At 38.3% G+C, this 71,481-nt stretch overlaps 6 protein-coding genes across 6 annotated transcripts; all 6 read right to left on the reverse strand.

Annotated features, from left to right (window-relative positions):
- Positions 1-8,059: 8,059 nt before the first annotated feature.
- On the reverse strand, positions 8,060-26,702 carry stk40 (serine/threonine kinase 40). Its single transcript, XM_033980382.2, has 11 exons — positions 26,436-26,702; positions 20,186-20,312; positions 19,214-19,299; positions 17,784-17,927; positions 16,171-16,395; positions 15,534-15,586; positions 12,207-12,322; positions 11,355-11,499; positions 11,146-11,265; positions 10,945-11,029; positions 8,060-10,844 (listed from the first exon to the last, which is right to left on the reverse strand). Exons 2-11 carry the CDS (start codon positions 20,301-20,303, stop codon positions 10,626-10,628), a joined length of 1,311 nt encoding a protein of 436 aa, XP_033836273.1. The 5' UTR covers positions 20,304-20,312; positions 26,436-26,702; the 3' UTR covers positions 8,060-10,625.
- A 1,157-nt stretch (positions 26,703-27,859) lies between these two features.
- Positions 27,860-31,975, reverse strand: oscp1b (organic solute carrier partner 1b). Its single transcript, XM_033980954.2, has 10 exons — positions 31,743-31,975; positions 30,952-31,106; positions 30,416-30,583; positions 30,179-30,259; positions 29,996-30,099; positions 29,304-29,432; positions 29,128-29,197; positions 28,906-29,045; positions 28,761-28,824; positions 27,860-28,542 (listed from the first exon to the last, which is right to left on the reverse strand). The coding sequence occupies exons 1-10, from the start codon at positions 31,852-31,854 to the stop codon at positions 28,423-28,425; spliced, it is 1,143 nt and encodes a 380-aa protein (XP_033836845.1). The 5' UTR covers positions 31,855-31,975; the 3' UTR covers positions 27,860-28,422.
- Positions 31,976-32,362: 387 nt separating this feature from the next.
- On the reverse strand, positions 32,363-33,530 carry LOC117383899 (cornifelin homolog). Its single transcript, XM_033981145.2, has 4 exons — positions 33,398-33,530; positions 33,083-33,230; positions 32,706-32,842; positions 32,363-32,515 (listed from the first exon to the last, which is right to left on the reverse strand). The coding sequence occupies exons 2-4, from the start codon at positions 33,192-33,194 to the stop codon at positions 32,405-32,407; spliced, it is 360 nt and encodes a 119-aa protein (XP_033837036.1). The 5' UTR covers positions 33,195-33,230; positions 33,398-33,530; the 3' UTR covers positions 32,363-32,404.
- A 343-nt stretch (positions 33,531-33,873) lies between these two features.
- mrps15 (mitochondrial ribosomal protein S15) lies at positions 33,874-40,026 on the reverse strand. Its single transcript, XM_033981018.2, has 8 exons — positions 39,794-40,026; positions 35,984-36,046; positions 35,834-35,909; positions 35,714-35,762; positions 35,365-35,449; positions 35,225-35,283; positions 34,545-34,736; positions 33,874-34,030 (listed from the first exon to the last, which is right to left on the reverse strand). Exons 1-8 carry the CDS (start codon positions 39,933-39,935, stop codon positions 33,935-33,937), a joined length of 762 nt encoding a protein of 253 aa, XP_033836909.1. The 5' UTR covers positions 39,936-40,026; the 3' UTR covers positions 33,874-33,934.
- A 348-nt stretch (positions 40,027-40,374) lies between these two features.
- csf3r (colony stimulating factor 3 receptor (granulocyte)) lies at positions 40,375-53,256 on the reverse strand. Its single transcript, XM_033981627.2, has 16 exons — positions 53,195-53,256; positions 49,870-49,947; positions 48,889-48,962; positions 46,947-47,243; positions 46,521-46,650; positions 46,064-46,403; positions 45,074-45,224; positions 44,688-44,770; positions 44,390-44,597; positions 43,156-43,344; positions 42,910-43,011; positions 42,026-42,172; positions 41,814-41,954; positions 41,636-41,729; positions 41,469-41,547; positions 40,375-41,140 (listed from the first exon to the last, which is right to left on the reverse strand). Exons 3-16 carry the CDS (start codon positions 48,950-48,952, stop codon positions 40,658-40,660), a joined length of 2,508 nt encoding a protein of 835 aa, XP_033837518.1. The 5' UTR covers positions 48,953-48,962; positions 49,870-49,947; positions 53,195-53,256; the 3' UTR covers positions 40,375-40,657.
- Positions 53,257-65,699: 12,443 nt separating this feature from the next.
- LOC117384164 (uncharacterized) lies at positions 65,700-68,839 on the reverse strand. The gene is made up of 3 exons (XM_033981448.2): positions 68,675-68,839; positions 68,518-68,576; positions 65,700-67,757 (listed from the first exon to the last, which is right to left on the reverse strand). Exons 1-3 carry the CDS (start codon positions 68,713-68,715, stop codon positions 67,108-67,110), a joined length of 750 nt encoding a protein of 249 aa, XP_033837339.1. The 5' UTR covers positions 68,716-68,839; the 3' UTR covers positions 65,700-67,107.
- Positions 68,840-71,481: the final 2,642 nt, after the last annotated feature.

The following is a 71,481-nucleotide window of genomic DNA, read 5'->3' on the forward strand; positions in this document are numbered from 1 at the left end:
GAATTGACAGGATAACCTTTTTGACCATCACAAGTTATGTATGTGATTCTAAAACAGTGGTAGATGAAGTGTCTTGGCCAGTGCTATAACATTTGTGGAAATTGAACTGCCAACCAACTGCATCGTGCAATCCACTGAGCTGCACTATTGTTTTTTTTGTTTTTGTTTGTTTTTTCATTTAGATCAGACGTGTCCAAACTTTTTTCCATTAAGGGCGAGATATAAAAACACAGACAAAACCGAGGGCCAATTGAGGGCCATAGACTGGTCGCCAATATAGTGAATACTTCAAATCTGCATTGTTATTATTACAATATAGACTGAACCGCTAAACTTTTATTTTTGCTTACATCCCCAATGGGACACATTAAATATTTGATATGGGTTTGTTAAAGTAGATTTTCAGAAATGTACAATAAAAAGTACTGTTTAAAGTAATATGGGCCAATTCACCTGGAAGCTTGAGGGCCAAGAAAAATTGGTCTGAGAGCCGGATTTGGCCCCTGGGCCACAGTTTGGGCATACTCAATTTAGATGATAGTATTATATTATTTGAATTGATTGCATTCATTATTAAGTTTATGAAGATCCAGAGTAGTGGTCAGGTGTTTTATAGGACCACTACTAAAGGGCCTGCACCTAATTTCAAACCATGAGTCAGGAACATGTTTTAGTTTGAACTTTTAGCCCCACCCACTTATCCCTTTCTGTGATATTTCACCATGAAACAGACACAACAGTTTGGGATAGTCTAATGTAGTTATTTCATTATAGTTCTTATAGTTCTCCAGTCTCTGCCTACTATTTGCTTTTTCGTCATTCTTGAAAATGCACCATGACAGAAAATCAAGTGTCTGGGAGAGTGTCTGACAGTTGGTTTGGTGGTGTACCTGCTTGGACGAAGTAAGGTGACCCTATCAGGAGCTTCTGTATTAGTTATTACTTGAAATAATGCTATATAAAATGACTAAGTTATAATTTAGTCTAATTTATTAGCAGTTTTTACCATATGATGCACAATGTAATGGGGCATAAGTTAAAATCAGGTATACGTTCTTTAACCTCAACCAAGGTCTTCATTTTTTTTTACTTGCTTATTTTTGCAGTGCACTGTATAACACACCTTCCTATTCATAACCATTCTGAGCGTTCATCTTCTTTTTCACTGCATTGTATATTCAACCTCCCCATGACCCACCGCTTGGGAGTTGAGACTTGCTGCACTAGAATAGACACAGCCGCTCAAACGCACTGCTTATTTTTGGATCAGGATTTGGGGAATACTCAAATACAGTTGTCCCTTCTATAAATACACCATTCTGAGTCGTACCTCTGTGTGTAGAACATCAGCCTGCTCCTCACAGTTCTACTCTTCCACACACGCGGCCCGTTGTTCGGTCTCTCATAATGCTGACAGCGCAGACAAGGCTCCCATTGACTGCTCGCCCCTCTCCTCCGCACTCCAGATGGTCAGAATTAGCGGGCAGTTTGAAAGCGACACACTCATTCTTGCGCCATTTTGGATTTCCCTCCAAGCTCTTGACAGATGGGTTCAGCAGGTCACTGGGAGGTAGAAAAGAAAATAGATTCAATTCCAAATAATATTTTAAGACATTGTACATTTTGCAGCTGTGGTGTGACACTGGTATGACACTGTAACTGAACCATAGTGTGAGTGAACGGAGCGTCAGAGCTCTTCAGAACATTCTAGCTATTCCGCATACACTTGAAATATTACTTTTCTGGTGGAGGGTATGCCATCTTCTCTTCTTGATGTTATTGGTTTGTTTGAACATTTCCACAGCTTTGTATAGGCAAGGCAAGACAAAGTAATTCAGAGTGCTTTACAGAATAAGAAAGACATTAACATTGCAATACCACAAATCAAAACATAAATAATCACGAATGATCTTCATAAAATTAACATTGAAATAGAAGAGGGCAAAATAAAAACCTTTCAGTCACATGCACAGCTAAAACAAACCATTTTGAGCCTGGATTTAAACATTGTCGAAGTAGAGGCCTCTCTCTTCCTCTCTCTTCCTCTCTCTTCCTCTCTCTTCCTCTCTCTTCCTCTCTCTTCCTCTCTCTTCCTCTCTCTTCCTCTCTCTTCCTCTCTCTTCCTCTCTCTTCCTCTCTCTTCCTCTCTCTTCCTCTCTCTTCCTCTCTCTTCCTATCTCTTCCTCTCTCTTCCTCTCTCTTCCTCTCTCTTCCTCTCTCTTCCTCTCTCTTCCTCTCTCTTCCTCTCTCTTCCTCTCTCTTCCTCCCTCTTCATTTATTTATTTATTTATTTGTCAGGGACCATGGACAAACTCATTAATCTTACAAAAGAAGAGATGATTTGTACCAGATGTGGCTACTACTACTTTCCATGTGCAGTCCCTGAGCAGGTGAACACACATTATAATACACATTTCATTACGATTATAATATAAGACAAACAGTTCATCATTAACATTAACAGTAAAATGCAATAAATGTCCCAATGTCCAATACAGTATGTTTCCCACAGTCCATACCAATTAAAAAAATCAAATATGTGCAGGTTTTTACAGTGACACAGAACATTATAAACTAACTAGCGTGGACTGGTGTGGACGCTGTTCCAGGTTTTAGTTGCATGAAACTGAAACGCTGATTCCCCATGTTTAGTCCTGAATCTGAGGACTTCAGGGACCTGCCTCCTGCTGGTGCCCAGAGTGTGAGATGGTTCATATGGCACTAACATGTTGGAGATGTAATAAAACGTCGGAGACAAGCAGGTGATGTCCCCAAGCAAAGTTACAGGTCAAGGGTCTGATTTATAAAACTTAATGTGGAATTCTCAGTGAAACAGTACATAGGGACAAAACACAAACTTCCACAGACATCCTGAAACTTGCTCACTTATTATCTCAGAGAAGCACAGATATTTGAAAGCACCAATGAATTTTTGAACCTGATCACTAATTTTCATGTGAAGTTGCTTTTTATAAATCACAAAGTCAACACAGAAAGCCACATAAAAGTAACATTTTTGTACATGATTTATAAATGAGACCTCACATCTGTGGAGAAGCAAATCTGCTCACAATAAGGTTGCATTTTTCCAAGATATCTTTTGCCAATAAAAACACCAGTAATTCAATAAACGCAAGAGAGACAGGTTTAATACCACACTGTAGATAATTCCGGGCAAAGAAATAACATCTCCATTTCACAAGCAGCTGTTAGATCCATTACAAAGTTACATAGAGCACCTTTAAAATTGTATTATTTTGCATTTTCAATTATAATTAGAATGTTCAATTACCACCAAGCTCAATGTTTTAGAACAAAACCATGGCTCAACAGGGATCCAGATGTTGTACCACGAGAATTGGCAGCTTTGGCATTTTATTTGTGATGCAAAATGAGAGTTAATTCTGCACTAAACAGCAAAATTGTTCAGATAAAAGCTTGTTGTCCACATGCTTTCACATTTCAGTAGGTAGTCTGCGGGAAAAGCTTTTCAATTGACACTTTAAATCATGATTTGCACAAAGTTCTTTTAATTGTTTTAGTCTTTGTTGAAGTGTGTCGGCAAATTAAAGTGTTGTTAGCAATAAAATCTACAAGACAGTACGAGTACAATAATTCTACCCTCATTTTGTCTTCATAAAATAAATGCAAATTGAATACTTTCAGTTTAAGATGGACTTTACTCCATCTACCCAGAACAGTTATTCAAAATCCTCCTCCCAAAGTCCTTCCTCATCATCTGTATTGTAGAATTATTTGTCTGTTTTGTTATTTCTCCAAACACCACTCACCATATGTAGGCTAAATATGTCATTTTTGGACAAATCCCCTTTCTGCATCATGTCAGAGTTCTTAAAGTACAACTGTCCCTGCATGTCAAGTGCTTTTAGAGACATGAAGCAGATTGTCAGTATTCCTCTGCAGGACAGGGCAAGGTCAGAGTCAGAGCCACACATGTAAACAATCATCATCAATCAAAACCAGGGCTCTCACATGATGGAGAGGGGTTAGGACGAGGGGCAATAATAAGACCTCCTGCTCACAATCAAAGTAAATCAGTGAAAAGGGAAATACAAGCCTGTGTGTACTTTCTTTCAATGTGATCATTTCTCTTCATCGATCAGCGTTACGAGGAGTCACAGTGTTGGGGTCAACATAGAGATTATAGATTTCATATGTCAAAAACACTATGCTTTATTGAAAAGTATTGATTAAGAAAAATGCACTTACTTAATGAAATAAATGACAAAGTGTCCGTTGCCAAAATGTACAAACTTCCTTCTTGTCCTACCATTGGTCTGGCTTCTCTGGGTTACATGTCTGAAAATACAACAGAGAAGAATGTATATGTAGTATGTAATATGTAGTATCAAGAATGTATTTTACGTACATTTTTCAGTAAATGGTAAGCAATAGGCTGCATTAAGCATGATAGATAACTACAGTGAAAAAATACAAAGAGTAAACGGTAATATTGAAATTACTGCTAATGCCACTGAATAGTTCCAGTAAAAGTATTTTTAAATATTCTGTATCATTAAAAGGCCTGAGCTGCAATGAATAAATAACAGAATGAAAATACTTCAACCCATACAGCTTAAATCTTATCATACAACATAAAAATTGCAAAAAAACAACAACAAAACTCTCCACTATTGCAAAGAAAATGTACTCATGATAAATACTAAGCTCCAAAATATATTGTTCAAGCTTTCATATTTAATAACTCAATGGTAATTATTGCGATAGTTTGCAAATGCTATAGTTGTAGGAGTGTTAAGATTTTTCAGTTAATAAGAATAAGAATTATAATAATATAAGAAGCAAAATGAACCTAAATGTAAAATGCTTCTAAATCAGTCTGTTTCAGTCTCATATTATCATTCAGAAAGTTTGATTTCATAGAATTGGCCACATATGATATCTCATTTAGTCATGGGGTCAATACCTATTTGATATGACATCCCTATATGGTTGGTTGCTACACTCTGCAACCCGAACCATCTGCACACTTTACATGTTTCTGTTATAAATGCTTAATTGTCAAAATGTGATAATAAAGCAATAAACCAAAAAAAAACAAAAAACAAAAAAAACAAAAAAACAAAAAAAAAAAACTTACCAAGAGTATATAACATGACAGAAGAAGGTTCTGGCTTCTGAGTTTTAACAACCAAATCGTTCAGTTTGTCCAATTCAGGTACCTATGGAAAAAAAATAAAAAATAAAAAAGTGTCCCAGTTTTATTAATGATGGATAATTGACTATTTACAGCAGCACCATGTAACTTTCTGGTGGCAGGACAGTTAAAGCCTTACTTTGGGATATTCTCCATGAAGACACACATGTTTTATGCCTTATTTATGTTCAGGAAAAGTAATAATATATCTGTGGAAATAAGCAAGTGGTGTGCTGTCTACCAGGCCAAGTTACAGGTCAGGTTTGTGGAGATGCAAGCCTGCTCAAAGTAAAGATTTGTGTATTTTAGTGCAATACATTTTTCCACATTATTGGCTGAAATGTTATGCAGTATGTACAAACTCTTTTTTACACTCAGTACCCAAACATTTCAGAGCTCTTCTTTATATTGTCTATGTATTTATTTCTCTTGCTTAATTTAATTTAGAAATGAAAATGTGAGTAACAAGCAGAACTGTAGCTCTTCTACTCCTGGCACCACTTCACCACCACATCTGAGGACACACTTTGCTCCTGGATTAGAAGGTGTGGGAAGGACAAACACTTGTGTTTACTCGTCTTCAGTGCTCTTTTGCAAGTATCATGTTTGAATAATAAGCAGTCATTAAGCTCAGGGTTGCCTAAAGGAAACTGGCAGCTGAGAAATGATTGTTTGGAGTCAATTGTGTAAAACGAGTAAACTCATTTTGGAGACATTGTGTTCTGGGGACTACTTAGTTAAACGCAGGAAGAGGAAGTTTACAAGTTTACGCCATGCACCCACTATTAGGTCATGTTGTCTCTGCAGCGGTCAGTCTACTCTAGTCAGTCTAAACATATACAGAACATTACATTTTATTGTCTGTGATGTGCCTCAGATACGGTGTAATGTAAACACGCAAACACACATGTACATGCAATTTGATACTTGAATTATAGCACACAAACAGGTCACACTGACAAAGAAAAGCACAAAACTAATATATCCACCATTACATCTGCCTGTTTGGTCAGATTCTGGTCAAATTTGGTCTGTCTTCTTAAACGGAGAAAAGAAGATTTAGCTAACATGAGATTGTGGTGTATGGCTTAACCGTGCAAGTTACTCTTTATTTATATCTTTGTTTTATTTTTTACCCCAAATAACTAAATTATAATTACTAAAATTCTTTTCATATGTAAGAGCTGAACAGATACCTAACCTAAGTGCATCTTACTGCATGTATATACTAGTAGTAATTAAAGTTAACAAATGTGATGAGAGAATAGTCTTGCACAAATAGAAATCATATTTAAATGGTTGCAAAAAAGCAGCAGTTAGCAATAAAGTGACCTCTACAAAAGATATCCTGTTGTTTTATGAAAATTTGCTATCCCTACTTATTAGTTAATACATCTAAGACATGTTATAAAATGCATTATTATCGTATTATCTTCTCCCAAACTCTCTTTGATGTGTTGAAAATGTGCACTGCAGGTCTAATCATTTTTCTTTGTGCTGCTCTACTAGAAGATGCAATCTAACTCACTACTGTCTATCTTAAAGTTTAACAAAGACAGCTGGGGGAGACATGTTGTTCACATCATGACAGCTGATAATGTACACATCCAATAACCTTTACAGCAACTGAAAAACAAACTGCTGCCGTTTACCACTAAACAATAAAGCCCTAACAATAGCTGTACATGCACACATCTGGAAACTAGAATCCTGTTTATCTTTTGTCATGTGTGTCTAGCCTGTCTTCCACTGAGAGTCAAGAATCTCTGAGGTAATTAGACAAGAGCATAGCCTCAAACTGACGTAGCCTTGTAAGAGCAATCATTTGGCTGCTGAGACACACATGCAGTTAGAGTTTCCCTTTAGCAAATGGTTCAGTTTATGGGGACAGAGCATCTGTGGAACTTTGACCTCAGGGATCTTTGGACTTTTGCCCAGCAAGGCATCATGGGAAACAGAGTGAAAGGAGAGAACAGGCCTGGAGTGCTCTCATCACAGTGGGAAAGTGTTTTGTGACCTAATTATCGTGACCTTGAGTGTAGATGTTACATACCAAGTGCGTGCGCAGATTGTGATTTTTATTTGTTATACATCTTGCAGCCCTATTGGAGAGTTAAGACTCTCCTAAAGGCTGTTGGCCCACAACTTAGATAAATAAAATGATAATTTGTTTAATTTTTGCTTTACCTTTGGACCTTCTGCCCCAAAGAAAGAATAGTAAAATGTAAAATTAATAAATTAAAAACAAAATAGGCCATATTACAAAAACAAACTACAACATTTGTAGAGGTGCTTCACTAGGAGCTGGTGAGAGTTGGAGTACCTGTCAGGTACTTCCTTCCATGTAGCGGACAAGATGTGAGAGCCTACAGGTTTGACAAAAAAAAAAAAAATTAATAAAAAAATTAAACTATTAAATATGGACAATATTATGTTGCCAATTCATTTACATATGCATTTATTTTAAGCTACATTATAGAATAGGTCCACTATAATCAATATACCATCTGAATATGAACCTCTCACCCATCCCCAACACTAAATGTGCACAAGTAAAAACTAAAGACAATGGAATATGTGCTTTGCATCAACAGTAGAAGTAGCCTGATGCAAAGTGCTTTTGACACTACCTACTTACCATGAAGATAAGCATAGCAACCACCAAGTCAGATTTACAACTGACTTCTATGGATCAATATGATCTTGTACAGCAGTGAGGAGCATGGGAGACAGAGGAGAAAAACAAACATTACCCATTGCTGCCATAGATCCATGATTACTGCTGCTCATTCTCATGATTATGATGCTGATTGACTTCCTTTAGCCACTGCGAAAGTGCACCACCTGCTGGCAATGAAATCACACGGCACGAGGCAGATATGTTTTCCATATCAAAGTTTATTGCTGACATGCATGTAGAGATCTGATGTAGTACAAAAATATGTTTTTTTATACAAACCTGTATTTATCTGTACAATTATGCAGTTTTATGTATCTAGATGCCCGTGTCTGACCAAGCAGCTTACAGCACTTATCCCACTGACAACACATTTCATATCCTACACCTGGATTCCAGTTAAAGAAACAGTCAGCAATATATAAGTTACTTGCAGAGACTTTAGAGAGAAAAATCATAAAAAACTGAAATTTACATACTCCAATTTTGAGGGAATACAGTTTTCATTTTGAGGGCAAAATCCCTCAAAAGTCCTTATTGGTTGCTCTGGCAAGCCGTGCAAGTTTTAAATCATGCAACATTTGACACAGTTTTACCTCACACACATTCCATGCTTTTCAGTCCACATTGCGGCCTACTACCACACAGCTCTGTATAACATTACAACGTGGTACAATCCACTAGCTAGCAATGTGAAACGTGTTAAAAGGGGAGAGATTACTCAAATTTACATCAAAGGACTATGCCGAAGAGACCACATTCACAAATGATCGTTCAATGTGAGCATTCAGCGATTGCCAGGGTGAATAAAACATTAAATAAAAACACCCTTCTCTGGTGAGCCTACACTACTACAATACTGCTGTTTGACCATAGCTTCACATTGTGGTGGGAGAACGCTTTCCCAATGTATTCATTTATCGACTGAATGTGTAAAAGATGTCATTTACATACTGACCAGAGAGCACAGCCTCTAGTTGGACCTAGTGATGAAAGAAAACTGCTAAGAACAAAATCCCCAAAGATAAAGAGTATCATTTCTTAAAAAATAGATTTATACACAAGTCAGTCTCAATATTAGTGTAGCTTAATCGGGCCAGTGTGTGTGGCAAAATGGCAAGAATAGGTTGATTATAAGAGAAAGACTGCTACTTTAAATCAATAGTGATAGAAACACAAATGTTTTTAAAGCTAAGCATTCATAGAGGGGTTTGTCTGGCTGCAATGGGACACAAGCCCCTTTGATTAGAAGAGAAAAAGTCACAACTGAATGAATAAATAAATCAACATGAAATTACAAAGAAGTCAACATTTGAAAGAGTTCATGCAATGGTTTCAATATAAATAGGAAGTGTAGATAGCCTAAAGCTAGTACCAGTACGCAAAGCCCAGTTGCAGTACACGGATGCCTAACAGTCACTGCTTAGTAGCTTTGCCATGGTTCGAAAAGACACTGCTGCAACAAAACAAACTCTTTTCAATGTCGATCTTACAGTATGGAATACAAGTGAGGGCTTAACAATGGTGATAGTTATGAGATTGTTTTCTAGCATTTGTGAATGATGATGATGGATAGCTAACACATTCAGTCAAGCCCTGTGTTGGTAAAGCCTACTCTGAATCTCACAGTGACAGCCACCAAGGCAGGCCAGTTAACACAGAATAGCTTAGAGGGACAGTGGGCCCAAATTCACCTGGCCCCGTGGACACTGCAGGCCTCTCCAAGCATACAGTTCACATTCAAACACTTGTCCCACTGGAATAGAGAGAGAGGGAAAGAGACCGGGGAAGTCAGGATACCTGGAAGCCATGTGATTCTGAATGAGGCTGTGGGTACCAGTTCCTTGGCTAAGAGGACTTTTAAGACATGATTTTTGGCAATATAAACTGACAGTGTCCAATGTTCACTACAGAGACACTGAGGAAGCGATACCATAAAAATGCCTTGGCAAGAGGTCCAACAGTTTTGTCCTATTCAGTTCTTGGCGTGGTGTTTCCAGGTACCGCACACTAGCTGCCTAGATGCTATTTTTACACAGGGATGAGCTAGACGTGGAGACAATGCTTTGGTGAAAATAAAAGGATGCTTGTAAACAGCCTTTTAGATTCTCATTTTCAATGCCAAAGACAGGGAGAAAACGCTACAAAAAGGTAAATGTGTTAAAAAAGCTTATTCAAAATTGGGAAACCAAAAAAGGGTTCCAAACAATTATCACTTGGACAGAAAACATTAATGCTTTATGTCACTGGTGGCATCAAGACAGGTTGTTACAATCCCCTGTCTCAAACAGAGGACATGGTTTACCAACAGAGAAGAGACGGAGGTAGATTGATCTGATGTTCAGACAGGACCGGACTGTTAAGGAGGAGCAGAGGAGGAAGGGAGTGACATCTGAAATCCAATACCATGATCCACCAGGAGAGGGGGCTGCTACATGTTCTGGCCCTGAGCAGGGTCCAGAGGAAGTGTTCAGGGGAGGGTCACCACAGGCAGAGCGTGTGTCCCCAGGTACGTTGCACAGTGACACTGTGGCTGTGCTGAGGCCCAGAACCTTTGGTTCAAACCTTCTTCAGGCATCCATGTTTCCCTGCACAGCTGCACATATGAAGAGGTCTGTCCATTGTGTGCCCCTCACATGTACAGCCCTGCAGGATGACTAGGTGGCCCTTCAGAGCCCTCTGTTTAGTTTTGGGCTCATTCTGCTCAGTCCTCTCTGGACTCCACAGTCTGTGTGCCTGGAGACCAGAGGCTAAAGAGGGCTCTGAGGGTTATTTGCGGAGGAAGCGCTGTGCCAGGATGGCAGCGTCCAGGGGGTTGACAGGCTGGGCGTCGTGACCTAGCCGTCTCACAGGAGGGATGCTGCCAAATTGACGCTTACTGAGGAAACTCTTTGCCTCATGGATAGTGTTCTTCTCTTCAGCCAGCAGCAGCTGTTGCCGCATGTAGTTCTCAAACTCGTACTGCGAGGACTCCTCAATAGCCTTGGCCTGAAAAGTGAGGATATTTTTGTTTAGTAAGGGCTTGCCATTGACCAGCTGTATAAATATGCTCAGTTAATAAAGCTATGCTTATGAGAAGGTCACTCACGTCCTGTAGATGTTCTGCGTGATTGACCTGATCGTCAATATCTGGTACCACCTGCAGGGGGCCACTCAATGATGAAACAGATTGCCTGTAGTTGAATAGGCAAGAAGCATTTTAGTTAAGTGTTGTGCAAACGCATTTGGTTCAAAGAAGTGCCACACATCAGTTGCAATTATTCATTTGTCCAGCAGGTGGAGCCCTTACCAAGAGGCAATGATGGCACTAAGGGACTCCAGGACTTCTCCTGCAGTGAGCCGCTGTTGAGGGTCCAGGACCAGGAGCTTCCTGATCAGACACACAGTGCTCTCGGACACACGGCCATCCCTTTGACACAGAGAGTCTGGTTCTGTATGGTGTTTGTCTGCTATACACTGTGCATGCACATTACTGAAACCATAGTGCGTGATACTCACTCTGGGATGGAATACTCTGCAGCCTTAATCTTGCGGAAGAGTTCTTGAGGTATACTGTCATAGAAGGGGAACTGGCCATACAACATGGTGAACAGGACCACACCGAGCGCCCACATGTCACTGGGTTTACCGCGATACGGCCGTCCTGCACACAATCACACAGAACAATGCTTACTGAGACATTTCAAAAAACAGCAATTAACTGGGTTATACAACACAATCCCTATATTTGCCAAACAGTGACTCACAAGTATCAAAGTCAGCAATGTTGAATGATTCATTGACAAAAAACCTTGCACAATTATTTCACTGCATTTTAATCTGCCACGATATATTAAATGGGTGATGATAGATGCAGGTGAACCTTTAAAGTGCTATACAGCCAGAGTTGTTACAGTCAGGCAGGCTGCAGCAATAGCAGCAGGCAATTATTGTTGAAGCTTGTGACACGCACATGCAGCGGGGGATGGGACGGGGGAGATGGGAGTAGTTTCCCTCCACTGACTCAGAGCATGACTCACTGGAGCTCTGCTTAATTGTGTGCCTGTCACGTTATGCCGATCTACACGCCTCACTGCCAACTACACTATAGAGTTAATGGTGGAAGGTACTACAATGTATAAAAGCTCTTACTCAAAATACACACACAAAAAAAAAAAAAATTAAAAAATGCAAAATAGACATACAAATAAAAAAAATAAAATCCCAAAGTTGTCAAAGTCAAATTGCAACATGTTTTAAGAGATAATCAAACCGAAACTAAACTGAAATATTGTGCAACCTTAAAACTGCCCTATAAGGCCACATTAGGCATAGCTGAAAGTACACACGGTGGATGTATTTCTCACTCACCACTTAAGACATCAGGGCTAATATAGGCAGGGCTTCCTCTCTGATCTTTCAGCAGGTCATCCTCGCTTACCAGGTGCTTTCCCAAACAGAAATTCGTAATGGTGATTCTATGAGTCCTGTGCAATAAATAAACAAACAAAAAATATCATCAATTAGAATTCTTGTTTAAAATATCAATGGCTAAACAGACAGTATTTAGAAACATCTACAATGTCATAGAGTGAGCGCACATATGAGAACATATTCTAAAAGTATTTGTAGCACTGCACATTAGTAGGTCAGAAAAAGGTGAAGCTTTTTTTTTGTGAAAACCAGATTCTTGTGCAACACAGTTTCATTTACATTTTTAGTCCATAAAGCAGCCGCTCCCACACAGCTCATTGAGGTATTACTCATTTTTGTCCTGTGGCTTTCTTCCTGCGGCTGTCTGAAATAGAACTTCAATCTTTCAACAGCAATTACCTGATACAGTACCAATAAGTTTTGATATGCATTTATTATTGCATGCACAATCATTTAATCTTTAGACTGTGGCACTAACAGTCCACTGCAGCACTCCATAACCCAAGAAGACCCGCAGTTTTAGTGGGCAGATTTGATGCAGCAGAATGTAGAGTTACTGTGATTCACATTGAAACTATATTTAGTTCAGTTGTTGTAGAGTAAAACTAACTTTTTCTAAACAAAATGAATAGACACAGCTGCACAGCAGTGTGTGTCTTCAGCAAAGAAGGAAAATAGAGAACCCACACTTAGACAAACATATGACTCAACCTGTGGCTTGGGATAATTGTCTCGATGACTAATGCAGCTTGATCATGGTCTGGCACAGACATATATAAAGCTCAAGAAGCTTTAAAATGTGTAGACGAAGAGTGCATGCTCCCACACATGAGTGGCATGCTCCTCTCATGCACATGTACTCAGAAGCAGACATTGTCTGGAGCTCCTCTCTGGATCATGCTCCACATCCTCTTTCTACAAAGCCTGAGGTCAACAGCTTCCTCTTTTCTCTCACACTTTCACACTCACTGCTTCACTGCAAGTCTGGAGCCAACTCCTGTGAAGAACACAATTTTCTCCCCAATATTAAAGTCTTCACATCAATTAACAGACTGAGTGGTCACGACTCGCTGCTAGTTACATGATGAGCTTTTGTAAAGACCATACAGTGGCCTCGTGCTCAAGGACCGGGCCGAGGTACAGTGAGGCGCTCTTCAAGGCCCCTCCACATAAAAGCTTCCTTTATGAAGGAGCCTGCCCTTTTGTCTGAGCACATCACGACTCCAGCGCACTATTCTTGCACCGGAGATTGGCTAAATGAAATTGCATGTTTGCCTCATGAGGCAAGGGTCCCTGAGGACAGATGAGAGACCACACCATGGCTGCTTCCTGGTCATATGACCCGAGCAGGAAACCAGAAACCCAAATGATCCTCATGACTCCCACCATGCAATATTCTGCTGAAAATACACCAGCTGATGAGGCCAGGCAGGAAGAAGGTTAAACACTGGCCACTTTGACATAAGGAGACCACTGCATTTGTCAGAACAACGTGGAAGTCAAGAAGAAAATGAGAACGTGTCAGTGGTTACAAGTCATCCACTAAAGCATGTCAAAAAACGTCCCCTTTAGACTGATATCAGATCATATCAGGTGAGTCTCCAGCAGACAAATAACTACGAACGATTTTGCTTTCCTGCACTGTTGGGTGGAGGGACATGATGGGAAGCACAAAAACAACAAAACCACACTGAACAAAATTTTCGAGAAAAGTGACAAAGAGGAAAAAGGATGGGCTGTCGCATTCAAACTGAACACTAAAAACTCTTGGGTACATTAATGTGTATGGATGTGCGAGCAGTGTAGCCTGGTGTGAGTCAGCTCTGAGCTATGGGGCCCTTGGCAGACCTCTCCTTTGTCTCCAGCTGGGACGAAGTGTTCCGCTCGTCTGCCTCTCTCTCCAACACCCTGCTCTGCCGTGCAGGCCAAAACACTCTGTTTCATCATCAGCACCATGGCCACCACGCTGCTGCTGTGAAGCTGACAGAGTGTGCGGTGCAGCCATAAGCCAGGAACGTGACAGAGACATGGATTCACACTCGCAGGTCACCAGTCGGACAACTCCATCATTGCTCCTGTGATGTGTGAACATTTTATCCCCACAACTTTCATTCTCTCTTCCAAATAAAGGATTCGATTTTGTAATCGATTACCAAGGAATACTTAAGGATTTCCAATAATAAAAATAGCCATAACATTACATTGTTGGAAATGATACATTTCAAATGACTGTAAACAGAGGAACCACAGGAGTCAAGAGTAGGCCTGTCACGATAATTATTATATCAACTTATCATTTTAGAGGTCAATATTTATTATGGGTACTTTTTCTTTGCATTATTGAGGATTTTAATAGTTGTTTTTCTCTACTGCAGTCAGATTTGAGCTGGAGTGAGTTGAATAAGTAACTTCTATGACTCACACACAGATTACAGATACACACTACTAAAGTGTTTCATCATGCAACTTGTTTATTGCAGTTTGTTCAGATTTTTGAGACAATTTTGCTTTAGGGTTATTGTGTCAATGGCCTAAATTAGTTTCAATATTATCATTTACCAACTACATTTTCTTTCGCAATTTATCAGACTTCAAAATGTGTTATTGTGACAGGACTAGTCAAGAGCAAAATGTTGCAGGCAGGTTGAATGTACAGCTTACTTTAATAGCACAATTACTTGAAATCAATCTGCGGCACACACTTTTATCTCAGTTTTATTTTTGTTAATGCTTGCTGAAAACCCCCAAAATGGTTAGGTGCTCAAACATACTATCCTGCTTAACATGAACTGCCAAATAAAATGCACCAGTATTTGTGTCCTGGGGTTTAGAGGCAATTCTCTGAGGCGACCACTGTTCAATACTATAAGCAGGTCCAGGTTCATCTCAGTTCTGTGTGAAATACAGCCCCCGTGACCTGAGGTGAACCCGGCTGTGTGGATCGCTATGCACCATTACTCTGGACTGGGAACAAAGCTGCGAGGAAAAGCACAAGAACTAGCACTTCCAAAAAGCCATTCAGGGGGAATGAATCATCGGCCTTTAATCAACACAGGGCCGGCGATGGGCATACGGAGGGCTCTGAGTTCCTATGACTGATTTCACTTTTAGTCTGAGAATGTGACCCCTGGGCCAGGACGGTCAATGGTATCGCTAAGCGAAAACTCCTAAAAGAATTACTGGCAACAACTAAAGAGTGAGGTTTCTGGTTGTATAAATGATTGACAAGCGGAGGGGAGGATGGCTTGGATAGTTTCATCTTACCGTTTGTTTAGCACCATGTTTCCAAGCTTGAGGTCTCTGTGCACAATATTTTTCTGTCAGCAAAAAGAAAAGGGAAAAAAGTTACTTCATGTCATGCAGAGTGATTCATGACCATCAAAACAACTAGTTTGTTTCTAGGAGTGGCATGCGAGCGTAGGAAATGAGTAATGAGAAATTAAAGAACATTTTCTGCACTAATCATAATGCATAATGGCTTATTGCACCCAGTGAACTTCAAAATGGTATCACCTTCTGAAGACGTGTTAAATTAGATAATCAAGTATTTTAAAGCAGTGTTAAATAAGTGTTCTAAAGTGAAAAGTTGGCCTAATGCAGTAAATTTCACTCATTTCATAGGATTGTTCAAATAAAGCTATTATAACCCTGTACATTTCTGGTGTCAGTACTGTGTATCAGCAAGCACTCAAAATTAAGTACTCTAGTAGTACAAATTTTTGAAAATGTAGCATCTGTGCAACCAAAGTGGATTCCAAACAGATCATCCGATTATTCTTGTGATTAAAAAGTACACATTTGTCAATACCGCCCACCCCTATATAGTACTTTTAAAATATGTTTGATACTTTACACATTCATTCATTGCAAAACAAATACAAAAACACACAAATGTCCTAACCTTATGAAGCGCCTCCACCACGCGCACCACATCGTAGAAAATGACCACTGCCTCGCGCTCGCTTAACCGCTTCTCTTTGATGACGTAATGCTGCAGGTTGATGAGGTCGGCGGTCTTGTCGCTAAAGTCGTGAGCGCACAGGCAGTCCAGCACCAGGCAGATGCGCTTCTTCATCTTACGGATTTTGTTGGCTTCTATATCTTCCACGATTTCATAGGCTCGGTCCTAAACAAGAAAAGCCAGACACTGTTAGCTTTATTGAATGCATATTGGAGGCCCAACAGACAAGACAGGTTTTGAATGCTTAGGATTGGTAGTGTCATTTTTCTTTTACACCTGAATCCAATCTCATCGTGCAAAACCTATCCAGATGTCGTAACCTTAACCAATATACTTGTTTCTAAACTTAACCATAAACCTACCACTAACCTTGACCTACTTGAAATAACACATCTTCAAAAATAAACATTTGCTAAACAGCTTAAAGTTGGTTGTGATATTTGCAATGTAGTCACATTCTAATGATCGATTTATAGGAAATGTATCAATTTACAGTGCATTATCACAAACTTAAATTACAAAAGGAACAATTATAAGAATAAGGAAGTGAACAAAACATCCCAAAACTTCCACCCACTGTGCAGGAACCCTATCAATTTGTGTATCAGGTTGTTGATTCTTGTTTCAGACGCTGTCAGCACCTTGGATGGCCTCCATTATGAAGTCCCTTTGTGAAGATGCACTATAATAATCTAATCAATATCTGGTGTCCTAAATGAGAAGAAGCTCAATGCTGCTATTCTGAGCACAGTGACAGAGGCAGAGCACACAGGATGTGGGAGTGGAGAGAGAAAGAGATGAGACAGATGAAACAATAATAAAGTTAGAGGAGGCAGACGGGAAGACAGGTGAGGGAGGGGGAGGCATTGTGAATGGATGTGGCTCTGAATAGAGGATGACGCCATAGAGCTGGGGCTTTTAATGTTGCTCCCGCTTCTCAATTGAAAGAACTCTGATAAGGAAATACAGGCAGCTGGCTAGACTGATGACTGACTTACCTCTGACAATATGAAATTAACAATGCTGATTGTTTAGTTCATTACCAAGACATATTTTTTTCCAATTAGCAACACTTTATAGTGTAGATTTTACACTATATTATAATTTGAGAACTTTAAAAGAGGTGCTAAAGAGGATCTTTCTACCATGTTATAACGTTCTCTCATCAAAACATGCCTGAAGAGGTTTTATCATTCATGCATGTTTGAGTAATCTAGTGATCTCTTCCAGGTAATATTCCCTCTCTGTGCGAGGTGTGGCTGATGCATGCTTCCATTCACAAAAAAATATGCCTCTATCTAATGTATCTGAAAAATGCAGAGAATCCAGTTAAATATCAATAACGGATAGAATTATGTCGGTTGCTTCTCTTTTTTTCAATACAGATGCCCAATATAAACAACTCCAGAGTGCTAAAATGCAATAACCTCAGGAAGGATGTGCCAACCCTCATGTAAAAGTGGTTGCAGAGTAGTTGACAAAACCAAAATATCACATGAAAAACTTGGGTCTTGACAGCAGGAAGTGAGTGGGTTTCCATGAGTTGGCTGTACCTGAAAAAGGCCATGGTGGTGAACCACACCATCCTGGTTGTGCAGCAGAGACAAGAGTGAGTATTCTGTGTGCAGCAGCATCTTCCCCTGCCGCTCCTCCTGCGTCTCCCCGGCAGAATCCACCCGCTCCTCCAGTGTCAAGATCTGTACACCAGACACAGAGCAAACATTAGGAGGTCACAAGACAGCAGCGTATTAGTAGCACAAAGAAGAATGCTTTGTTCGAGAGAAAGCGTTTTTTGGGGAATAGTTAACATAAATAGCCTCTCTTTTTGGAAAAAGCTTTTTCAGAGCACCCCTTTCTGTAATTGAGCAATTGTTTTTTATTTTTTATGTACATTTTTTGTTCTAAAAGAACACTTTGGTCTTTCTTAACTTTAAGGTGAACCACCCCAGTCAATACAATACTTTGAGATCAGGCATCTGTCCTCCACTGTATGTATGTGGGTCCCCCCTCTTAAGAATCAGACAATGGCCATGTAAATGGGGATTTGAAAAAAGACTTATTTTACAAAAGGGCAAGATCTGAGTTAGCTGTAAAAAAAAGCATATGCATAATTATTTACTGCATTTATTATAAATGCACAACAAAAGGTTCAACTTAAGGTAACCACAAACATGCATGACATTTAGATCAACACAGGAAATAGATTATCCATCAAATGAACAGTCCATTTTACAATTCAAAAAAACCAATCCATTTTAGCTACAATGCTAGTACACCACAGCAGCTTTCCAGGAGCCCCCTAAGTCTTGATGTAAACAGCCATGCAGCAGACAGTGAGGCGCTGTAGTCATGTGTGCGAGGGGGGCTGTGCTATGACTCACTACACGGTCGTAGGGGTTAAAAGTCGACATTCCAGGTGGGGCGCCACCTTCCTCTGTCCCACCGCACACTCCTAGAGCCCTCCCTTGTATAACAACCATCACATAGCCTTCCTAACACACAGATTGGCCACAGTTTTGTCGCTTGTGCCAGAATGTGACAGCAGGGCCGTAAAAGATACACCAACAAAAGGGGAGGTCAAAGGTTCACGTGTCTATTGGCAAAATTGAATTATATGGTCTTTTTAGTGAGCATCGGGGGGAGGTGAACTGTCAAAACAACATAATTATTCTAACTAGAGGCGGGAGATGTATACAAAATGATAATATTGCAATTGTCGTTTTGGATAAATGCAACATTAGAATATAAAGTTTAGTCTGTAATTACATTAGACCCAACTTTCTCTTTTTGAGGTAATCTCCAAAACAAGAGTAAAACAAGTGTAAAGAGTTTTATTTGTGCCCTTTGGGGTTTCATTTTACAGTCCATTCACATTTTTGTGTGATACTCAACCTCAACAAGGCATTTACGGCACTTAACAATATTCAGAAGATGTTTGAGATGTTGCAAAAAAGTATCTATAACACCCCTAACTCAGACTTACTTTGAGCTGGTAAAAGTCGTCGCTGCCATCCTTTCTGGCCAGACATTGCACTATGCTGGGCACGGGTGAGTTGCCCAGGCGAGGCCCTGTGAGTGTTGAGAAAAACAGAACAGCTGCATGAGCAAAAGGCAGACTGTGTACGCAACTGGAGTGTGTTCTCTCACCACAGCTCATTACAGGCAGCGTGTGCATGTGCCTATTAACACCCCGCGTGTAATGTTTTTGTTGGCACTTCCATTAACAAATAGTAGTGATAGTAACAGTAGAAAAATGCATGGTAAGAGGAGAAGCAATAACGAAATAACCTTAATGCACTTTCTGGCTGGTGTTTTGGGGATCAGCAAAATTCCTGAAATTCTTGTCTCAGGGATGCATTGCGTACCCCACGATATCACTCATGCACACAAATTATACAAATACGGATATTACGTACAAATTACCCATATAGTTTTTGTATTATGTGTATTGGGCAGCGTATTTGACCCTTTGTTTCACTATGGTCAGGTCAAAGCTGGAAGTGAGTCATTCATGAGTAAGAGATAAGCTGACAAACAGGTTACCTAAATATCATTATGCTCCATGGTTACAGATTTGATATACTAAATGCAATGCAGGTATAAAAGCTCGTTGACAAAGTATCTTTTATAGTAAGTGATACAAAAAGCTTTAATGGACAATCCTTTTTGGTTGTAAATGTGACTAGGTTTCTTGTGCAATCAAAATCGCAATTTGAGTGGACACAACTGGTAAATCCCAATTTTTTAAGTACCACTGTTTTGTCCACAAACAAAATATCCTGCATAAACTAACCATGTAGTTCTGAAATGCGATTCTTGTATTAGTTTGTCAGTTTAAACAGAAACTGAATTAACTTGGCAGAATCCCATTAAAAAAAAAAATAAAAATAAAAATCACACCTAGATATGTTTCCCATGCTTCTCACCAGCTCCAATTCCTGAACATAAGGCTTACCTAGAATGAAGGGGCCGGCTCTCTTGGCGTTGTTGCCAGATATCCCGGGACACTGCAGCTTACTGGCCCTGCCCGATGTCTCTCCAGCCCCCCTCTCCGACGAGCGCCTCTTGGACATACTGGAGCTCTGCGGTGAAATAAATCTGATTAGTTTGCAGGATAAAGACTGCCGCTTCCAGGGTTTACTCCATTCACGTTGATGGACACATGCTGCGACTGGTGTCAGGAATAGCAGCTGTAATCTTTTGCCAAAACAATGGAAAATTTTAAAAATAGACTAGGCCTGAGTAAGGTCAGAACACTACTGATTAGTGGTGTGAGCTCACAAGTGAATGGAGGTAAACTTCAGGGCAGCTCCGCCTACTCAATTTGAAATCTCCCTCCCACGCGTTTAGCAACACCTAAGTGCGCGAGGCCATTATAGCCCCATTCACTGTGATGGCCGCTGGTGTGAGGGCTAACACCTCCAATTCAACTGCTGCAACAGGCACAGTCACGAATAGTTTGCAATCTGCCATTTAAATGCCCTTCTCTTCTTCATATGTAAATGGAACTTGCAAAACAAAGGCTTCTAGATTAGTTCCCAAACCAACATACAACCTCAATAGCCAGAATTTTAGGATTATTTATTTTTATATATACATATATGTAAAAGTGCTACCACTCAGTTATAAATCATAATCATTTTGAACTCACATGAAGATAGAAGATTAAAACTTAAAAAAAGTGTTTCATAGATAACACAAAACAATGCAAATGAAGGTTTGACAAACAAGCATTTTTGTCCTTTTTTGATTAACGGCATTGAACCTAGACTGAATGGTACATTGGTGAAGTACTTTGTTACTCCATTTCGTTTGGCTTCCCACACTAGAGTCTATTGCAATGTATGCCTGTAATTCCAGCAATGATCCATCTGTTGCACCACTGCTGTAGTCTAGAGTTGAAAAAAAATCCTCTGGCTCTTAATCTGCATGTTTTATCTGAGAAATCTGCACAGGGGCTTATCTGAGCAAGCCTTCCTCTGAGAGGACATGCGTGTTCCGACATGGTGCAGGATGGCATGCCGAGCCTTTTTAGTGTTTTGATAAGGAACCAGGTTCACATGCAAAAAATAAAGGGACATTGGGTGACACATCATTACACAAACTAGTCTTAAGCTCCTCCCAGCTGTCCTAGAGTCAGAGGTATGCTTTGTTTACTGATACGACGTTCCTATGTGATGAAACTCTGCAGTTTCTCGTAACAGGGAAGTAGGGCCTTGAACCGAGAGTGATTCATCCGACTGTCCACAGTTCTCAGTTTCTATTGGCCGGGAATCCTGCACTGTCCAGGTGATGACTCTAATAAAGACAATGAAGTGCATTTTTGCCAATATCACATATCACTTTAATGGAATGTCAAACAAGTGTCCGATAAAAAGAAGAACAACATATTTTTTCTTGCTCTACAAGACAGTGATTCAGGCATATGAAATCTAAGGCATTCACAACTGCTATGTAAGATTGCACAAAAATCCACAGGTCAAAATCATAGTCAAGCAATAGTCATGACAGAGATTAAGAACCTTAACATAACAGTTGCTACTTAATAGAAGATGTCATGATTAGGGATGGGACAATATATAATATATTGCTAATTGCGATCAAAAAGGTTCACAATTAATTGTTTCATTGTGTCATTTTTTTATAATCATGATCATTGCACACATATAGATCTGAAATAAACTACTGCATGTAGTTTGTTTTGTATTAGTTTGGATTTGTATGAATAATGGAACATGTTTGTGTCGACTTTGCTATCGCTAGCTTAATAGCATTTTGCACAGTTGATGCCAACATATATCCTTTTTCTGGGGGCTTTCTCAGGTTGGTTCATGTGTTTTTTTTATAGTCAAGAGTTATATAATTGACACATTTATTGTTCAATTTTATTTTTTTTTTATGCAAGTGAAATTAACAATCAATAAAGGTGATTGCTCAGACGCCTGCAAATTGTATGGCAATTAAGGTTTTAGTGACTTTTAAAAATTGTAAACCTCAGTTCAATAATTATTGTGATAATATCATTGATTGCGATCATTTTGGTCAAACTAATTGTGAGTCTGAATTTTAATATCATCCCATCCCTAGCCATGTTTACAACATATATTAAAAGTGTGAGGGAGAGATGGTCAGAATAGAAGGACATCCATCGGAGCTTAGTGTGCTTGATACATTTAAAAAGGTGGATTATGTAAACAGTATGACATTAGACTTTAGCAAGAAAACACCTGCCTAAAATGCCTAAACAAATACCTTGGAAAACAGGCATTCTTCCTGTGAGTGGGGTCACTCGGCCTGGCAGCGTCACATGCTAGTCGTGCATATACATGAGGATAAACAAGTTTAATGCCATACTGTGCAACAATCCAAGCAAAGCAATAACATATCAATGCAGACAAGCAGTTGGACTCCAGCAGGAAAAGTAGCATACAACTTTAAGTGGAGAGTTTTGTCAACTCTCCACTTAAAGTTGTATGCTACTTACTAAACATGAAGTTTAAATACAAAATTTCACCACAACCAACTGTATGCTCTAGTCCAAAAGTACATAATCCTAATTAAAGGTCCTGACGAGCTTTGACATTGCCAACTGTCATGTTTGCCATGAGAGGTGCTGCTAACTGAAGGCAGTCTATTAACGCTGCTGTCCTACATGCAAACCGTTTTCCCCTTGGCTCATGCATTGGCATGTCCACTTGTATCAGGACTCAAGCAGTTGGTTTTGGGCTGAGAGGAGTCTGGACAGTTGGCACTGGGGCTGATCTGAATTCTCACTTCCATGAGGCTTTTTGTGATCCTAGACAGCAGACAGTGTCATCGCCGTGTCTCTCGCCCATCTGCCTCCATCTCCACGAGTCATCATCCGCCGAGTCCATGAGCTGACAGCGTTTGTGGCATGAGCTACACTGACATTGGGTCACGATGCCAGTAAGGGGGTAAAACCAAGGGACAAATGTGCCTCTTGGTATTTAAACAGTAATGCACATACACAACTAGTTAAAAGTCTTGAAAGACTCATTTGTTTCCTTTATTTTCACTACTATTTACATTGTAGATTCTGTCTGACGCATCAAAACAAAATTAACTGAATTAACACATATAGAATGTAGTAAAGAAAAATTTAACTAAAAATAACTCCAAAATTTGTGTGAAGTTAAAACCATTTCAGGTGACTCATTATTGAGAAAAGGCAAAAGGTTTGCAGTGCTGTCCACAAAGCGGAGGGTGGCTACTTTGAGGAACTCAAAATAAAAATACAAAAAATATTTTGTAGCTTTAGAGTTTTTCTTTGCTACATAATCCCACACATCTTGCATCATATTTGATGATGTATAAAATGTGTAATGTATAAAATGAAGAAAGTAGTAAACATAATGAAAAAAAAAGAGTGTGTTCAAACGTTTGACTGGTAGTGTGCAAAGATGCATATCTATCTAATAATCACCCATGGATATCAAACCCATCCAAGAGAGGAACTTAAAATCACACCAAGAGGAAATATTCTGAACTTGTATCTATTAAAATCATGTAAACAATATTAGTGACAATATTTTCAGCTAAATAAATTCCATACCTTCTTGTCCTGTTCATTACGATTTGTTACCACAACACAAGCACACAAAAGATTCCATGGAGAACAAATGTTTGCTTAGTAAACAACTGCAGCAAATTCAAAAGTTTTTGTGGGGTGAAAATGCTGATGTCCTGCAAATGACCAATCCACAACAAAACCTAAGGTAAATTTCAGACTGTAAGCCGCTACTTTTTTCCCACGCTTTGAACCCGGCAGCCTGTACAACGGTGCGGCTAATTTATATATTTTTACTGGCTAACAGCCATAGGGGGGCACTCTCTAGCAGTAAATGCAAAAGTGAGACAGATGTGGGGAAAGATTATGTGCTGAAGAATGCACTAGTTTTGATTTTGAACTGTCATTTTGCCCATCATGCACACACCATCATGGAAAACACACAAAGAAATGCATATAATGCAACTTTTAAGTTAAAGGTAATCGATCTGGCCATGAAAGAAGGAAGTGCACCTAAGCTTGGCATTAAGGAATTGATAGTTGGAGGCAGCAGCGGGAAAAACTTAGTCAATGTAAAAAGATGACAACAGATTTCAGAGGAAATAAAAGCAGATGGCCCGTGCTGGTTCCGTTTTATTTTCTAAACATGCAGGCATGTTGGTCCCATATTGCCGATTTTCAGGCACAGTTTGAAAAAAAAAAAAGCATGTCAAAAAACCTCCGTGTACAGTCTTTCTGGGTAAATATCTCATGTTACCACATGAAAACCTGCAGCTTATATATGTACAAAATGTGTTTTCTTTTAACATTTAGTTGGTGCAGCCTATATTCAGGTGCGCTCAATAATCCAATCCATTTATGTTATGCATTTTGTTGTTGTCCAAATAGAAGTATATAAACTTGTCTGTATCCAGGCAAGTGAGCTCACCGGCCTACGCAATAATAGCACACAAGTTTAAAGCCATATGGTGGGTCATTCCAGACAGACTATTGACATTAAGTAGGTAGTGGACCCTCCATCAGATAGAGCATACTTAAATGAGAGAGGAATTTGTAAGAAACGGTCTGAATTGTACATTTAGGTTGGATAGTAAAAAGCGTGGAAACCAACCATCACGACACTGCAAGTCACAAAACAGCATGTCGTGTGTACCCATCTCTCTTGGTACACTCAGAGCAGCATAGAGAAAATAACACTGCCCTATCTAACATATGACTCATAAAATCCATTTGCAAAAACATCAGAGCTAATGTACCCTGAGCGATGCATCTACCTATCAGCTGGAGCGCTGCAGACCCAACCCCCGACACATGTAAAAAGCAAAGGTCAGTCTAACCAACCATTGCACGATGACCTAAATGACATCAGCACAATGACAGCACACAGATATCTCATTCTGATGCGGTACAGACTGTCAGACTGGCCGTGTGACTGTACCAGAGGGAGCCGAGAACAGAAACAGCCTCTGAATCATATCACACAAAAGGAGAGGAGACATGCTGCCAGTGCCCACCAGAAATGTGGGCTCCTGAAATAGTACTCTGAGCAAAATAAGTGCATAGGTGTTTCTAGATCCACCTACATGATTCACAAACACCATTCAAAACTAAAAGATGTAGGTGTCAAATGGAAAAGTGTACGTAGGCTTTTGTGCAAACTTGACAGAAGTTAAAAATCCAATGCTATAAAGAGGGTAAAGGAATCAAAGTGCTTGGCTAATAGCTACAGTCTTGGTTACTGTGTCATGACGTCCGTTTTGCAAGCAGTTGTTTACCACCTCTTACAGGAGTCCCATCGTCCTTGACCGCAAATATAGTTGTTGCCACTGGACACAAGGTCACACATTTAATCACTAGACGACAATCATTCTGCGTTACGCACGGTCTGTCATACGTTTGTGGTGCCATTTCGTGGCTGTAGTGGTCAGACAATATGTAGCCCTTTTGCACTTACAGCGGCATAAAAACAACACGATGAAGAGTTCTCGTTTCGTCTGCAGTCTTCTGAAAATATAGACCAACTGAATCACAACATGACTCTTCACAAGTTGTAGCCGCCTTTTACGCACAAGTTCTTGTCTATGGAAAGTTTATGCCTAAGCGTTAAAAATGATATAGCAATATTGCATTCAGTAGCTGATTAGATGTTTAATAATGTAGTTAGATGACTGAATTTTAATAGATATTATGCGCGATCCACAACCTCGTGTCTCGGACTGCTGGCAGGGAATCTCTCAAAGTTACGCAAAAAGAGTCAGTATGCAGACTCAACTTAGGAGGCAATGCTGTCTGCATAGCGTAGTTTAAATAATTAGGCTTGTTGTATGAAAAACCTCTTACATGTTGTGGTGGAGTGATTTAATAAAACTAAACTGGACAGTACATTGAACAAAGCTTGCGGGATCTCTCTGCTGAAGTCGCTGGCACAGTGAAGGCACACAAAGGCACAACACGGAGTCGTGCTTCCCGATGCAAACTACAAAAACTAGCTGCCTGCACAGTTAATGTTGCCATGTTTAATTGCCATGTGGGTTTAAATGCCTTTGATAGTGAGCAGCATGTGCTAATGGAAAGCTAGCGAGCAGCCCGGAGGCCATTTAAACAAAGTGGGTAACATTACAGCTGGCTAGCCGTGCCAGACAAGCCAAATAGCAAGCACAGTCGCCACCTCGCTTACCTCGAGCCGAAACCGCCGGGCAAAGTCTGCGTTGTCTCGTCACACCATGGACATTTCGAGGGGTAAACGCTGCGGTGTGTGCGCGGGACCCTTCGCTCAAACGACAACGACCACAGTGGGTTGGTTTCAGGATGTTTAGCCGCGGTAGCCGAAATGAGCAATTAAGGAAAAGCCTCCGCTCTTCGCTGATCGCATCTTTCCACAGCGACAGCACCACCTGACAACGGAAATGACGCACAAAAGGCTTGATTGACAGCTCCCACAGCCAATGGCAAGGGCTCTTCGCTGTCCTTTCTTATGGTTGCGCATTGATGATGAAATTCTTTGCATAATAAAAGTTGCCAAAACGCATTACATCATGATTTTCGGGACAGGATGCGTTTTTCCAGTTGTAATAAACATGAATCAACTGTCCTTCCGGCTGATGTCTCTGCTGTCAAATCTATCCACTTTGCACAAGTGAATTAATTACATATGTTTATCAGTGCCATAGCCATATCCACACCATTAGTTAACTAAAACAATAGTGCCAAATGCATACTACTTACTTTCAAGTTGCGATTATTGCTTTATAATTTTCCCGATATAGACACAACCCACAGACCCTACTTTCAAACAGGTGGGCAGGTGAGAAAATGTGTGCTTTCTAAATGGCAGATCATTGATTTATCTTTTTTTTTTTTTTTTCTTTTTCAAACCAACTAAACTCCTTGTTATAGCTAGGAGTAAATACAAGCCTTTGACTGGCACAAGCTCTGGTTTCTCTATGCTCTGCACGAAGGCTGTAATCTTAGGACACATACTGTGTTGTCTCCCCTTCTTTGTAAAGTCCCAACCTTAGAAAGGCCTCCCCAAAATCCTCCCCAAATCAATTTTGACAAATGTCTCAGCATGTTTTCGTGAAGAAATTTTGTGCAAAGAAATAAATCCCTTGCACAACAGGACTGAATTACAGTAAATTACTATCCTAAAATCAAATGAGCTTGCTGGTAAACACAGGTCGAATAGCAATCGGTATATGTTTTAAATAATGTTTAAATATACAATTAGTGGTTAATTTGGCGCATATATCTTCGAAAAATATCATTTTCCATACTGCAATGAACTAGAACATGGTTTGTGTGACAGCCCCACCTATTGGAATATTTTGACCTTGCATGCTTTTACACGCTTTTACAGTTCACACGCCATGATTGACATCTTGTTGCATCATCAGCGGATTTAAACCACATTACATGCATTTTCTCTGACATTATTTTTATATATATATATATATATATATATATATATATATATATATATATATATATATATATATATATATATATATATAATATGTGTGTGTGTCAGAGAAAATGCATGTAATATGTAATGTGGTTTAAATATATATATATATATATTATAAGTCACAAACATGTGCAGTAGTTTACTAAATCACTCAATTTTTATAAATTATAATATTGCACAGCTCGCAAGTACCACATTCATGTTACAATACTTGGTAAAATAAGTTGTAATATCATCTCAACACATTTCATGTTGTCTTACAAACGTCCTTGTACAACACTGCATGTAACACAGTGTGTTACAAAATGAGCACATCAGTTCCCTTTCATAGGGCACTTAGGACTCTAGTTGTTTTTTATCATGCATCACAATGAAAGTTTGTCTACAAACACTTAATGCAGCTTATTGATCTATGAAAAAAGAGCAAAATCAATGTGCAAATGTTGCACTACATATGAATGCCATGACAACAGCAAATTATTCAAACATCATTGGTCTAAATCCCTGTATTACTAGAACATTCACAAATACAGTGCATGTACCTAGCTGCATATTTAAAATGGTCTTAACAAATTATACCGATGTGTAAGGTGTTGTGGTGCTTTGTGAATGCAGCTAGTAATCTGGCCAACATAAACAGCACACAGTTGACAGTGTGTTTGATGCCATGCTCCAGGGATGTTCTGTTTTTGTGAAACTGTCACAGGCCGTCCATCATGGCCAATAGGTCATCTCCTTTGCTGCTTGAACTGGGACACTGGTCACCGGACTCGGAAAACTCCTCCATTATTTTACTCAGCTCAGCATTGGCCTGTTGGTCCTGAATGAAATGTATAAATAGATAAAAAAGAGATTGTCTTAACACTTAGTAATCTCAAAAATAGAGTTTTGAACCGAAAGTGCTCAAAAGAATCAGTTTTAGCAAATTGGGAATAAAAAGGTGAAAAATAGCCTCACTTTATTTGACTGATTAGAACAATACAATATTTTCTTTTCTACAGCAAAACTCAGTTGCAAAGAAAGGTACCGTAGATTTACCTTTGTTGCTTGGATGCTGATGACTCCATAACAAAGCTCATCTGGCCTTAATGATAATGCTTCTCTGTAAATAAATTACAATTTGCCTTTAGAACCAAATTTAGGGTTTATGACAATACACTGTATAATGGGCACAAATACTCACTCCTCTTCCTCATCTGTATTGAATAGGTTAACTCGAAAACCGCTGTCCGAGTTTCCAGCTTTGTGAATCTCTAACCCACCCATTAATCTTGCCAGCAGGTTCAGTTCCTCTTTGGCCAGAGGATTAGGTGCGGTGCTGACCTTTTCACACATAATGGTAAGTAAATAAAGTAACTGGCAGTTACATAAAAAAGCCATGAAGATACTTTATTTAAATTCATACCTTTGGATGCTGGGCAGAGTTCTTAGAGGTCCCAGACATGTGGGTTTCAACAGGACGGCAAACACTATACCTGATTAAAAATATTAGCACATTTGTTAATAAATAACACAAAATAATAAAATACTAAATATACCCAAATATCTATAATAATATAATTAATGGTTAGGAAGACTTACATGTTTGTGCCTAATTTGGTGACACGGTCTCCAAAAATTTCAAAAGAGCCCTCTCGTAGTGCTGATGTATAATTTCCACCATTGGTGAACTGCAGCCTGTTTACCTCCTCACCTGTGCAACTAAATATTCTAAGAAAAAGACATTAATAATCATAAAGTTATTTGTTTATGCATAAAAAAACTAACCTTTAAAATGCACATTTGCAACCATTTGAAGTCATAATTATAATTTTATAATATAAATAAATACCAAGTATACCAATGAATTACAGAAAAGAAACTGCCCAAACAATCTCTTTTTTTTTAAACTACGGTAGATTATGGAAACGTACTGCACTAACTTAAGCTTCTACTTTAAAACAGCTTTTCATTCAGCGTCACTATATTCTTTATGAAAAAGTGTAAGCAGTGTATCAAAAACTGGATACAGTGGTGCCACTGGACACTAATATGCTATTCTATTAATTTGCTCATTTGTAACACACATGAAATCTAGCACATGCAATTCAAAAATAAGAACTTGTCCATTCAATTGTACGATTAGCTGAAGATAGAACCATTTCATTTGTCCAGGATTATTAGTAAAACAGCTTAAAAAAATAATAGTGAATACTTTAGTAATATTAATAACTAGACACAACTCCAGTAAAGTATATGGCACTGATATGAGGCACACCCTGTTTAAATTGTACCTGATTAAACCAGGGATCTGTGTTCCATAGGGCACTGGGCCACTAGTGGGAAGTACAAAGCGACCATTAGAGTTCTGGACTTTATCTTTAAGAAAAATAGACACCTGCAAAAACAGAGGTACCAGATGTAAAGAAGACATCAGATCACGAGACTCACAAATGTAAACAAATTTGCAAACTCACTCTTATATGCATGTCTTGAAAAAATATTAAAAGAGTTTGTCGGATTAGCTGAAATTCTCCACTTAATAAAGGTGTATACATCTGAGAAAAAATACAGTTAGAGAAACCACAGTGGTAATTTAGCAGAGATGTTGAATGCTGTTGATGAGGTTTATGCAAATAGCAATTATTTATATTACAATGATTAGTCACACATTTTTTTTCTTATGAAGTAAAACATAGTACAAACTTTGATACCTCTATAAGTTGTCGAAACGTCTCATCCACCTGGCTGAGTATACTTGGGCTATCTTTTACAAACTCCTTGATTGCATCCATGTGATTAAAGGAAACAAGAAGAATGTCTTTGGGTCGTGTACACAACAGCACCTGGTACTTGAAGGCCATGGTCATCAGGTCATACAACTGTGAGAGTGGAAACAGATACAGTTTTCATTATTTTTAAATCGCTTAAAGGTGCACTGTGTCAGCTTTCTGGTGCAGGGTTTGTCATCTGCTTGTTTAATGAAAAAGATATTGATTTGACACGCAAAGCAACATTTCTATAGAGAACAGAGGGTTTTGGACCCTCCACCCAAAAACTACCATTACTGCAAATGTATTTTATCACTAAAAATAGTCTATGTACTTTTGACAGCAAAGTGAATGAATGAAAGATGGATATGTTTATACTGTGGAACATTTCAGGCAAAACAAGCCTCCATGAGAAAACATATATAGTGTATCTTTAACAAAACTACTCTGAAGCAGTAGTAAAAGTAAATGATTCTGACCTTGTCCATACTGGCTTGGTTTAGTCTCATGATGGATGCATGGGCCAGCCTATCAAAGACTGTGCGCAGGGCCTTCTTGGAGTAAAGCTCCTGAGGTTTGAAGAGCTCTTCCAGAAACTTTTTGTTGAACATTGTGCTGATGATGTCATTCATAACTGTTCAGGGGTACAGAAAAAGGGAAAATAACTCTTTGATTTACTATTTTCCATTCAAATGCCTTGCAGAATTTAAGTAAGAGGAGCAAAGCAAAACAAACAAACAAACAAAAACAAAACTCTAAAAGCAGCGAAAAGCTCATCACATGTCTTACATAACATCAGCTTTGATCACTGTGAAAAGATCCAGGAACATGAAATAAAAAACACAAAGAGAAATAATAAAATGTATAATTCAAGACCTGCTTTGCCTTTACCCCATTACCATTCCTATAACCAAGCATTGACCCACGTGGCTTGACTATTCTCAAAGGGGTACTATAAAAGCAAATTAAGCATAACTAGGTATCATGTGGTTTAAAGTAATACCTCTTTTCCTGTCCTTGTCTATCCAGTCAGCCACAGTTGAGTCTTTCAATATTAATTATAAAGACAAGAAAAATAAGTGAAATTAAGTAGAAATGATAGTCAGTGCTGCCGATAACTTATGACACTAAGGTGTTTTATTTTATTTTTTCAAAACTGCAATACAATCAATATTTTGAATGCTAATAAGTATTATTATTAGCATTCGTGTGTGTGAAGACATCGACGCGGATTGTAACTGTGTTTTGGAAGTGATGCTAACACACTTACCTTTCTTAGCTTTGTCGGCAGGAATATTCTGAGCCCGAAGTCGTTGATCCAGAATATACAACATCTCCCCACCGAGATTTATAAAAAGCAAAGGCAGTGTTCGGGTCGACATTGTGTAATCTTGATGCTTGAATCCAGAAAATTATTTAATTTCGTGTTTACCGATAATGCTACTAGCTAAAATGTACTTGTGTTGTTTAAGCCTCTTCCCGTTGCCAGGCCACGGTTTACTTAACCAATCAGAGGCCAGAGGCAAAGCTACCCGGAAGAGCGGAAGAGAAAATAACACATCTATGGGGGGGGGGGGGGGGTCTGATTAAAATGTAAAATATTATACATTTATTCTAACCTTTTAAAAAATGCACCAAATTGTATTTCTATTGGCACAGCAAGTTGTGGACTAATTTTGTAATTCCATTTAATTTCCTGTTAGTTCTTCCCACAATTTAAATACATAATTTAACAATAATTATACAAGTCATTTCTTTACAAACATCACAGAATATATTTATTTACAAAAATAAAATATCATCTTGACAGTGAAAACTTGAAATGAAGGAGAAATTGCAATTGACATTGGGCTTAATTTAGACACCCCAGTATAGTCTGTATCTTAAGCTTGTAAAGACAAAACATGGTTTTTCATAAGGCTAGTAGTCAGTCTATCTGCCTGCCTCCATTTCTCCGTTTCGGATGCGAATTTCTCTTGCCATTCTGCACACTTCACAAATTCCACAGAAAACGGTCATCATTGCATCGTTGCATATTGTTCCCTGTGGAAAGAGAATCACAGTTGCTTATACTTTAAGTGAAAGAAGCCAACCCGCAATGAGAACATCGTATCATTTTGTTTCTTAAAAGTGAATGCCCACGTTTTGTTCCTCTAAGGGTGTCTTGCACGAGATTGACTTTGTAAGAGGTGTAAGCAGTGACAAACATGAACCACACAATAACTAGACCTACCTCAATACCGTAAGTGAGCCTCATGTGAGTCCGGAGGGCTGTCATTCCACCTGGTAAAAATCCGAGGCAGCAGTTCTCCCCATATTTATTAGCAGTATAACAGGTCAGTACTGGTCCACAGAAGAATCCCAATAAACCTGAAATGGAAACAGACTTTTTAGACATGTTGATAACCGAACATGCAAACATACTTATTAATATGGTCTAATAGCCAGAAAAAATAAACAAATTTGTATACAAAATATTTAACACATATTTACTGAACACTTTTCCCTGCTAAAATCCAAACAAATAGTGCTGTAGAAATTTACAGCAGGGCCCCAGTACTGAATTACAATTTGCATGTATTGGTCAGCTACAGAAATGTAAGTACTTACAGATTGGAATGTCACTACAGCATCCGCATACATGAGTACTCCACTGTCCAGTTTGAACATTTGTCCCATAGCCTCCAGCACCTGGCTGATGAGTTATCACAGGGTTAGACATTTAGACGGTATGCCAATGTTCTGTGTATTGAGATGCCTAGAAAAGAAAAGATTGCATTTTTGGTTGCTCTTCACTTAAGTTAAATTACAAGAAAACATTTGAGTCTCTTCTTCATTGTTTCATATTTAGTAAAATGTGCTGCAAATGTAGGCAACAACTTTGACTTTATAGAGTTGAAATTGTGCTGAAAGAAAATTACGTACCCGGAGTCTGGTGTTCTGTACTGACCCTGATCAGACTGACATCTGCGTAACAAACAGGAAATTCTGCAATTTCAACTGTCAAAAAACGTCTGAGAGCATTCTACGTCCCACTTACTGACAAATATGATTCACTGGCTATTGCAAGAAGAGTTGGTTTACCACAATATACAAGTACTGATAATGAGAAGTCATGTGAACGTTTATGGTTTACAATCTCCTACTTCATCACTTTATGAGCATATATAGGCTATCAAATCTAGCACAAAGGAATCATGTGACACAATTGGGTATTTTTTATAGCAAATGACTAGCAGTGCAAAGTATGTATTTTTATTATAAAATGTACTCAAATTTGAGCTGCACATTTTAGATTCCTGATGAAAAGTATACCTGTGTTTACTTTCATATTAGTTATGTGCTCTTTTTCATATGATCTCAACTAACTGAATTGGTTGACCGGAAAAAAGAGGCATTGCATCAGACAAGAGTTTTATTTCAATCCCATTATTAGACAATACACAAAAATCTCAATGTTGATCACTGGGCTTTTGCAATGTTTGCATCTTTAGTGACTTTGTTTTGCTTCATCTTGTTTTTTTCTTCTGCTTTTTGCTTTTGCACTTCTTTAAAGACCTGTGGGAGAACACAGGGAATCAGCACAGAATGAGACAACAGTTTTGAAAATAGACACCATGACATTTATTTGTGCTATTTTGACCATTGACCAATTCGGATTTTTTGAAACGATATTGATACACTTGTCTTAATATCGGCAGACACCAATATTTGCTGATATTCTAAGATTTTAAAATACATATCGTGGCATCCAAGGCCCACAGACGTTGTAAGTTTACAAATTGACTTTAAAGTTGGAAAAAAAATCTTATATGGGATATAAAAACTTGGTTTTGCAGACTTACAGCTATATTTTTGTGTAATTGCTCTTCTATTTACAGTTTTAACCATTATTCTCTTAAATACACAAATCTGATGCATTGACAAACTGGGAATTACACAATAACATATCGATACTGATATCTGGAGATCCGATGTCACTGATACCGATATTTGAACACATATTTTGCCCATTTCTGTTACCAATATATAATATGCTTGTTTCCTACTTATGAGCCAATGTGCATTTTACCTTTAAACAGAAAGCCTTTTTGGCAAGCCAACGCCGAGTGACACGTCTGTAGTACTCTGGTGGAAAGGTGTAGGTGATGCCCAACTGTTCGCAGACTTTCTCAAAGGCGTCATATCGAATTAGCCTGAGCTTCTTTAAAATCTTTTTCCTCTTGTCTATGGCCATTAGCATGCGCCTTTTGTTAGCTTTGTCCTGTAATGCAAGAATTATTTATGTAAAAAATGAAATAGAAAGCTGAAACTGAAAAAGGAATGAGTGACAATATTGTTGTTTTTTTTTAGTAAGTGTGTAGCAGTATCTAGCTTGCATGTCTGATCTAACGTGGAAATTTCCGACCACAATTTTACAAGTCTGTAGTTGCGAGGTGTAACCAGGAAATCCTGTAGCAAGTGCATGTGTCAAAACCTAAAGGTAGCAGAGAGCACAGGAAAACCCCTTTATTATGCTACAATGTGATAAATAAAAGCAGATTTTTAAAATTATTCTTTATGTTTTTAGTTTTTTATGTTGAGTATTCATTTATTTTATTTATTCAATATTTGACAAGGTAAGTCTATTGAGAACACCTTCTCATTTGCAATGACAACCTGGCTAAGAGGCAGCATAAAGCAGCACAAGCAGACTACAAACAATTAAAGATATAAAAGTGTTAAAAGCATATCCGAATTGCGTATACTTGCCTTGGGATGTATTTGCAAATGATCTTGAAAGTTGCAGATTCTTGCTGTCAACATAGCCACTGCCAAACAAGAAAGACCACATAAATTCAACTGATCAGGGTTCAGATAGAAATAATGAGGACCGCGAGAACTCAGCTTACCTCTGACCTCCTCTGAATTGCGGTCATTTTTATCCCTCTGGACCTTTGAAATAAGCAGCTCTTTTTTTAGCTCTAACTTTTCTTTCTGCAGATATAGAATAAGACAAAAAATAAGACATGTCATATTTACTTATTTTTTATTTAAAATGTTATTATATTATATATTATTATTATTCCTCATCATTATCATCCTTACTTAGCCCAGTTTAAACTGGAGGGAATTTCATTGAAGTGAACAACAATATCTCGTACAATTTTGGCACCCAACCTCAAAATCTTTTGAAATGTTTGCTCCCCAATTGTTATAATGCCATTGTGCTTAATCCAGAACAACATTAAAACAACTCACATGACTTGCGAGCTCAAGTGAGATAAGCCTTTTGACAACATCATCAGTCCTGTGAACAAAACAAGATACTAGAACTTTGCCCTTTAATATGTTTGATTATGTTATAAAGTTAGTGCGTACGTTTGAGCGAGTGGCACAGTTGCATAGTCCAGCTTTAACATTGTCGGTGTAAGGTCACTCAGATGCCTTGGGGAAGCTACAAAGAATATAGAAAATGTGTGTTATGTGTTTAAAATCATATCTATCCATCAGTGCTATGCAAGAACATACCAGCCACGCTTTTCTTTGCAGCCCGTGCATAATGTCTCACTTGTGGTTGTAGTGCAAAGCTCCCTGCAAGAAATAAAATAGTCTATTTATAGTTTATTTTGAACTATGAAATTATAATCTTGGTACTGTACACGGTCAATTTAATACAGAGTTTTAACATTTATCTATAGCTTTCTTCATGCATCACTGAGACATCATAAACTACATATCTTATATACTATATTCTAGGTCACTACTCTCACTTCAGATTGGAAGATGGAGGTTTCACAGTAACGTCATATAACCATCACTGATGTCATTTCCTGTCAAATGTTGATCACAGGGTTTTGACATATAATAAACTGAAAATGAGTGCAAGTCAGCTGTGTCATTATAAATATAATATCTTTGTCTAGTATCTTATTCAAAAAGGTTTTAAAAACTAATGCACCAGGAAGTTATCATATGCTAAAATGAAATAAGAACTTCTGTGACCCATGAGTAAAACAAGATAATTAACTTCTACACAATTTAGCATTAGATAATTTGTGGTTTGCAAAGTCATTTTTCCATGCTGAGTAATGAGAACTCAGAGGTTGGTTGATTTCTGTGTAACTGCTTACTCACACAATACACTGTGTTGATATGTATCGATTTGTAAGAGAGATGTAATAATGCATCTTGTCACATGGCATTGTAAAAATACAACCTCAATTTCAATGAAGTTGGGATGCTGTGTAAAACTTAAAAAAAAAAAAAAAAAAAAAAATACAGAATACAATGATTTTCTAATCCTTTTCAACCTATATTGAACTGAATAAACTACAAAGACATGATATTTAATGTTCAAACTGATAAACTTTATTGTTTTTATGCAAATATTCACTCATTTTCAATTTGATGTCTGCAACACGTTCCAATAAAGCTGTGACAGAGGCAACAAAAGAATGGGAAAGTTGAAGAATGCTTAAAATACACCTGTTTGGAACATTCCACAGTTGAACAGGTTAGTTAGAAAGGTGAGTGTCGCGATTGGGTATAAAAGGAGCGTCACCAAAGGGCTCAGTCATTCACAAGCAAGGATGGGGCGAGGTTCACCACTTTGTGAACAACTGCATGAGCAAATAGTCCAACAATCTAAGAACAATGTTTCTCAAAGTACAATTGTAAGGAATTTAGGGATTTCATCATTTAAGGTCCATTCAGATAATCTGGAGAAATCTCTGCACGTAAGCAAAAAGGCCGAAAACCAACAATGAAGGCCAGTGACCTTCGATCATGGTACTGTATTAAAAACATGACTGTGTAAAGGATATCTCCACATGGGCTCAGGAACACTTCAGGAAACCATTGTCAGTTAACAAAGTTCGTCGCTGCATCTCCAAGTGCAAGTTAAAACTGTACCATGCAAAGCGAAAGCCATATATCAACAACACCCAGAAAAGCCGCCGGCTTTACTGGGCTCGAGCTCACCTGAGATGGACTGATGCAAAGTGGAAAAGTAGTAGACAGTCCAGACCTGTCTCCCTTTGAAAATGTGTGCCGCATTATGCAGTGCAAAATACGACAATGGCCACCCCACTGCAAAGCTTCAACAATTAGTGTCCTCAGTTCCCAAACACTTATTGATTGTTGTTAAAAGGAGAGGTGATGTAACACAGGGGTAAACATGCCCCTGTCCCAGCTTTATTGGAACGTGTTGCAGGCATCAAATTGAAAATGAGTGAATATTTGCATAAAAAAACAATCACGTTTATTAGTTTGAACATTAAATATCATGTTTTTTGTAGTTTATTCAGTTCATTATAGGTTGAAGAGGATTTGCAAATTTGCAAATTTTTAAGTTTTATTTATTTATTTATTTTTTAAAGTACGCAGCGTCCGAACTTCATTGGAATTGGGGTTGTATTACAATATTGTGTATAAGTGTCACCAGAGCCACATACTGGTAGCCCAGTAATTATTATACAGAGTGGACATTTTTTATGACAGTTGTTTATACCTAATCTTGCACAGCAAAATGGATTGACACAATATTTGTGAGTTCACATACTCACAAGAATCCATCTTGACATACTACTGCTGTAAGGTTAAGAGTATGGGTGGACCAATCACACAGCAGCATTGAGGATTGTGTGGAGGTTTGTATGGAAGCCAAAGGTATAGCGCCCAAATGAACCAAAACAAACATGTTGACTTTTTGTTTGTGGAAAAACGTGCAGAAGGTAAGCACTTGTGTGCATTTGTGGACAGGGAAGATGTCTGTGCTCTTCTCTCAACTGAATTTAACTAAAGCTTGATTTTCCACCTTACTACTGCTTTTCGCAGCAGTAAGGTGCGAAAAGTGACATAATGCTGAAGTCGGGAAATTCCATCTCCTGATTTTGGTTACATGGCATTTAATTGGATCAGACAACTTCTTGTCTGGCTGAAGTGTTATTGTAGTGCTCTAGGAATTATTTTTGTGGATAATTTTTGTCAATTCTGGAAGAGGAATAATCTTTGCTCAAGATGACATTTCTTACTGACTCCTTACCGGATAAACAGCGTCTCATGTGACTCATTGACAAAATCAGTGCCCAGTTGGATTCCATATTAAATCAAATTTATGTGCAGATTTCATGTAGAATTTCTTGTTGAAATTAAAGTAATTGTCGAGGGTTGTGTAACTTGTTTGATATAAACAACAAACCTAATCTCCAGGTGTCAAACCGATCCTGTTCAAACTCAAATATGCCTAGTATCCCTAAAGACGTAGGCCTATTTGATATGCAAAACTTCAAGACAAGGAAGAGACTGGGAATTATACATATCAATGTATGTAATACCACATCTAAATTAGATCACATTAAAGTCTGGAAAAATCAAATCGACCCAGATATATTTCTATTTTTTGAAACCTGGCAATCAAAAAAATAAGTTATTATAATATTATAATATTATATAAGGAAATCAATATAGAATATTACAACGTTTTTCATTGTAACAGGCAGTCTAAAGGAGGTTACCACCTCTAAAGAAGGTGGTGTCGGCATTTATGTTAAAGATCACCTGTCTGTGGACCTTCTGTTCTCCTGCTCAAAGCCTAAAAGTTCTGTCAGTGTCTGTTAGCTATGTAAATGATTATGATTAAAAATGTGCTATTGCTGCTATTTATCGTGCACCTTCAATACCCAACAATACTCTTAATGATCTATTTATGATGCTTATATACAAATATTCAATTGCTGAGGAAAGAGTCCAAAATTTTAAAGGACCTATGAAATGGCCTGAATCTTGGCCTTGGGGTCTCACTGGAGGAGCTAGAGGAAGTGTCTGGGGTGGGAGTAGCTGCTTAGACTGCTTCCCCCGTAACAGTCAAATAAGTGGAAGAAAATGGATGGATGCACTTTACACTGTAATGATTTCAAACTATTTAGACATCTTAATAATGGTATATTCTCACCAGTCAAATGATAGAAAGGGTAATACATACAGTCATGACTGTCATGATGTGACACTTGAACATAAAAACATAGCATGCACATTTATTATCTGTATCAATGCCACTGCTCGATTACTCAAATCTCGAATCTGAGTAATCTCGAATTACTCAAGTTATTTTATATTTGCCTATACATATAATCTTAGTACTGTAACTCTAGCTCATCTCATTTCATAATGTCTTAAGGAGACCTTCACACAATCGTGGCGATCCCCTCCTCAAAATAAGTAATGCTCACTGCTGATGCTAGAGGAGCGAGTCATGCCACACCACTGAAGTAATGATCGTATAATAATAACAGCCATGAGTATTATGAACAATTTGACCCACTGATAAATCATACGTACCACATCTGAGGTTTGGCCCTGACAGTAGAGCCGTAGAACATGTTAGTGGCTCCGCAGACAAAGCTGAAGAGACCGCGTTGGCTTCCCGAAAAATACATCCAGACAACCGCAACAAACTCCTCACAGACATGTTTGTGAACATAGCTACAAATGTACACTGTCTTAACGGAGTTTCATAAAGCAAAATACAAGCACGACCCCTAGCAGAGAGCCGCCATCTTGACAAGACTAAACCAATCGAACTAGAGCATAATCGTGTCTAGTAAGAACAGTCCAGTCGAAACCAGAAAATAAATAAAAATTAAATATATAAATTAAATTTTATATATATATATATATATATATATATATATATATATATATATATATATATATATATATATATATATATATATATATATATATATATATATATATATATATATGTGTGTGTGTGTGTGTGTGTGTGTGTGTGTGTACTTTGTATATATACATAATTTTTATTTTTTTTTCTATTTATGTATATGTGTATCTTTTTGTCTTAGACTTATAGTAGGATGATACAAAAACATTTAAATAAATGTACTAACAAATACACCTTTGTAGAAAAGCATATTTATTTCAACAAAAAAAAAAAAAAGAATGCATTAGAAACAATCACCTACAAACTAATTAACAGAAAATTGTTGTATGTACAAATATATGAAACATGTTTTGTATTTTTATTTTTGTATATGATGAGTGCTCTCTCAACCAACAATTTTATGACACATATTCAAAACCAACAGAAAGTGGGCCTACATTTTTATTCAACAATTGTTTATCAATCTCACTTCTATAGCATTCCCTTCAAAACACAAGTTAGGAAATTCACACAAATCACTTTTATTCATTTTCAGCATCATTCATTGCCAGTGCTCTCAGGAAAGGAAATTGATCCCAGCTGATATCTGGCTCTGGCACTTGATCTATCTCTTCACTGTCACTTGAACCAAAAAAGCACTGCTCCTCCTTTGTCTTGTCAGCTGTGATGTTTTGGTAGCTCTTTGGGGTGAAGGCCTCCTCTGTCTCCAGGAGCGGCTGGGTGGACTCGGAGCGCAGGTAGGCATGGTTCTCTCTGGGGGCCAGGCTGTTGCTCGGACTGGAGAAGAGGATCGTGGCGTATGGAACAGAGTCACTGTTGGATCCGCAGTACCCAGGGATGAACGGAGAGCCACAAATGGACTCCCCGAGGTCACTGGTCTCATCTGCACTGTTCAACCAGCAGTCATCCTCCTCTTTCTGGATCTTTGTTGGAAGATCCAGGAAGCTGAGATGAGACACATAAACTAGGCTGGGTTCTTTATTACTGAAGGCAGGCAGGATGTCCTACAAAGAAGAATAAAACATGTAATGTCAGTACCCCCTACTGCACATCTTGGTCATAGCACCAGTTAACCATCAAATGGGCTAAATATTGTAGTTAATGAATAATCTTGATACTATACGGACTTACACAAACAGTATAATAATATACCATTTCTTCAAATACAAACACATTGTGGTGAAACGTAAAGAGTTCAAAGGTTTTTCAAATAAAATAAATAAATTATTTGATAAACAGCAGACATATGTTTGTATTAGCACAACTAATTTAGGTTTTATACTTCTTGTCCACCAACACCCAATATAGGACGTATGTTGTATTTGTCATCACCTCTAAAGATTCTGTTGGCCATTGTTTGATGCTGCTGTTAGCTGGATCAGGGATAAGAGGACAGAAATGTTTCTTAAATCTGTGAATGCAAAACAAAACAAACAAACAAAAAAACTGTTGGCAAAACTGTTAAAAAAATTAGATTCTATGAATAATTAGGACCTTACCTTGCATGATGAGAGGAATAATAAACAAATGTTATAATGCAGGTCAAAATCAATAACATAATGATTGAGACAACAGTCACAACAAAAACCACATCTGAGAAAGAAAAAAAAAAAAAAGACATTAAATTACATTACAGTGTGCTTATGTGGATAAAATCTTTCTTTATATGAAACTGACCAAAAGATTGAGTTTTGAAATGAATTGTTGACCCGTTACGACTCCCGCCATAAGTAGACACCAATAAACGGGCCTCATACACAGACATAGGGTTGAGGTCCTTAAGAAGGACTCTCCTCTCATTTGGTTTTGCAAGCACAACTAGAAGAAAAGACACGTGAAAGCATTTGATAAACAGTAAACGTGATAACACACAGCATCATTTCACCTACCATTGACCGGGCCATTTTGCTCACGGTAAAACACTTTGTAACCTTGGATTATGCCATTCCTCTCGTCCAATGATATCTCATCCCATATCAGATGCACATCAAACTGCCCGGTCTTTTCAATTCTGAGTTTTGGAACCTTTGAAGGAGCTTTGAAAATGTAACAGTTAAAATTGTGTGACTATATACTTTTATATGTATTGGGTGTATTTAGTTGCAGATTCCTGGTTCCTGGTTGGACAAACATGACATGTGTAGAGGTAATTCCATAAATGTAACCTAGCAATTATAATGTTATGGGCCAAAACTGCTAAATTGCAGCAGCGGGTCTAGGCCAAACTGACAACACTCAACATAAAGTGTCATTATTTACCCTGCCTAAAATGAGGTTGCAAGCATTTTAAAATGAGGTAGCAACGCACCCCTTTGAACCTCTGTAGACCCGGGCCTGCTAAATTGCACAATAATTAACAATTACACTTACAAATAAATGACAACACACATTTATGTTGATAAATGAATTTTTGTTGAGTTTTGTGTTGTCTGTTGATGACAGGTATTCCATTTTAGAACTCATTGCTACTATGTATTTTTGTAGGCCTACCTTTCTTTTCAACCTTTACCTCAAACTGCAACTTAACTAATGCAAAAACTATGATAAATATTTATCACAGACACTATCCCACCCAACCAAATCACTGTAAAAACAGAAAATCTGCACACCTACTGCCTTTTCACATTTGTCCACAAGAGGGCATTGCACCATCACATATTATATTCCCCTGGTTCTTAAGAGACGCCCGTATTTGAAAGCACCTTGACCTCAGTCTTCCTCACAGGTCTGCCCACTCTTTGTGTGATCTTGTCTGGGGCCTTTGGTGACTTACCCTTTTGTCTTGAGAAGGCATTAGCAGTCTGAGGCAGGCCGATCCCATCCTTAAACCTGGGATACACGGAGATCCCATAGGGCTTGTATGGCTCAATGCTGCCTATTGATGAGAGAGGAGAGGTTAGACTGGATCAGTGAACCTTAAGCTGCTAACTGTGTACGGGCAGGCTGATCACGCACAAGAGGAGCTGTTTGAAATCATGATGGATGATGAGATAAGCAGAAGAGCCAGCTAAAATACTACCTGGTATGATGAAGCTGGTATGACTTTTGTTTGTGGATTGAAATTGTAGATTGGCCGGGTTTGCCCTTAGTAAAGGTATCCATTCTATCACAAATCCAAGAAGAGAGGCTCTATCGACACTCGTCCACTTGACCATAAGCGATGTGTCGTCATATGGAGTGACGGTCAGATCTGTAACAGCTGTGTAATCTACAGACAGAAAGCATTCACATTACAGTCATAGCGTTATCCAGCAAAATACAAATATCATATGGTGGACCACATAGACTAATTTGTAAACGGCTAAATACAAAATGCTATGCTATGATGACTGATGGATCAAAAGAATGCAGACAAAAGAGATGAGCGCAGTCTTTGTACTGCAAAGGTTGTAGCTTGACTCGCAATGGGATGCAGGTGAGTAGTGAGTGGAAAGTATTGGTGAGGGTGGTATCAGACTCTCCACTCAACTCCAGGTGCACAGAGACACAGAAGAAATGGGGGAGACAGTACAGGAAAACATAGAGAAAAACAGAAATTCTGACATGCTATTATGTAAAACCTGATTTGTAATGCCATAAATACTGTAGAAATGTATGTTTTTCCTGTGGATGACAGCATATGGTGTGGTGCAGAAACATAGTCAATTGTTAAACACATACATGACATGTAATGAGAGCTGATGTTTTTTCATGTTTAATGTTGCATGGTTTCTGTCATTTCTGTGCTTTATGCCGCAGGTCAAACATACCCGCTTCCCTCTGCACCTTGCATATTTATATATTTCAACCATTTTAATTCATTCATTAATTTTTAGCTTTTATTTTATTCATCAGCTTTTATTATAATGTTTTTTCCATGTTTTGTTCAGATTTTCTTTTTGTTTTTGTTGTTTTTTTTTTTTTTCTTTATCTTTATTTATACAGAGGAACCCAATTAGAGCATTTGGGCTGTTTATTTGCACCACTACAGCTCCAGTTTTATTTTACAATAGCATTCATTTATTGCTCCGCCATCACTGACATATTCATGGGTTTCAAACTATGGCAACCATCCTCTGTGGTCACAGCAATAAAGCAATTCAAATCAAAATATTATATATTTTTTTCAATATGGAAAGGTGTAAGTTCTCACAAGGTCCTTCAAATCGGGAAGGAAGTGTTTGTCTGAAACCCACGAATACAACCCCCATCCAGCTCACCAAGTCACAAAATAAAAAAATAAAAAAATAGAAATAAATAAATAAAAGTCTTACCTTTATTGTGGTAAATGCGTATGGACTTGGCTTGTGACCTTCCTGCCGCGTTGACAGCACTTAGATACACCTTGCTGGCTTTAGCTGGGGCCTGGAAAGTGCAGTACCTCTCTACAGTAGCACACAGCTGGCCCCTCTCCCCTGGCTGCTTCACTCGGGACACTACATATGACACATTCTGCCCGTTGGCACGAAATTGTTTGGACGGCTGTAAAAACACCACCAGATATTTGACAAAGATACCTCTGGCTCACACAGATCTGAGACAGGTGTCAGGCAAACCGTGTGATTCGTGTACCTTCCAAAACAAATGTACGCTGACTTGTTTGTGCGTGTGATCCCCCGACACCTTCATCCAGGAGTCGAGGCCTCCACTGGGGGCTGAAAAGAAGCAGCCGCCTGTCAGTTTCACAGCTTGTCAAAAGCCAGAGCCTCTATTCTCCAGTCTTTAGAAAGCCAAACTTTTCTATACAAGACACTTCTATGGATTCACTGCCAGAGTGTGCAGCAAAACTCAATATATCAATTCAGTCTGCGCCATTGAGCAAAGCAATGGGAGGTGTAAAACATGACATTAGCATATATTGAAAAGGGCAGGAAATGGAAGAAAAGGCAGCAGATTGGAGAAGAGAGACAGACAGAGAGAGGGGCTGATTGTGGCGTGCAGCATTGATCTGAACCCACCGCTCTCCAAGGTGACTCCACTGCGACTGCTGCTCCACTCGCTCCAGGGGCTTTGCCGGTATCTCACCCGCATCTGGCCCACATATCGAGTCCCGTGCAAAAGCCCACACTGGTCTATGGTTCTGGATGGCCGTGCTCGCCTCTCAAAGCTCTAAGTAAATATTTATATATATAAATTATATATATATATATATATATATATATATATATATATATATATATATATATATATATATATATATATATATATATATATATATATATATATATATACATACATACACACACACACACACACACCCCCCACACACACCCCACACACACACACACCCCTACACCCCCCCCCCCCCACACACACACACATACATATATATACTTAGTATATACTTGATATATTATGTAAAAACCTAAAAATGCAAAAATGTACCACTATCTTCTATAACACGAAATGCAATAATCACAGGGAAATCACAGCGAAAAATCTCGTAAGTTTAGCGTTAGAAATCCCAGGGTACACTGGGTCCTCTAAACAAGGATAGTTAGAATATAATGTCAACACTATATATATTTAAAATATTCATAATAATTATAAATACATTGTTTTATTATTTTTTTTTATTTAATTTTTGTTTGTTTGTTTTGGCCACCAGGTGGCACAAGTGTGAGAAAACTGAGCAAAATGCATTCAAAGTTGCACTCATTTTCAGTGACCAGCCATCAGAGAGCTCACCACCGGGGGGCAATCAAATTTCAGGGCTTCCTGGCTTAACAAAGTTAAATGTATAGCATCAGGATTACAAAATCTAATGTGGATTGTGAAAATATTCCTACTTTGAACATTATGCGAATTGAAGATTTTTAAATGAAAGAATGTATAATAAAAGGGGGCAAAAATCTTTGGGGGCAGCCCCAACTAGCACAAATAAATAGAAGCATACAATGAATATGAAGCCCCAAAAATATTTTTATCCAGTGAAAAAAAAAACTTACTTGGATACTTTGGTCTCTCCCTGACTCACTGTCTGCAGCCGTAAGTCGCACCTGTACATCCATCACATCTTGGACCCAGGACTCGTGCAGGGAGAGTCTCCAAGAGAGTCTCAGACAGCCGTACCTCTTGGACAGTGCGCGGACATTCAGAAGCTCAGGAGGGGCAAACTTGGCTGCGCTGAGGGGCTCCACAGACACTGGTAGTGATGTGGTCTCACCGAGCTCATTCTGGGCTTTGACATAGATCTCCATGTTTGAAAACCATGTGAAGTCAGAGCGGGGGATGGTATAGTGGTGCCGCCCTGGTGGTAAGCTGTAGCTATAATTTTTCTTTTTATCTCTAAAATGAAATCAAATAAACATGTTAAAACATATAATCAAAAACAATACATTTCCATAAACCAAATGCACCAAATGCAGTCTTTTTCAACCACAATGCATATGAATGAGACTTAACCTTATATCGGTATGTAGGCTGTACTTTGTGGGCAAATGGCTGTCTCTTCCTGGATCCCAACTACACAACATGGTGCTGGGTGTGGTCAGATTAGTTTGGCAGTGCAGGTTTTGAGGGACTGATGGAAGATCTATAAAATACATAAGCAATACATTTGTTGTTACATTTAATGCTATAACAAAAAATAAAACTGACATTATAATCCATACACTGAGTTAAATTGCTGTACTGTGGTTCAAAATATAGAACTAGTACTATGTAAGTACTATGTCTGTCAAAGCACAAACACAAGCTATTGCTATTTTAAAATTAGAATAGATACTCATTAGCTTACAAAAGTCATCCTGGGGTCCTTCAAAGTACCACATTAATTATATTTGAAAAGAAGAACAGCAAAAACAACAAAAAAAACATGAAAATTCTTACATCCAGCTCTGATTTGCAGCCCTCCCACTATCTGCGGTGGTGTGGTCTGGACAGTGCATGTGAGGTAAGCCATGGTGCTGTTGAAGTTGGGTATAACCACAGTAGACATCCCTCTGCCCTGATTGCCCACAGAGCTGCTGGGGAGAGTTTGTCCATCCAGCTGCCAGTCTATGGGCACAGCTGGGGCGATGGGTACAGGGCAGTCCTCGCTGATGGTACAGGAGGCCGACACAGGTGACCCCAGAACCACCACCGAGCTGGACGTCTTTACCTCGGCACAGGGCTGCACAACATTCTCTAAATGTGAGAAAATGTGTTTAAATATCACTAGGAAGGCAACGAAACAATAGAACTATGCAACTTTTTTCAGGTCATATGCTTGTCTTTGTGGAAATGTTATTTCTATCAAGAATGTTCCACAAAAAGCAATTAAACATCTTGTGTTTATTTAATTATGAATGTTTTATTGCTCAAAAAAATACTTGTCTCCATATTGATAGAAGTTAAATTCCATTAATGCCTGTGGGACATTCCAGGTAAAGCAATAATATCTCCATGGTGACAAGCAGGTGGCAGACCCTCCACCAAAAAAGTTACATATTGCACCTTTAAAATCAGACCTATTATGCAAAATAGACTTTTCAGAGCTTTTAACCATGTTATAGTTGTTTCTCTTCATCATTTATTCACCTCAGTTTTTTTTTTTTTTTTTTTGGAGTGATTCGTGCATGTTTAATCACTTATTTTCAAAAAGCCATATTGCAGATCAATCCCCATTTTCACCGCCACCGTCATACAACCACTGCTCTGTACTTAGTTTGTTCTTTAATTTTATCTTATTAATCAGTGATACATGCAGAGTTTGACAGCGCTGCATAGCCATTTTGATACAAATGAAAAACAGTCCGCTACTCGCTAACGTTATCTGTAGCTATCCATCTGAGTTGCCAACTTCACTGCTCTTTGTTGTGATGACGTTTATGGCGATGTCTGTGCCCAGTTTCCTAATGCAGAAGTCAGCGGATTGTTTCTTTTATTATGTTGTTTGTTATAATTTGCAATTTCAAATGTGCAAATTATAGCGTAACACTCCACGGGTGTCAGATTATAGCTATAGAGCAGACACAAGCAGAGTAGGCTTTCTTTAAATATAATTAAAATCCACCACTCCCATGTTACTAAAACTACAGCAGTTCATAAATGGCAGTTTTTGTTCTTGTCCAAATACTGTATGTCTTCTATTCTAGCTACATTTGTTCTCATAGCCTCTACATGTTAGAATCTACAATGTGCAATGACAATAATTTACGTCAACTTTAATACTTCCAAAAAAGTTTCCTCCTTTTTCTTTGTTTTTTGAATGAAAAGATTACAACCAAGCATAGGACTGGGCTGTTCATGACTTGTACAAAATACTAACTAGCCCATTTACAATTTAACATTTTTGATTTGCTTTGGACAAAGGGAAAAATGCAAAAATAAATATGGAGTAGTTATCACAGTAGGAGGATGAACCATTTTTTATTAATGGGGGGAAGCAAACATGCAAAATGCTCTATAATTAGTTCAAATTATTTCACATTATATATTGTGTTATTTTAATGTTATGTATTGGTTTGATAGAGAGTATGCGCATTAATGAACATCTGTATTAAACAAATGTACCAGATTATAGCTACCAAGATAATTCACATCCACAGTCCAGGCAGGGAACAAAAATAAGTACAACATACAGAATTAAGAGATTAGTACAACACAATGAAATGTCACAATGTGCGTTAGAATGTGTTAGTTCCCCAGTAAAAAATACCACTGCTATAAGGACAAAACATTTTATATTCAGCCTGACAGAAAAATCAAAGTCAGTAAGTGAAGGTGTAATAACTATAGCCTCTGTAACTGCTGGTTAGGCATTTCCATTTAGATGTGCTTTTTCACTCACCATTCCTCTCGCCATTCACCAGCGCCAACAGCATGACAATCAGAGACAGCCGTGTGAATATCATCCTGATAAACCTGTTAGGCAGCAAAAATGAAAAAAAATGAAAAAAAAGAAAGAAAGAAATAGCACTCATGGGCAATCAGAACTGCATTTGAACTAGCGTCTAGATGAATGACATGGTGTATTTGTGTATTGTGTAAAGATGCATTGACAGTGATATAGCCATAGAAATGTGCTCTTCAGGTGTGTAGAATGGCATGTGATCTCCATAACGCACTATAGTTCAATATAAAGAGAAAGGTCCTCCTCATAAATATTTTATCATGTCTTCCTGCAGCTCTTGTCAGTAAAAGAAATGCCTGGGCCCACAGTTGTCTAAAGTGATTGCAGTTGATATTAAAGGTATTTTAGAAAAATAATAAAAAATCTCCGCTGACATAATCATTTGATATCACAACATTGTCTCTATTACTCCTGTTCAAGAAGTCCTCCAAGCAGGCAGGGACATTGTAATTGCAGTTGTTTGATGAGGCCCAGTCTGAACGTGAAGTGCTCCATAGCTGATTGGCCAAATACGATGAGTAGAAAAGTTTAGCTTGTAACTATCAGATGAAGACAACCCTACAACATATGTGATATATATATATATTAGTTGTGTTTTTTATTGTACTGAAAATCTTACTGAGAGCAGGCTTGCACCTCCACAAACCTAACTCTCATTTGGCTTAGAGGAGGATCTCCTCCTGCTTGTTTCCATGGCAATGTAGTGCCTTTGACTATAATCTTCTACAGTATGGCATAAGACGTATCTATCTCCATGAAGAATGTTTCGAAGTATGATTTTACCTTTCTATTTCCACGTGCCATCACCAGAAATGTACATATAACTTAAGCACCTTTAAGTTCACAGACTCTCAGGTGAGTCTCATCTTGGGATTTGGCCCTTTAACAGGTATGGAGGGAGGAAGAAGAAATACTCACCATTTCAAGCTCAGTTTCTTGGAGAAAGTGTCATCTTCAACTTTTCCAGCACAAAAAATTTGTATTTTTGGCAAGTCGCTGTAAAATAAAGTAGAATTAACTATCAAAAACATCTATTTTAAAAAAAAATCCCATCTAAGCAATGACTTGGAAATTAACATGAGCAAAATTTTAAAAATCAATTTAAATGTGGTTATTAGTTGATACAAATAGAACCATTGATAGAAAATAGTTATATTAAAGGTGCACTTTTCTGGTGGGGTGTCTGTATAGAGATGATTTTTGTCTGAGTGAAATGTTCCACAGTATGGCATTAAACTTGACTGCGTACTCTGTAACATTTCAGGCAAAACAATAAAGTCGTAGCTTTTATATGATGGGCCCACCCATCATCTAAAAGCTGTGACACAGTGCACCTTCAAAGAACTTCTTTCAGACAGAATTGCACTGTTCACATAATGAGGTGTAGAAGTGCCTCTAATATGAATGCAAACTATAGCAGCAACATCCAGAAACAGTAACCCTGACTACGGGGTTAACAAGACAACAAGAGCAGGTACTAGAGGTGACTGTTCTGTGCCATTTAGGAAAAGTGCTTTTGGACAACACTCTTTTGCTTATGGAGCAGAGCAGCCGTGGAACACACTGCTGCTCATATACAATAGCTCTCAACACTGGCAGAATTTTCAAAAGCTTTAAAACAGCCGTTGTTCGAAGCCCAAATATGTCACTATGTAGAACTAAATGGCAGTTTTATGTGGAGGGGTTGTTGGTTTAACTTTTAAATTCAAATGAACAGTTATATAGTTGTATGTATAGTGCATGTGCTGTATGTATAGTGAGTGTGTTGTGTTTATAGTGAGTGTGTTGTGTTTATAGTGAGTGTGTTGTGTTTAAAGTGAGTGTGTTGTATATATTTTCTCCCTTTAAGTATTTCATTTGATTTTTTAAGCATATCTTTTTAACTTTGTGCATGCCCTTATTTGTATTTGTATTTATTCAGTGTGTTTATGTTGCACTTTTTCACCGAAGCAAGTTCCTAGTTTGTGAACTGTGTTCACAGACTATGGCAATAAAAGTCTTCTGATTCTGATTCTGATGTATAGTGCGTGTGTTACATGCAGGGCCGGCTCTAGCTTTCAGGGGACCCTAAGCTGAGTTTGTCTCTGGGACCCCCAACAGCGGATGCCTCCTGACTCAGCTATTGGTGATTCACATTTGACAACATTATGACTCTGCTCTCATTACCTAGACAAATTGTATTTGTTTTTATATGACCAACATCTGACTGAAAACATCCACAGTCACAAGAACAGTCACAAGAACCACAGTCACAAGAACAGTACACAAACATATAAGGGGGGTCAAGATTTTTTAAATTCTAGACATTTTTTCTTAGTTTCTGGTGGATTTTAATATGTTCCAGTTGGTGACAGTGGGTTTAAATTTACATTATAAAGAGACCTTGCACTGGTGTTAATACATAGCAAGTATAAAACAAATCAAATTGTTGAGGGATATTTATGCTGCTGCAAACACACAAGCCCTGTGACTTTATAGATTATAATATTTTCAATATAAATGTATGGGCTCTTGGGGGCCCTCTGGTGGTCTCGGGGCCCTAAGCAGATGCTTAGTCCGTTTATAGACTGAGCCGGCCCTGGTTGTATGTATAGTGAGTGTGTTGCTGTTCTTTTCCCTGTCCTGTAGACTGTTTAACATCACCCTGCCGAGGGACTGAAGATGGAAATGAGTTACGTTGACTATATACTACATAAAGAATGTTCATTAATACGTTCATTAATATGTGCTGTCCCTTTGCTGTCAAAAAAAACATTTTTCACTTGTTGGCCAGCCCTCTCCAACTGCAAAACTGTTCAAATTGAAAACATTAAACAGACTGCTTGGATCACAATAAAAGCAGTCCATGTTGTTAGTTATCAGATTTCCATTACCCCACTTCTAATTCACCATCTCCACTCGGCACTGTTTCACCTCCGGGCAGAGAGTTACTTCCGGAGATACAAATTGCACCAAAACCAGACAAAGAGCTGCCATATATTAATAATTTGTAATTCAAAAGCTAGCGTCAAATCGCTGCCCCCAGTCCACAATAACCTGCTATTTGGTAAAGTGTTTGTTAAAGCAGTCAGAAATAGACTTTCTCCCAGTTTCTTATCAGCAGTGTGCATAAAGGCCTTCATTCTGCTTCCAATTTCACATTTGTGTTGACGGCTACGCACAATAATTGTCTGTAGCCAGAATGAAATTGGTAAGGAGAGGGAGGGAAGATGAGATAGGCTTATTTTTGTAATAAAAAGACTAAATAAAGTTTTTGGAAATTGATTCTTGAGTGAGTGGAAAAAACTGATGTGCAACTGACGCCATATGTTTCCTCCTACACTGATGGAGGTTACAGCATGCCCACTTTCAAGATGTAGCAATATCCTTAACACAATGTGAAGACAAATTGTCCATTATTTCCTCTTCCTCTAGTTGAATTCTCATGGTAAACAGTATATTTTTGAAATTGTGAAAATAAAAATGAAATAGTTTTATAATGGGAGGTACCAAAGGAATAGCTTTAAAAAAATCAGTTTTTCAGTCAGAGGTTACAAAACTCCAACATCATAGAAAGGAGGAATCCAGATCTAGTTTCACATCCTGTTTTTAAGAGCAAGTCCAAAAACAAAGATTGTAACTGGTTTTGTTCTAGGAATCGAAATGTCCATTGTTTTACTGTCAAAAAATCTGTAAATTATCTATATATGAATTCAAAAGGTTCAGATGTTTTACCATTTTGAGTTAATCAGTTATTAGGCTACATGTCAAGTATATAATATAATAGGTTCAACATTCTAACACTTTAGGATCACTATTTACTCACTACCTATCAGCTTCCTGTTATAACATTTTGGGAACTTTTCCATTAATTTTTTTTTCCATGTAAATATATTTGTAAAAATGTGAACATATTTTGTTTTAAATTATAGCTATGGCAACGCTCTTAGATTGACATTATTCTGAAACCCAAATCGACTTGACATGACGATATCAAAGTGTCTTCTATAATCAAATAAACATCAAAACTGTAATCAATATTTGAATCAGGGAAATTATATCTAGATCGATCAAGTATCTGTCTGTATGTATAAACAACAAAAAACGTCTCTTAAAAATTTCAGAAGATTCTCAGAAAATAAGAGGGACTGGACTTCTAAGAAATAGTATACCAAACCATTATAGTTTCCCTTAAAATATAAGAATGAAAGGAACAGCTAATGGCTTGAAGTAAACATAGGGTCTAGAAAAGAGGAGTACTCACCACAGAGGAGCTGCTGAAAGGCTGCACGCACTGAGACACAATAGAGATGTGAGCTAACCAACATCCTCGTTTGGGCTTTGTGAAACTTCACTATTTTTCAAGAAAACACCCGAGAGTAATGGGGCCCACTTCTGGGAATAAAGAAGAAGGACGGCGGTGATATATTTTGCCATCATAAGATATTATTTGTAGAGGTGCATGTGTATAACTTGGGCTGTGTAATTGGTGGGATTTTAATTAAGATCACGATTCACTCATTTCTAATCATCAACATAGGGTATAAGGAAAGGGTGTACAATGTATTCTGTAAAATGGCAATGAATAAAAATCTGTTGTGCTTATGTGCTAAACAGCTCTCTGAATCCTGGATAACTGACAGGGGCAGTGTCCAAAGCACTGAATGACCATTCTAGGTGGTTTTATTGATCAAAAATAAAATCATGCAGAGTAAGTGGGCTCGCTTCTCCACAGATATGACTTGTAAATTGACCTGGCGGCTGCTGCCTTAGGTACATTTAATGCCATACATTCCAGGCAAAGCTATAACATTCCATGGTGGCACATCCTCCAACAGAAAAGTCCTATAGTGCACCATTATAATAATAATAATAATAATAATAATAATAATAATAATAATAATAATAATAATAATAATAATTATAATAATAATAATTATAATAATTATAATAATAATTATTATTATTATTATTATCATTGTTATTATTATTATTGTTATTATTATTATTATTATTATTATTATTATTATTATTATTATTATTATTATTATTATTATTATTATTATTAAGCACTTCAAGAAGCTGAAGGTAATCACTGTAAGTTATTTTTTTATTTGTAAAAATCTGAACTTTGACATATTCATGGGTTTCAGCTTCCTGTCATATGGTGATATATTCATGATCATTAAAATGTGTAATATTTAGTTTTGAACTTTACGTCAGTCAGAAACCCATGGATAGTCGTTTTCTATACACATACCATTTATTTACTGTGATATACCAAGATGCAGGTGTCTAAAAGCACTTGAAAATGCCTGAATAATGAAAAAGAGAACCTTTGCTTGGTGTCCAGTATTGAGAAAAAAAAAGGCTGCTATTCAACTATTTATGATGTTTTTACTTTTTAATATATCGGCAGAACGCCCTCTAACATAACCGCGGAGTCTGCAATAAGTCTTCGGAATCATAACCTTACAGGACTTCTGCTGCGTCACCCATGCTATTCCCTACCCATTGTCTTGTCCCTTTGTCAGCATGGTAATAGAACAAGCTCTTAAATGAGATTGTAAACTCCAATTTGACCCCCCAAGGGTACTGGAAACTACTTGCCATATCACGTTTATTAGCTTATTAAATGCTGAAATGATTCTCTTGCTACGGCCTCATTTCGAGCGTGGAGCAAGCTAACCCACACTACTTTTCCTGCCGCCCTCACCAATGTAATGATACTAACTAAGTGTGCATCAAGAGGGCGCTGGAGACGAAATTAAATGTAGATTTTTGAGCAAGAGTCACCCGGAGAGTAGGAAGGCACTCACTAATTAAAAACACATTAACCGGTTATCATACGTTGACATATTCTGCATGATCTTTTCTTCCCTAATCAGTGGTAATGAAGGAAATGCTCCACTTCCATTGGGTATTACATGCTACATTTCAGTGAGCAGTAAAATTAGCTGAAGGCCCAGAGGCTAGAATTGATGAAGCTTCACCGCTTTTGATTACGGTTCTTGTACTGTACGTTAGCTAATAGAATGCCGGGTGCTCTTGAGATTCTTTCCTGGCTAACTCATGCTGCATTAATCACCTCTGGAAATAACCTCCATTATTCAATGTAACACAATTACAATAACAATTGCAGTTATATCGATGTTCGATGGGATGTTACAATCTAAAATTATGATTCACATATTTTTAAATTTACATTAATTGAGAATTACAGTATAACTTCCTGACTGCTTATTTTATTGATGTTATGTTTGTCAACCGCACTCCCACTCTTTGACTGACATTTCACCTGAAGAGCACCTGATGTTTGTTGTTTTTTTTTATTTTTATTGATCAGTACAAAACTTACTTTCCTGGTCAGATTACCAGACAGGGTGGACAAAAACAGCATGGACAACCATAAAAAACTATGGTTTCTGCAGTGAAAGTTAAAGATCACATATGCATTATAAGACCAGAGCACGTATATGTGAGGGGGGCAAGTTATCATGAGTCATTGTACTTGTAAAATTTTGAGGAAAATCATAAAAATCAAGCAATTCAATTCAATTCATTTATTTTTGTAACGCCCAAAATCACAACAACAGTTGTCTCGAAGGGCGTTCATGTTTTGGTTGATAGGGTACCCGGAGGAAACCCATCCAGACACGGGGAGAAACAGTAAAACTCCACACAGAAAGGCCTGGCAACCCGGGGATCGAACCAAACCCTCTTGCTGTGAGGCATGAGTGTTGCCACTCAGCCACCGTGCCGCCAACACACAAAAACAAAACAACAGGAAAAATCAGACAAAACAAGAAAAATCGGCCAGGCGAGGAGGAGGAAGACCAGACGAGGAGGAGGAGAGCCGGGCGAGGAGGAGGGCCAGGCGGGGAGGAGGGGAGGGTCCAGCTGTCATCGGGGCATCTGAAAGAGATACACTCCACAGGGGCAGTGGGACAGGGGACAACATGTGAATAGCATTGCTGATGAGAAAATAGGACAAAGCAAAGGATAGTGCTCAGGTTGCCATACTTCCCCCAGCTAGTTATCTCCTACTGCAGCCTGTCTTATCCCGGGTTTTAATGTCCCTAACTCCCTCACTATGTAACCTGGTCATATGCTATACCGAAGAGGAAGGTTTTAAGCCTGGTCTTAAATACAGAGACTGTGGGGGCCTGTTTAACATCAGCAGGGAGTTGATTCCATAGTACAGGAGCAGTAAATGATAACATATCGATAAGTAACTGGTATAGAAAATTAGAGTTCAGTTAGTTCTACTTTTGAGAGGAGGCCCCAAGAAAAAGTATTAAAAGATGGCTCAGTAGTGCCACCTAAAAGTCGATTTTCATTGCACCAATGGGAGCTTAGGCCAGAAAATTTTCAGCATAGACAAATGAAACTAGGCATCAAAAGAGGTCATGTCAAGACATGTTAAAAATCTTATACAAACATTGTCGGATTCGAATGGATCCGATGGAAAGGACAAGTACATTTGTGAGCTGAATGTAATGGACATTCCAGTGACAAACATTGAAAATTAGAAGTCAGTGAACAATAATTCTGAGCAAAGACCCAGTAGTGTCCCAGTAGAGCCACCTCAAACTTTGATTTTCATGGGGCCAATGAGAGCTTGATCTTGAAAAAAAAAAAAAAATCTTGATGAATAATAATCCATTTGTGAAGCCTGGCCTGGCCACAGACCAGCAGCCTTTATGTCCAAAGCACATCGCCCCTCCTTTAGTCTCTCCTGGGCAAAAAAAAAAGCAATGAAGATGCATCTGCAGCCATATTTGCATAGCCACACCTTAAAAAAGTAGATGGGAAGGCAAAAAATGTTTGTAGTAGTGTGATAACATTTGGTACATATTGTTTATGTAACCCTTAGCAAAAAAAAAGGGACCACACCCAATGTGTCTGTGTAATCACTTCAGCTGTCCAGGTATGATCCATAGTACAAGAAAAATTCAAATCTCTCAAATGGACAAAAAGTTGTAAGTGAAGCCGTTTACTGCTCATCCAAGCCACTTCTTCAGTAGGATGAGCAGTGACATGTCTTCACTCCTACAACTTTTTGTCCAGTTGACAGGTTTGAATTTTTCTTTTACTAAGGACCACACCCTGTCTCAGACGTGAAATCAAAATATGCAGATGTTCAAAATCTAGCCCTTCTAGAACTTTAACTAACTTTATCCAATAGACTCCAAAACAGACATTTCCAGACATATCAAAAGTTGTTACAAGAATTTACATAAGTCCGAGGTTGTAGTTATGTGCTCTAAACAAAGTCCCCATTTTTAAAGTAGAAAAATGGTCACATTCAGACAGCCCAGTGTAGAATTTGAGTATGATGACCTGGACAACATGGTGTATGAATAAAATGTATATCTTTAAAAATGACTCTCTAGCTTCTCCTGCAAAGTTGTAATGGAACAGAAAAAATGTATTTGTCATAGACAAATTAAATTTGGTACAAATTTGGTCCTTTATGTGCTCCTGATCAAAGCAGTTCATGAGGATCGCCTCACACCCTCTCGCTGATGTGAAGGTGGCCATTTTGAATCTAAATATGCACATGTCCAAAATCTCGTGTACTCAGCAACAACAAACTTATCATAGTTTTTTATCTGATGGACTCCAAACTGTGGCAGTATCATTTCATCAGAACTTTAACAAAAAAAAAAAAAAATCTTGTTTCCCGGCGCAGTGCTTCCCGTACTATGAATTCCCATAGAGAAAATAATTAAACTAGCTAATGAGGAACAACACTCTGACAAGATTCACAGACTTAAAAATTACACAGGTCAGCAGCAAGAAGACCCAGTGCAGATGTTATTTTTCCAAAATAATTGCAGATTTTATTTGATTCTACAAAGTTAAAAGGTCTTCTTTCGAGCACTGTCTCCAGATCTCCAGTGTGATATGTTATATATTTATGCTCCATAGTGGTTTATAAGTGTCCTATTTTTGCAGTTCCAGGTTATTTCCAGAAGACAGCGCTGGGGGAGGCACACTGAAACACATTCTTGAGACGGAGAGGTGAGGTCAAACTTGCTCCGACTCACGACACTGCTCCTTACATGCACCCAATCCACTCCTATCTAGTACCTGTCACCCACCACTGCAAAATGGAATTGACTATTGATTTCCCCTTTACCACAGGTCAGTAGCGCTGGCAGGCTACAGGGAGCTTTCCCCTGGCCGGGAGTGGGACAAGGAGAGCAGGGGCACCGCATATAATACAGGCTAGTGTACAAGGACGCAGTGGTATAGTTTGAACCGTGTTGTCCACTTGTGTTTAAGCAATAAGTAATGTAGCAATGCGTGAGTAAGGTTTGGGTGGAGTGTGTTTATGTCCAACATGTGCTACCGCGGGTTCCCTCTAAGTAGTCCCACTTCCTCCCACTACTCAAAAACATGTTGGATAGATTGCGTTGGTAACTCAAACTTGAGTGAGTTCTGGAACAAACTAACTTTATGCTTATAACGTCAGTCCTGGATCAAACCAGATTACAGAAGGGATATTCAGGTTTTATAAATGTCTGCAATTCATTTAGCCCTGATATTTGAGACAATAGCTGACATTTGAAACCCATACTCTTTGATATATAAAGTAAGAGTAAACTGGGACAAGGGGACATACCAAATCTCTTATACCTGGAATATAGTTCTAAACAAGACGGACAGCAGCTGGCGCTACTGTTGTTGTAGAAAACCCAAGGAACCTGTTCCAATATGAAGAGGGAAACTGACAAAATTAAACAATAAAATACAAAAATGTGCAAATGGAACAAAACACAACTTCAGTTACGATTGTGGGAATGATACAAGGTTAAACTAAAGCCCTTGTAGGATATCATGCTTGTCACATCTGTATCTGTACATCCAGGGCCGGCCCAGCCTATAAGCGAACTAAGCAGCCACTTAGGGCCCCGAGGCCTCAAGAGGGCACCCAATCTGGCAACCCCCCACATTGCATTTAGTGCGCGCACAGTCCGCTGTAGCGCAGTAAGAGCACACTTTAGTGCACACATGATGTATTTGTATTGACAATCTGGCAACCAACTGAATGCTGCTACACCTGATCTTGAGATGATTGACCAAATTTATTGTAAGCGAGCACGAGTGTGGAGTAAACAAATGCATAACGTAACGGTACTGTGCCCGACTGTTCCGCGTTTTCATCCTCTTCATCATGTCAAAACGAAGCTACCTGTTGGGTGCGGAGAAGCGTAAAAAAAAGAGAAGAAACATCAATGTAGAGGTAATGTTGAGTGAGTCTTACAAAGAGGTTAATGCAATTGTTAATGTCACAAGTTACATTATCGTCATTTTAATTCACAATGTCACCACCCACTGCTATCTCGAGTATGTCAACATGCTATTAGCACTTAGCATAGCATCGAGTATGTCAACATGCTATTAGCACTTAGCATAGCATCAAGTATGTCAACATGCTATTAGCACTTAGCATAGCATCGAGTATGTCAACTTGCTATTAGCACTTAGCATAGCATCGCAGCGGCAGGTGTAGTAGCAGGCGGCAGGGCCCAGCCCAAGCCCAGTGCAAGGTGGTGTGCCTTCTTCCCAGTAGTGAAAGTCATGTGTCGTTATGACACAAAATATTTTTATGATCATGTTTCTTGCCTGTAAATTATGTGTGTGTGTGTGTAGTATATTGCTTTAGCCAGTTAGCTGGAAATCTGCTGTTGTGCATCTCTTAACATTAAATCCAGGCTAAGGTGTTGCTGTCAGTGTGTCTCACTGTCACTGCGGTGTTTGGTGCTACATTGCTCGGCTAAATTATCGAGAGAGCCTGGGCATGGAGCTAACGGGACACCGGTCTTTCACATCTGTAGAAGACCTGAGCAGCATAATAAAGCCATGGTTAGTAACAGTCTTATTTTATTCAATGTCATTTATAAACTATATATAACTATTATATAATTATAATCCCTATCCCTAAACATTTCACATTTTACATAAAATTTATGCAGATTCATAGATACAATCCTTATTGCCTGTGATCCAGAGGCTTTAAAGTGTAGAGCCATGTGGCTCGTGATGGCAGAAACTTTATTTAAAAAGAGTTTAAGGAAATGTCTGATATTTCAGGGTAATATTTAATAATTTTTCATTTTTTGGATGTTTTATTGAATTTTAATCCACGTTTGAATTCACTTTTTAAGTTGCATAAATGTCATTTTTTTATCCAATGCACCACCACAGTGTGTATTCATAAGGTTAATATTTGGGCTTTTTGCCTCTTCCTAAATAACGTGATAGTCACAAGTAATGGCAAAGTGCCTGTGATGAAGCCTAAAATTATTTCATTTCATCATTATTGTCATTATTCCGGAATTTGGATTTACATTTAGTCCGTCTAACTGTGTTTTATGTTTTTTCTCCAAAGGCTCTTTAGACAAGTTCTTTGCCATTGTATATGAAGTGACATCCACATCTCAAGATGCTGCTGAAGATGCTGAAGCTGGTAATGCCTGATGATAATAACTTATTACTTAAGTAACATTAGTACATTAGTAATTTATTAATATAAATAAATACAATATGGTATTCAACACAAAGCCTAATGTGTTTTGTGATATCAACACAGTTTCACTCAATGTTATAGCCAATATTGTATTAAATTATCTGTACTAATCTATCAACAACTGACTGACTTCGGTCACTTACTCTTGGCAGTGTTTATCATATCAAACATAAATATATAAAAGAAAAAGTATATTTAGTGGGTCTTATGTTAAAACTGATTCAGTCTAAACAGCTGTTTTTTTTTGTAAAAATATCTATCATATAGTTTTTACAACCTGTACGTATATTCTCACTTTAGCCAATAGGACGACATTATAATGCACCACCTATTTGATACCGCTTCTGTGTCAGACTTAAGATTCTTGATGTCTATGGTGTGTTATTTATACAGCCCGTAATCTGTAGAGATCTGTGCAGTATCAAGATGCAATGTGGGATTTGTGTTGCTGATGTGGTGAGGGCCCCCAAGGGCATTCTACTTAGGGTCAGCGGACCTGTGTTGCTATAGTGTGTAGAGAAAGTGTTGTGTCCTGGTTATACCAGGGGGTGTTGCTGATTATTCTACTAAATTAATCCATTTTTATATAGAACACAATCTACTAAAATACACCACTTTGCTACATGCACTCTGTTGTGCATCTACCTCTGAATTAAGCAAATTTATGAGCAATAATTTAATGTTTCAGCAGTATCACTATGCAAGCTGCCTTGGAGATAAACCCAGGCAGATTGTGTTATAATGTATTATTAGCACACATCTACCATTACATTTGCTGTTACTGAAAATGGAACACCTTGCTTTACAGGCAGACTCCAGATTGCAATTTTCCCATACTCAACATTTATACCAATAAGTCAAAGATTATTGCAGTAGGCCTGTAGGTGCACTCAGCTGAGTTGAGGGTGTATTTGCCAAACAATGGGCCTCATTCATGAAGCATTCTTATGAGCAAATTTGTACTTCTTACGAGCATTTTGAGCATTTTCGTAGCTGAAAATATTCTTCTGGAAGAACAAATCCTACGAACAGTCAGGAGCACAAAAAAAAAACCCAAACAAAAAAAAAAAAACCTCTTAAAAACTTTTGTAGCCTGTAAATGACAACAAAAGCCGTTGGGAGTGCACTAGGCAGCCAGTTGAGCGGCCACTCTTTCTTCATAAGCTCTATAAAGTTTAATGATGTGTTGGTCTTTGGACAGTGATCCGGCCCACATAAAAAGTAACCTGAGTGTTGTGAGACGAGAGCACAAACTGGCCGTGTGTATGAAAGTAAATGGCTTTGAACTTTATTTAAAGAAACAATTAAATAGCAATAGGATGCGCCGGGCTGTGACCTCAGGTGAGAGCTGACTTTTGTGCTTGGTAGTGTTGTTTTTTTCTTTGGCAATGCCAATAAAACAGTGTGCTCAGGAGAAAGGTAAATATACAATGCAGTAGCAATTGATTCTCAACTAGGAGGGCTGTAAGGAGTTGGTACTGTTGGGGTACATTTTCTAGTGTTTCTTTGTTGGTGTGAATTCTGATTAAATAATTGGTTGTAGATGTTTTCTGTACTTAGTTGAGCAAAATTAGTTTTGATCCACAACAGATATATTTGGTATATATTTAATTGACATTGTTCAATTTTGAAATTTGTGAAGACAGGTTAGCTAGTTAAAAGCCTGACCTGGGAATAGAAGTTTTTACCCATTCCGATGGTTGTCTTTTATCATCAGTAATGATCTTGTGTAGATTCACTAAAAAGTGTTCTCTCTACTAGCTACTCTCTTCCTACTTCTAGCTTCTCTGTCTGCACCTGCAAACAAGTGCTGCGAATATCGAATGACTGATATCTGCTTCTGTTTTCTCCTCAAAGAAATGTTAATGGAATGTTCCATGGTATCATTCCTTTGAATCAGCACATCAAAGCAACAATGGTCAATGGAACTCTCTAGTATTCATGGGTTTCGGCTTTCTGTTATATGCAACATTTTGAGGAGTCTTCAAATTCAAAATCTATAATATTTTGTTTTAAATTCTTAATCACTATGGCAATAATTCTGAAATTGCTTAAGGTTCATGTTATTTTTGTGATGGATGGTTTGGCACTTACTTGATCAGATCCAACTGTGACATGCCCTGCTCTATTATCTTTGAATGAATCCCAAAATGACCTATATACCTTAAACAGAAAACTTTTAAATAGGGAACTATAAAACTTTAAAAATCCCTCAAAAACCCACTGAATCCTATAGAATCGTCTGATTTGAATTCTGAAAGTCTAATGGCGCTGAGAGCACAAGTTTTATGCACAGAAGCTGCTGATGATAAAGGTCAGCGATCTTTTAACCACATAGACACATTTACTTCCCAAAATGACACATTCCCCATTTTGTGAACTCATGCACAAAGCCTAAAGTCATAGCAAAGTATATTTTCATTATAATAAGCAGAGTTTCTTAAAAAGCACAGTCTGTGACCCAAGAACACATAGGCAACACACTGACTTGGTCTAAAAGGTGTAAATTTATCTTGGTTACACCTGTTATCACCTCACGATCCAATTGTGGAAAATACTGGGTTTTACTAGTGGGAAAGCCATTAACTCTTAAAGTGTACTTGAACTTTACATATCCCTGCTGTTTACTACTCCACTTGGTGATAGCATAAGGTACAACTGTTGCTACACCTACACTGGGGCTGACTGGCAGAAATGTGGCTGACAATCTGTGCCTCTCTAACCACCTCCAGTCACTCACCCAAAATTACTGTTCAATTTCAAACACTCAAAAGGTATCAGAGAGAATTTGATATAGTTTTACAGCATCTTTTTTGGAGAATATAGTAGCAAACATTCTAAACATTGTGGGCATAGCAATAACATGGAGAACAGGTGATGGACCCTTCTCCAGAAAAGTTACATAATGCTTTATTTTATAGGTTTCATTTTGTCCATCTCCGAAGCCAACTTTTCCATAACCCAAAATACACTGAAAGTTCTTGAGAGCACCAGCTTACACAACTCTACTTTAGATACATTCAAATCTATGACTAACCTAATGACACCACAGCATGCCATATGTCACATACTCATCAAGGTTAAATATAGTCCGGGTTTATTTCAGGTTACAGCCAGTAATCTGATCCCCACATGTTTCATTAAACCACTGGGCAGGTAGAAGGTAGTTGACAACCTCAAAAAATATCATTCTCGTCAGCGCTCAACATTTTAAACTGGGTCTGGCTGATATGTTTTATATATAAGTGGACATAGATTTCTTGCTGGCCAGCACATTCCAAATAGGAAGTAGACATGCGTGATTTGGCTCCCGTCAACTCTGGGTTCAATTCGCTTCCTACTGAAAAATGAGTTATCTCTCTCTGTAAGTGTGGCTGTTAGGCTTGTCATTCTGATCTTAAAATGTTTGTTTTAACCTGCTACGCCCTACCAAAGAAGCATTGCAGGGGAAGGGGATGTGTACCTTCAACAACCTTGCTACTGACTGGCTTTTTGGTTGCCATAAAACGTGCACTCAGAATTCCAAATACACAACTTGGCTTCAAATTAGCTATTATCTATAACTGCTATCCTCAACTGGCTAGAGCTGAACAGTATGGCAACCCTCAGTCCAACTTTTATATATCGTTTATGGCAGGGCTTGTAAATTAACTTCTCTTGAGGGCCAAATATTTCAAAGGGCCATGGTCTCTCATTGGAGGGGTGCACCACTTAACACAATTTGGGGTTGCACAAAATATTCCCAACACTAGTTTCAATAATAATTATATACAACGACAACAACAAGTTATATTTTAGAGAAAAAGAAAATATAAAAGACTTCATCAACATGGCCAATCCATACTGGAGCAGTATCAAACTATACCAGTACCAACTAGGTCTGAACCAGGACTAACCCAAAATTAAATTAAGACTAATCAGGTCTAAATCAAAATTAAACAAGATTAAACCAGGACTAAACTAGTGCTGACCCAGAATAAAACCAGGTCTAAGCCAGGACTAACTAACATTTGGAAGGTCGCAAGCTGCATAGGCCTGGTCTATGCTCTGACTTATCTTGTCTCTGTCTTCTTCCAGTTTTTTCCCCTGCAGACCACAGATTTGACATAGCCATGTGATGTATGGCACCTTTCCTGCAAACTGCCCATAAACAGTTGATTGCTTTACTTTTGTTCTGCCACTCACATACTCATTCCAGTTCTGCCCGGGCGCTCTGAACCAGCTCCCTGTGCATGGCTGACTCCTGATTGATTGATTTATGTGTTGATCAGTGAATAACCTTCCGCGCTCAGCTCCGATTCGCTGGCTCAAGCGGCGAGGAATCAAAGTCCTGCAGTTTTGACGTGTGGAGCTGCACATGGCGGCCATTAATATTCCCCGGCTGTGTTTCCTGTCTCCCTCGGAAATGAAATAATAAACTATGGTGGCTCTGAAGGTCATGTCAACTCAAAAAGTGAGATTACAATGTCAAACAGATATTGTAAGCATGATGACAAGTAAGGTTTGATGACTCAATATCAGGTTTAAACGTCTGATGCAATACAGGCTTATTCACTCATCTAAACTTGTCCATTTGCGTAGGAGGACGGTGTGGTGAAAACTCAACTACTGGGGTGAAACAATTTGTAAAAGTAACCTACCTACAGAAGTCCTACTGATGAGACAGACTAAAAATTGTTGTATTCAATATTTTTTTCAAGATAATTTATATTACATTATGGCTTTCTGTGTCTTCTAATCAACAATAGTCACAGAAAACACAACAGCGTCTTAAATAAGGTAAATGTCATTGTGAAGTGCCTTGCAAAAAGACACAACAGCAGCACACACAGACATTCAGGTTAGTAGATTCTCCAATCACTGAGCCAACCACAATTTTAACTTGAGATACCTCAGCTACATGAAAGTTACTAAATACACAGAGCATGCAATGTCAGTGCGCAATATAGCTTGTAAAAACCATTAGAGGAAATTGGTAAGCTTGTGTTTGCAATACTCATGTCAGTAACACGTTAGTCATGCTCATAGGGAAGGCATATGACACTCGTATCGTGACTCCCTTCAGCTCTAAAGCATGTGTGAATTATTCTGGGTGTCATTAGGGTTGCAGTGATCTGATTCTGGTATTAGATGTCGGTTTCCAAATATTGGTTCTGCAGGTACCTGGTTGGACATACGAATTGATGTAATAAAACCATTTCCTGGTCATAGTTGGCCCAGAAAGTCTCATAATGTTTAAACTTTTATTCATACAAAATTATTCTGTGATTACTTGAGAGATGAATAACAGTTACATGTGACAAAAGTGATCCAAATTAGATTTTTGGTTAAGAGGAATAAATCCCGTTTCAGTCTCTGTACTGGTGTCGGTTGATATCTGGGATTGGCAGATACTTAAAGCCATAGTATCGAAGTTGGTATCAAAACTAAAAAAGCTGGATCCGTGCATCCCTTAGTATCGTTGATCTTGGTGTGAGATAGCAATACTACAAATTATATAAAAATGTAAGAACAGAAATAAACAAAAACATGAATAAATAAATAAATGAATACACCATATAAACGACTGAGACAAGGGATTAGAGAGAATTAGACTCCTTAAAATTCACTATGTAACTTTTCTGTCTGAGGTGCAGTCATCTGTTTGTTTCCATGGAGACATTGTTTGCTTGGAATGTTCCACGCTGTTTCATAAAACATACATGTATCTTCCATTTCATCAAAAAATACTGAAAAACAGCTTACTGTGATCTGAACAGTAACCACAGAAGTGGTTGGCAGATCTTCCATCAGAATTTAAACGCAGAGGCAGGTGAATGACAGTGAGGAGAATCAGGAACCATATATTTGTATCTTGATTGTTTTAATGAACTCCTTTCATTCCCATTTTGGCCTCCACCGGCACAGCGGCACAGCAGAGCCACAGCAGGTGTATTTGCTAACATAACATCCGCACTACTGCTCTTACACCCAGCAGATTGTGGAGCGATTATGGCACGTGTCAGAGGCTGACCTTCTGTTAAGCAGCACCTGTGTACAACCATGTGTGAGCCAAAAGGATACGGACACTCCAGCACCAACAGATGGCACTATGGTAACATCCACACTACGAGGCAATCATGAAGAACAGAAGAGGGGAGGGAGCAGCAAGGCAAGTATTTTTATTTATTTGGGCTTTTACAAAGTTTTTTGTAAGTTGGCAACAGCACTTTTTTGTTTAATTCTCAGGCTAGGTTACAATTAAGGTGGTGCCTTATGTAACTTTTCATCTGGATGATACACCACCTACTTGATGTTACTGCCTGGAAAGTTCCACTGTATGGCATTAAACTTATCAATTTCCATGGAAACAAGCAGGTGATGCCACAGGGCCAAGTTACAGGTCAAATTTGTAGTGAGGAGACTCCGCTCAAAGTACAATACATGTTTTTAAATGTATATTTGTACAATGAACACACCTGTAATTTATTAAATATAAGTATGACATACTTTGGAATATTCCAGGCAAAGCAGTAACATTTCCATGGTAACAAGCTGGTAGCAAACCTTCACCTGAGTCACAGTCACAATGAGTCACCATTTCAGGATGGAAGGGCCTCTGGCGTAAACAATCTGGCATGGATAATCTCTCAGTCCAACTATTCTCTTTCATCCAAATGAGATGGGTAAAATGGGTTTCTTGGCTTGTTTAATTTTCCATGCATAGGCCAGGGAATGTAACCAGGTAGACTCCCCCTGGTGGCCAATGGGTACATTACACTAGGCTTTAATCCAGCTCCCACAGGGTACACCAAGTAGTAGACGCCATAACCAGGACTATGGGGCAGCAGTAGATCTTTCACTCCCCCTATGTCATGTCCATTTGGAACAAAGGCCCTAGGACCAACCCCATGCCAGTTGTAGACAAATGGAAGTGGGTATTTGCGACTTTCCGAAGCCCTATACACAGGGTCAGCCAGGTTGGGGGGTTGCTTATGTGTTAGGGGGCCATCATGCTCGACCGGCTCGAAATTGGACTTGCGGTTGTTCTGTGGTCCACCCCCGGAAAGCTTGCTTAGAAAGTTGGATTGGGTTGGACTGTGACTGCCATACCCAGCAGGTTGAAAATGTGGAAATTCTCTGGGTGGTTTATAGTACGTGTTATAGTCCATAGCGGGAGGTTGAGGGTTGTTTGGGAAGTGCTGGTGGTGAGGCGCACTGGGATGTTGAGCAGAGTAGGGGGGTGGTCCAGAAAGGTCAGGGGCCCCATGGACTCCCGGGTAATCCAAGCCCAAAGCTGCAGCTCTAGCTATAGAATAACATATAAAATAAAAAAAAATAGACAAGCTCAGGGTTGGTTTTGTAGTTGCAAAAGTCACTTTTAAATGCATTGTTAAGTGTTAATTTTATGTATGTAATTCTAATCCAAGTCAGCAACACTCTTCAACAGACAGAATAAGTGTTTAATGCCAGTTCGAGAACGCATACACAGTGTAACTTTCTGAAGGTGATGGAAGTTAAAACCATACTTTAGAACATTCTTCATGGAGATTAATACCTCTTATCCCATATTGTGGAATATTATAGCCAAAGGAGCAACATTTCCATGCAAGCAGGCCAAATAAGAGTTAAGTTTGTGGAATTGCAAGCTCACACACCGTAATGATGAATGCTTTTTTTATATGATTTTCAGTGCAATGAAAACATCCAAAGTGAAAAAATGCTTAAAAAATGGCTAAAATATTATACGGTGGGGCTTTAACTGTCTCTTTCATACTACAACCGATCTATTTTGAACTGTTTGACTGAATACTAGTGATGTTGGCAATCGAATTCCACCAAGGTGGAATTCTCAGTTTGAGAATTGCTCTTTGTCATGACATATTTTTGTTAAGTTTGTAAATACATAACATTGCTACACATTAAATTGCAAAATCTCAAGGGAGGTACACAAAATTAAATACAAATTTCCGACTGGCAAATTCAACATTTCCCGGCTGTAAACATTCCCAGTGTCAACAAAATGTTTTACAGGCTAATGTAAACTCAAAAATAGAATGTCTCTATACCTCTTGCAGTTTTGGCACAGTAAGCACCTCCAGCTGACACAAAGTGAACCCAAGCTGCACTGTGGAAGACAACAAACTGTGATCTTAATGGCTCCTCCCCACCAAAAAATGATCCCTCCCTCCTGGGTTTTTAATAACACACAAAAACATTTTCTACCTGAGAATTATAAAACCCAATCCTCTTGTCCTGGTTCCCATTTTTGGCAAAAGTTGCACAAAATCTTCCTCTGACTGCTCCACCTGCCCTGGTCTGGCCTCATTTACTGATTACTGACAGCTGCTCGTCACACGGACCAACCAGAGCGTTCACTCAGCCCCTTCCATAGCAGGGACACTCATGAAAAGGGCACGTTTGATTAAGTAAAACGTATCTACAAAAAAGTATTACTAAAACATTTTGAGTTGAGAACATAATTTTAAAAGCAATTTCACCTACTGTGTCCAGTCTTATAATAATGAGCTATTGTAGTAGTGCTATTGTAAAAGTATGATTTTTGGATTGGTTGAAATATATATACATGTTCATTTTAGTAATTGTCACTCCTTCTCAGCCCTTTAACTGAAAATACTGCATGTGAAATGTGGAATTTTAAACACAAAAGTGAAAGGGTATGAATATTTAGCAATTTATTTAAAAAGAAAGTGACTACCAGCAACAAGTATTACAAAAACATGAATCATACTAATCATCATATCAGTATGGAGACAAGCAGGAGACTCCACTATGTCAAGTTACATAGTGTAGTCAGATCTGTGGAGAGGCGACTCCACTCACAGTAAGAATATTTTCAAGGTATTTCAGTGCAATAAAACACCCACATTGAATAAATGCAAGATAGATACATTTAATGGCATATGGTGGAAGATTTTAGAATAGCAATACCATAACCATGGAGACAAGCACTAAGCTGAAAAGTTACATTGTGTACCTTTAACAGTAAAAAAGAATATATAATAAATGATGAAAAAAGCTCAAATTAAACCAGGGAAAGTTATAAAGTTGGTGCTTCTAAAGGAAATGAGGCCTGGTTTGGTAGTCCAGCAGCTGTATTAGCCCTCAATGAGCTGCCGGGAGCCACAGACACATTTAATAATTCATCCAAATTCTTTCTGTCAGGACAGACAAGCCAAACGGGTGCTTGATTTAATTCTGTAATTGCACATTCACCTTTAGCCTGCACCCATACTTTGGTAATTAATAGGCCCAGGTTTTATTTGAAGTGTGCCATGGCCGGTAATGGAATTCAAATTGCAGGTGATGGGAAACCAAAGATGTAAATGTCCACTTGGCCACAGGGTTCAGGCAGTTCTGTCACAACCAGGAAATGGCAGCACCTCACAATTTAGCTGCAGACCCAACATGAACCTTTAATTCTGTCCCAATTTGTCAGCACACAGATTCACTTACATATTCAGTTTCTATGCTTCTTGGGGACATTGTATTTACTTCCATTCATTTCCTGGAGACTGATCCTAACCTCAACCATAGTTACTACTTGACAGACATTAACCAGTCATATCTTAATTTTAAATCATGCTGCTGATCCACCAAAAAAGGACCTGGTTTTTGTACAGACATTGGTCTCTACAATGTGATAAATACTCACCCACTAATATATTTGTTGATGCAAAAATTACTAGACACCTGCCAAGTCAACGCCTGAATTCAACTTTTATTAATAAAGTGACTTATAAGTGAATTATCTTTAGGCTATGTTTTAACCAAAATTCGTTCCAGGTCCTTTGATTAGGTCAGTTTTTCTCTCTTTTCACAGAGAAAAACTGTACCACTTAGAAAATAGAACCACATTTAAACTAGCTCTAAACTGGACTATATGAAGTCTAAACCAAGTATGACTAACCCATAGGATGACAAAAACAGAGTTAAATAGAAATATACCTAGCCACCAGAAGCAGTCTCTATATGGTCAAAAATAATCACGTAGGCTTACTCTAGAAAAGCTATGTCCACATAATGGGGAAGAACAATTATTGCGTAACTATGTTTGAAAATACACATGCATAATGTGATTTTGTTTTGCAAAACCAGATCAGTTTGATGACCTCTGGCCTTTCTCTCAGTGTCATTTGGTTTTATGCACCCACAATTACATGAATGATATTAGCAGAGTATTCATTTTCCCAGCTCATATGTATGAAAAACAATTAGACCTAATAATAACTGCTCCTCTGAGAATTCACATCAAAGCACATAAGCACACAATCCAATTAGGAGTGTTTACTGTTCAGATAGAACTGTGCACTGTGCCGTACATCTGTAAACTGTGTGTCACTGTGTCCTGAGCTGTGTGTGGGAGGAGGCCCAGATAAGAGCTGCAGCATATGTCGTCCACTCACAATATTGTTTAAGCAGAGCTCTCGTGAAAATGCTGTGTGCTGTAGAGGTGGAAACATGCTTTTACTTTGAATTTGAAAGGTAATCCTGTAAAAATGGTTTAGATAATAAGGCCACAAGTTCTTGAGGAGGTAGTGCTCCTGTTATTTAACACAGAACATATCCACTTACCTCACAATAATCTTGAAACGTGGGAACGTAAGAGGGCTATGGCAACAAAGACTTCCCGTATTGAAGAGGGAAGTTGATGCGTGTAATGTCTCTTTCTAACTTGCTGACCTTACAGATTATTTCATTAGTTTCAATAGATAGTTAATTTTTCAGAGGGATTAAAGTTCCTTCCTTCATTTTTATTTTAAGCATTGATGCCTTAAATTTGATCTGAAATGTCATTTAATATTGTTGGTCACATTAAAATCTAGTTAAAACAACTCAAATCGAGATTAAGTGTGCTGTAACCCATTTTGAGTAAAGAACATGTTTTATCTCAAACTGTTAAATGCCAAAGTACTCTTTTCTCTGTCATAGTTTTTAATGAGAGACTGTCATTTCCACATGTTTCTCATTCAACAATATGCCGAATTGGCCAAAATATAGTGTCACTGGAC

Source organism: Periophthalmus magnuspinnatus, chromosome 16, assembly GCF_009829125.3.
Source record: "Periophthalmus magnuspinnatus isolate fPerMag1 chromosome 16, fPerMag1.2.pri, whole genome shotgun sequence".
NCBI lineage: Eukaryota > Metazoa > Chordata > Actinopteri > Gobiiformes > Gobiidae > Periophthalmus > Periophthalmus magnuspinnatus.

Coding starts and splice junctions, on each gene's coding strand:
- stk40 (XM_033980382.2), bottom strand. CDS start 20,303: ATGTCCAAGAGGCGCTCGTCGGAGAGGGGGGCTGGAGAGACATCGGGC. Junction 11,266..11,354: donor GCAGAGTATTCCATCCCAGA/GTGAGTATCACG, acceptor TCTGTGTCAAAG/GGATGGCCGTGTGTCCGAGA. Junction 10,845..10,944: donor ACGCAGAACATCTACAGGAC/GTGAGTGACCTT, acceptor CTCACTTTTCAG/GCCAAGGCTATTGAGGAGTC.
- oscp1b (XM_033980954.2), bottom strand. CDS start 31,854: ATGTCGACCCGAACACTGCCTTTGCTTTTTATAAATCTCGGTGGGGAG. Junction 30,584..30,951: donor ACCAAGCCAGTATGGACAAG/GTCAGAATCATT, acceptor CCACTCTCACAG/TTGTATGACCTGATGACCAT. Junction 29,046..29,127: donor ACTCTGCCCAGCATCCAAAG/GTATGAATTTAA, acceptor ATGTGTGAAAAG/GTCAGCACCGCACCTAATCC.
- LOC117383899 (XM_033981145.2), bottom strand. CDS start 33,194: ATGTCTAACCCTGTGATAACTCATCAGCCAGGTGCTGGAGGCTATGGG. Junction 32,843..33,082: donor CTGTAGTGACATTCCAATCT/GTAAGTACTTAC, acceptor TTTCCATTTCAG/GTTTATTGGGATTCTTCTGT. Junction 32,516..32,705: donor GGCTCACTTACGGTATTGAG/GTAGGTCTAGTT, acceptor CTCTTTCCACAG/GGAACAATATGCAACGATGC.
- mrps15 (XM_033981018.2), bottom strand. CDS start 39,935: ATGTTCACAAACATGTCTGTGAGGAGTTTGTTGCGGTTGTCTGGATGT. Junction 36,047..39,793: donor AGGGCCAAACCTCAGATGTG/GTACGTATGATT, acceptor TATTTCTTGCAG/GGAGCTTTGCACTACAACCA. Junction 35,450..35,713: donor CACTTGAGCTCGCAAGTCAT/GTGAGTTGTTTT, acceptor CTATATCTGCAG/AAAGAAAAGTTAGAGCTAAA.
- csf3r (XM_033981627.2), bottom strand. CDS start 48,952: ATGATATTCACACGGCTGTCTCTGATTGTCATGCTGTTGGCGCTGGTG. Junction 41,955..42,025: donor GCAAAATGGCCCGGTCAATG/GTAGGTGAAATG, acceptor CTTTTCTTCTAG/TTGTGCTTGCAAAACCAAAT. Junction 41,141..41,468: donor GGCCAACAGAATCTTTAGAG/GTGATGACAAAT, acceptor TCTTCTTTGTAG/GACATCCTGCCTGCCTTCAG.
- LOC117384164 (XM_033981448.2), bottom strand. CDS start 68,715: ATGGGAACCAGGACAAGAGGATTGGGTTTTATAATTCTCAG. Junction 68,577..68,674: donor TTGGGTTTTATAATTCTCAG/GTAGAAAATGTT, acceptor TGTCTTCCACAG/TGCAGCTTGGGTTCACTTTG. Junction 67,758..68,517: donor CTGTGCCAAAACTGCAAGAG/GTATAGAGACAT, acceptor GTTATTCTATAG/CTAGAGCTGCAGCTTTGGGC.